General features: G+C 41.0%; 2 protein-coding genes and 1 pseudogene across 2 annotated transcripts; 2 read left to right on the top strand and 1 right to left on the bottom strand.

Moving 5' to 3' along the window:
- Nucleotides 1-12,846: 12,846 nt before the first annotated feature.
- LOC127082540 (uncharacterized) lies at nucleotides 12,847-15,785 on the top strand (the record flags this gene model as incomplete). Its single annotated transcript, XM_051022779.1, has 2 exons — nucleotides 12,847-14,282; nucleotides 15,776-15,785. Coding segments are annotated over 2 exons (1,446 nt in total), but the record flags the coding sequence as incomplete, so codon positions are not given.
- A 3,266-nt stretch (nucleotides 15,786-19,051) lies between these two features.
- LOC127082538 (uncharacterized) lies at nucleotides 19,052-44,312 on the top strand (the record flags this gene model as incomplete). Its single annotated transcript, XM_051022778.1, has 2 exons — nucleotides 19,052-20,061; nucleotides 44,186-44,312. Coding segments are annotated over 2 exons (1,137 nt in total), but the record flags the coding sequence as incomplete, so codon positions are not given.
- Nucleotides 31,710-31,809, bottom strand: LOC127089338 (uncharacterized; annotated as a pseudogene).
- Nucleotides 44,313-72,089: the final 27,777 nt, after the last annotated feature.

Below are 72,089 nucleotides of genomic sequence, written 5' to 3'. Positions count from 1 at the left end.
GGTCCCTTGTTTATTTTGTCAACTTCAGTTTCATCTTGAGGACGTTCTTCTTCCTTATTTTTGTCTGAGTGGTCAACTGGAGAATCATTCAGAGATGTCTCAACATCGTCTGTAACATCCGTTTGTTGGTCATCAACCACAACATTAATGGATTCCATCAATACATTAGTTCTGGAATTAAAGACCCTGTAGGCTCTACTGTTTATTGAATAGCCCAGAAATATTCCTTCATCACTTTTGGGATCCATCTTCCTTCTTTGCTCACGATCAGCCAGGATATAGCATTTGCTACCAAATACATGGAAGTATTTGACTGTGGGTTTCCTTCCTTTCCAGACTTCATAAAGGGTTGTGGGAGTTCCTTTCTTCAATGTCACTCTATTGTGAACATAGCAGGCTGTGCTCATGGCTTCAGCCCAAAAATGATAGGGCAATTTCTTAGCATGAATCATAGCTCTGGCTGATTCTTGAAGAGTCCTATTTTTTCTTTCCACCACACCATTTTGCTGGGGAGTGATGGGGGATGAGAACTCATGATGAATTCCTTCTGAAGAGCAGAATTCAACAAATTTGTTGTTCTCAAACTCCTTCCCATGATCACTTCTAATTTTGACAACAGGACTTTCTTTTTCCCTTTGAAGTTTCAAACAAAGCTCCTTAAAGACTTCAAATACATCAGATTTTTCTCTTATGAAATTAATCCAGGTGTATCTGGAGAAATCATCTACCACCACATATGCATATTTCTTCCCACCAAGGCTTTCAACTTGCATGGGTCACATCAAGTCCATATGAAGTAACTCCATGACTCTGGTAGTTGTGTCATGTCTAAGCCTCCGGTGTGACATCCTTGTTTGTTTTCCAATCTGACATTCTCCACATATTTTTCCCTCATCAATCTTTAAGTTGAGAATTCCTCTAACAGCTTCAACAGATATGATCCTTTTCATACCTTTAAGGTGCAGATGGCCCAATCTTTGATGCCATATCTTTACCTCTTCTTCTTTGGCTAAGGTACACATTGAGGAGTATCCAGTTTCTTGAGAGATCCACATGTAGCAGTTGTCTTTGGACCTAACTCCCTTCATGATTACTTTATTTTCTTTGTTAGTAATCAGACATTCAGTTTTGGTGAAGTTTACATTCAGACCTTGATCACACAGTTGACTGATGCTTATAAGATTAGCAGTTAATCCCTTAACAAGTAGGACATCATCAAGGTCAGGAATTCCAGGGCAATCCAGCCTACACATTCCCTTCATTTCCCCCTTTGCACCATCACCAAAGGTAACATAACTCATGGCATGAGGATGAAGTTCAGTTAGCAGATTTTTGTTCCCAGTCATATGTCTGGAGCAACCACTGTCAAAATACCAATCTTCTTTGGCAGAAACTCTGAGGGAAGTGTGAGCTATGAGACTTTTGACCTTTGTTTTAGGAGCCCATTGCTTTTTGTTGACAGTCTTGTGATGCTTGGACCTTGATTGGTTTGAGACTGAATAGGGCCAGGATAGCCACATAGCTTATAGCAAAAGGGCTTCAGGTGGCCAAATTTCCCACAGTATTGGCATTTCCATCTTTGATGCTTCCCTTTTTGCTGTTGTGACATCTGATGTGACATCTCAGGTTTGCTTTTAACATGGTTGCACTTAGGTTTGGATTTTGGTTTGCACCCAGTGTAATTGTACTCAGCATTGAATCCAATACCAGATTTGTTTCCTGTTATTTGGCCAGTATGGAGAATCTTGTCTAAGATGGCAGATCCATTGTTAAGCATTCTTACATACTTAGTCATCTAATCCAGTTTGGAATTCAAGAATACAGCTTCCACCTTTAATTTTGAGATGGTTTCCACAAGCTCTTCCTTTTCATTTTCCAGCTGAGCTATCACTTTCTTCTGGCTTTTAACTTGTCTGCACACTCATGCCCTTCTGTGGCACAACTCTTTAAGGGTTCTTTCATCATCAATTGACTCTTCCTCAGACCCCCATCTTCCTGTCAATGCAGTCACATGGTTTGTGGTTTCTTCTGTTTCACTTCCATCAGACCAAGAGGCCACAAGACTCCTCTTTTGTTTCTTGAGGTAGGTCCCAGATTCAGTTTTAATATGACCATACCCATTACACTCATAACACTGAACTTCTTTGGGCTTTTCTTCAGACTTTGGTTTCTTACCAACGCTGTTGGATTTACTGATTTCAGATGTGATGTTCTTAACATTTCCCTTTGCTCTCACATCTACCTTTTTTATCAGTTTGTTGAACTGTCTTCCCAGCATTGTTATCTCATTTGCCAGGTCTTCATCAATATCTTGACCACCTTCCTCATCTTCCTCTTCAGTGTTTGACATAAATGCTATGCTTTTGGATTTCTTTTCAGCTCCATCACATATTCCCATCTCAAATGTTTGGAGGGATCCAATTAGCTCATCAACTCTCATATTTGAGATGTCTTGAGATTCCTCTATGGCTGTTACTTTCATAGCAAATCTCTTGGGGAGTGATCTGAGTATTTTTCTTACTAACTTTTCATCTGACATCTTCTCACCCAAGGCTCCAGAGGCATTGGCAATTTCAAGGATACTCATGTAGAATTCATGAATATTTTCATCTTCTTTCATTCTAAGTTTTCAAACTTGGAGGTGAGCAGCTGAAGTCTAGACATCTTTACCCTAGAGGTGCCTTCATGAGTGGTCTTGAGAATGTCCCAAGCCTCTTTGGCCACTTCACAATTGTTTACCAGCCTGAAAATATTCTTGTCTACCCCATTGAATATTGCATTCAAGGCTTTAGAGTTTCCAAGAGCAAGATCCTCCTCCTCCTTGGACCATTGTTTTTCAGGCTTCTTAGTGGTGGCTTCTCCTTCTTTAGTAATGACAGGATGTACCCAACCTGTTAACACAACTTTCCAAGCCTTGTTATCAAGGGATTTCAGAAACACTACCATTCGAGGTTTCCAATAGTCATAGTTAGAACCATCCAAAATTGGTGGCATATGAACAGATCCTCCATCTCTCTCCATTATACCAGAAAGTATTGCCCCTAGATCTCACCCAGAACCAGAGCAGGATGCCTGCTCTGATACCAATTGAAATTCTGGTATCAGATATAAGATGTCGAAGGTAATGTCACGATACTAATATCTGGTAATACACAATGGGTAAACAAAAACAGAATGGTAAAGCGAATAACACAAGCAATTGTTAACCCAGTTCGGTGCAACTCACCTACGTTTGGGGGCTACCGAGCCAGGAAGGAAATTCACTAAAATAGAATTAGTTCAAAGACTCTCCATACACTTCAACAAGTTATAGTCTTTCTCACCTAATCTCTACCCGTGCAATTTCTACCTAAGCACTCTTAGATATCAGAACCCACTCACTTCCTCACAATCACACACCAGTGATTTTAAACAACAATCCCCTGTGAAAAGAAAATACTTTTCAATTACACACTCTTGATTTTACTTCACAGTTTCAATCAAGAAGACACACTCTTGATCTTGCTTCACAACTTTGATCAAGAAGACACACACTCTTGCTTAACAGCTTTAGAGTGACAAATTACAACCACAAATCAGTCCAATTCAATCATCAATGGATGACTTGAATGACCTACAAGTCTTACGACTAAACAGACACAAACCCTAGCTCTCTCTCTATATTTCGCTCAGTCTTGGTTGTGTATTCAAACAGGTTTTCTAAGTCCCTTTTTATAGAAGCATCCAGCTGGGCTTGGACATCTTGAAAACCCTAAATCTATTTTCCAATCAAATCTTTTTATAACAGTTGTTTAGATCTCCTTGGAAAATAAGTAAATCTGGTTGTAATCCATGATTGAATGCGCCAGCTAATCATATCTTCAATCATCCAAATATTGCCATTAATTGTGCAATCACGAAACACCAGACATTCATACTGAATGTTCTGTGTACAGGATGTCATGACATCGGGTCTGGCATTCTGGAAAAATCCTGCATAATCCAATAATTCCTTTTATAACTTCCAGCAGGTACAGCCATATCAGATGCCATGACCTTGTGTATGTCATCTGAAACAATCCTGCATGAACATGTCTTTCATTTAAGCTCCAGCAGGTACATCCAATATCAGAAGCCTTGTCACTGTATGTGGCATTCTGAAACAATCCTGCATGCACATGTTCTTGAACTCCAGCAGGTACATAGTGAAGGTGAGAAAAACAAGAAAGGGGGGTTTGAATTGTTTTGGAAAATAAGTGCTTTTGCAAAATAAAATCACACAGGATTTTATACTGGTTCGCTTATAACACAAAGCTACTCCAGTCCACCCGGCCAAGGTGATTTCACCTTCAACAAGGACTTAATCCACTAATCTTAAAAGATTATTACAACCAACGTCTAAGAGAAAGATCTCTTAGTCCTCTCAAGTATACAGACTGCGCAGAGTCACTTGAGGAATTAAAACAATTTAGGTAAAAACAGAATTTGTAATCTAGAGTGCTTCTAGGATAAAGCAAGTATTACAACAATTAGAGCAGATAAGAAGTTTCACGTTATGAGCAAAAGCTCGTGAAAGATTTAGAGAAAGAGTAGAGTAATTCTGTGCGCGTTCAGGTGTATCTCTCAATGAAGTTTGCCGTTCTTTATATAGAGGAGAAAAATGACCGTTTATAGTGATGGCAGATATTTAGTCTTGATGAGAGTTTAATGCCATAACTTCGTTGTTTCTTGCCAGAACAAGTTTGTCTCCCTGAATAACTTCTTTCCAAATATAGTTTCTTTCCATTTGAAGTTGAAGTTGCCGTTACTCTTTCTGGATAAGGAAATCCATTATCAGAGTCTGCGTTACTCTGTTAATCTGAGATCTTGAGATGTGGCTTCAGAGCTTCTGATAGTCCTGATCTTTTAGATTTCCGGTGTTGTCTTCAGATGACGTTGAGAGCTTCTGGAATTCTGATATACCGTTGCTCAGAGTCGGAACTTCTAGAGCGCGCTTCTTCTTCAGATGCTTCTGATATTCTGATATGCTGTTTTGCTTAGAGTCAGAACTTCTAGAGCGTGTTTCTACTTCAGATGCTTCTGATCTTCTGGTAATTTGTATCTGATTTGATTCTGTATCTGAAGACGCGATCAGATTCCTTTCTTCTTGTTTAGAGTCCTGCACACTTAGAAACTTTTCGTTAGAGTGACATTTTTGGTTTCATCTTTTGTTATCATCAAAATCTTGGAATCTATTGTAGAATTATTTTTGTTCTTACAATCTCCCCCTTTTTGATGATGACAAAACAAACTCAAATGACAGATGAAACATTCAAAATAGAGTTTATTAGATTAGATAGAAGTGAGTTCCCCCTGAGATAGGCTAGGGAGTTCAGAAGTTCTTACCAGAGCTTCCAAGCAATGAAGTTTCTCGATACCTTTCTGCAATTTCTTAAGTCAAGTGTTAGATAGATTTATTTTATAGAATAGTATGTTTGCAGAGTGCTTAAGGCATTAGGCAATTTTTCATCAGAGCTATTTGATTTCTCCCCCTTTTTGTCAGAATCAAAAAGACTTTAATAACTAATAAGCAGGAAGAAAATATATATAGATATATTCAGATAAGAGCAAAATCATCAGAGACAAAAACAAGCAAAGCAAAAAGCAAAAAAAAATCCTAAGTGCCTAAGGGTTGGGAGGAAGAGGCATTCTCTGAAGCAGTTGAGTCAGCAGATTCTGGATGTTGGCGTTGACTGTGTCCTGTTGATCCAATCTGGCTCGGACTTCCTTCTGCTCTTTCTGAAGCTCCTCAAGGGTCTTGAGAACCAGAGGGGCAAAAGTAGAGGACTCCCCCTGAGTCAGAGCATTCTGTTCTTCAGCGGCTTTAGCTTCAGCTTCAGCAGCAGCCTTTGCTTCAGCTTCAGCAGCAGCAGCAACATCAGCTAGAGCTTTGGCTTCAGCTTCCCGTACCCTTTGAAGTTCTTCTTGTCTTGCTCTTTCTTCTTCTTCTCTTCTGGCCTGTTCCTCAACTTCTCTGGCTAAGCGCTCTTGTAGTCTTGCCTCAGCGTCTCTGATAAAGTCGTTTCTGACTTGCTCAGAGATGTGCTTCAGCTTAAAGGCCTCAGATGTCATCCAGCCAATGACTCTGTTCCAGTGTGTCCTAATAGAGTCAAGATCATCACTGATGCCAGAGTTGATGGTCAGAGACTTGACCTTTTCAACTGATGCTCCTGCAAATAGCATAATTGCTTCCTCTAAGGTTGGCAGGGAGTTTTTTGGTTCAGATGGAGGCGGTGGAGAGTTTGGAGGGCTTAGGTTGAGGGTTTGAGGTTCAGTGGAAGTGTTTGGAGGGGTAATGTCAGAGGTATTGAGGTCAGAAGTTTGAACGTCATATGGAGTGAAAGTTGGTTGTTCTGTGGGTGGTGAGGTTACTTCAGGTTCAGGTGGAGGTTGTTGTGGTTGTTGTGAATCACGGTTTAGAGTCTGAAGTTGGGCTAGAGTGGGAGAAGCGGGGTCAGAGGGTTCTGTGTCAGAAGAAATGACAAAGTAGGGAGGTGATTCTGGGGCTGAGGATGAGGAAGTGGTTTGATTCATTTGTTCAGCTTCAGATATGGGTAAGGAGGTATTGTCAAGGTTGAATTTTGGTAGTAGTTGAGATGTTCTGGTTGTTGAAGGATGGGTTTCAAATGTGGTGTAGAGGGGTGTTGGTAGAGGAATAGACGAAGCAAGTTGCTGTACAGAGGGAGCAGGAGAGGCAGACTTACCAGAAGACTCTTGCAGAGGTGCTGACGGTCTTGATTCAGAGGATTCTCCTAGCTTCGATTTCTTCGCCTTCGATGTCTTCTCAGATGGACCTCTTTTAAACCTCACGAAGTCTGGAGCTGAATCTGGCAGTTCGCTCAATCTAAAATCTGAGATGTCAACTCCTTCATCCTTTAGACGTTGGAGATAGTGGAGAATTGCCTCTTTGGGTTCTTCCTTGTAGAACATACATAGACCATTGGGAATTTTCCTCTGATCTTTTAAGGCTTCCCAAGAGGTGTCCAGAGTAGGTTTAACGTTGACCTTCTCCAGAATCCCCATGCTCTTTAGATTCCTGGAGTTCAGAGGCCTTCCAGTTTCTATTGCCATGTCTTCCATGAGCCTGTGTTTTACCAGATGGTCCACGAGACCATTTTCTATCAGTACATCTGAGATTAATCTTCCCAGAGGAATGTAAGTTCTTGGCTTCATGTGATTTCTGGTTTCTCGTACAAAATCTTTGAGGTATTTGAATAGAAGTGCAGGGAGGCATAACTTCAGACCTTTGTGAATGCAGTACAGAATGCATTTCTGATCTGTGTTGATGTAATCTGATGAATTTGATGCTGTGCGATGATGGATTGTACCCAGAATGATTTTGAGCCACACCCGGAGGTTCTGATGCAGTTCCTTGTTCTTTGAGGGGTTGCCTTCTGTGTAACACCCCGATAATAATATGGTAATTATTTAAATTAAGTTAATAATATATTTATTAATTTAATTAGATAATTGGATTATTATTATTATTATTATTTTGGAATTATTGAATTATTATTATTATTGGAATAATAATATAATTTGGAAAATATATAAGTTGGAATAAGTAAAAAGAGTTCATTTTGGAAAATAAGGTTTTCACGTGAAAAGCAGAGAAGCGATCGTGAAAGAGGAAAAGGGCAAGAGGCAGAGCAAGAGGAAGAAGGTTGGAGAAGAGAAGAGCTTGGAGCTTGAGATTCGCCGGATTAAATCAGGTAAGGGGGGTTTATCGTCGATTAATGGGTATTATGGGATAATATGTAATGGGTAGTGATAAGCCGTTATTTGACCCTAATTGGGATTGGTGAATGCTGGAATTACGTTGGTTAAACTGTGTTAAAAAACTGAAATTGAATCCGTGATTGTATGTGTCGTGATTTTCCGATAGTGTGGCTTTTTACGGAATTGGAATCGGAGGTCCGGAAGTCCTCCAATGGCGGAAAATGCGGAGAATTCTGCATTCTGCCTTGAGTTAGCGCAGGAACAGCTTCTGTCTTGCGTTAACCGGTTAACCCAGGGTGTTAACCGGTTAACACTGTTTTTGAATTGTGAAAATTTGCTGTTTTGTCTGCGTTAACCGGTTAACCCAGGGTGTTAACCGGTTAACACTGTTGTGATTGCTGAAATATTGTTGTTTGTGCTGCGTTAACCGATTAACCCAGGGCGTTAACCGGTTAACACTGTTAAGTTTTGGGACAGGAAGCGTGTTGTGCTGCGTTAACCGGTTAACCCAGGGCGTTAACCGGTTAACACTGTTGCAGAGTGGAAAAATTGGCTTTTTAATGTTGTGTACAAAATTGAGAGTTGGCCTATGTTGGCGTATGATGTAATAGGGATTATTTCCCGCTGTTTTGAGCAGTATAGGTATTAGTAGAGTGTGCTAATACTGTGTTTAATTGATTGACATGATATGATGTGTTGATACATGTGTTGATGATGTATGATGATATGCATAATGCTGTGAATGTATATATTATGCCTGTATTTGTGAATGGACTGTTGTATGACTTAAAGTGTGAGCATATGTCCATTGTGAATTGTTGTTGATGCTGCATTGCTAGATGATTAGCGTGCATAGCATAGCCCTTGGGGTTGTAGCTAATTCCCATAGTGAGGAATTAGTGAGTGAATCATTGTGGATTTGTTGTTGATGTTGGCATGCTAGGTGATTAGTGTGCATAGTCTAGCCTTTGGGGCTGTAGCTAATTCCCATAGTGAGGAATTAGTGAGTGAGTCACTAGGTCTCAAATGAGTGGGACTAGTGAGCTTAGTAGCCGTATCTGGATTGATCGGTGAGCTTGAACTATATGTTCAAGAATAGTCAGTACCGCATGTGTGGAGTCTCATTGCATAATGTATGTATGGCGTATAATATGAATGGATGTATTCCAATATTATACGTGTGGTTGTGTTATTATGAAGTATGATTCGAGATTATACTTGTGTTTTATGTTGGTGTTGAGTATGATGTTGAGCTGATGTGCTGTTACTGATTGTATGTTGTGATTAGGGTGATTAATGTGTTAAATTACTTAACATGACATTATATTCTATAATGCTTATTATATCGATTGAGGAACTCACCCTTACAACTATTTTTCAGGTAACGAGAAATGAGTTGAGTAGAAGCGAATGCTTGGAGTCTAGTGTAGTCTTCTTAGTGGGTCATGCTCTGATAGATGTAACATCGGGAGGGAACCTTTCTAATTATATTGTTAAAGATTGTTGAACCAGTTTACATGTAGTATGTTACATGTTTTGATTAATTTGATTTATATCCGCTGCGATTTATGCAAATGTTTAATTGATTAAATAAAGAGCATGACAGTTATTTTGGAACATGGTGTGAATGATTGTGTGACACCCTTAACTGCATAATTACTCTGATATATGTTTATTATTTTAATTAAATAATTGGGGTATTTTATAAGGGTGTTACATTAGTGGTATCAGAGCATAGTCGGTCGAGTCGAGTCGTAATTATTCTGTTTCCCCTGTACGGGATAGGTGTTGTGTAACCCTATCAGTACTTATTGTTTAGCTTTTTGGGCTTTCAGAATAGAGATGGCTGGAAGAAGTAGAGACGATGCTGTGATTGCTGAGGCTCTGGGTATGCTAGCTGGAGTACTTGGAGGAAATCCGAATGTTGTGGGAATGGGAGCTGCTCGTCAACTGAGTGAGTTCCAGAAGAACAATCCTCCAATGTTCAAGGGAGCATACGATCCAGATGGCGCTCAAAAGTGGTTGAAGGAGATCGAGAGGATCTTCCGAGTGACTGAGTGTGCCGATAACCAGAAGGTCAGGCTCGGTACACATATGCTGTCAGAGGAAGCAGATGATTGGTGGGTTGCTACCCGCACTGAGTTGGAAGCTGCCGGGAGTGCTGAGGTCACTTGGGCGATGCTCAGAGAGAGATTTCTGAGGAAGTACCTTCCAGAGGAGGTCAGAGGAAGGAGAGAGATAGAGTTCTTAGAATTGAAGCAGGGCAATCGGTCTGTTACTGAGTATGCTGCTAAGTTCACAGAGCTGTCGAAGTATTACATTCCCTATGATGAGGCTACTGGAGAATTTTCAAAATGCGTGAGGTTTGAGAACGAGTTACGTCCCGAGATCAAGCGGGCTATTGAGTATCAGCGGATTAGGGTGTTTTCTAATTTGGTCGACTGTTGCAGAAGGTTTGAACAGGATACCAAGGCCAGAGCGGAAAGCTATCAGCAGAGGGTTGATAGGAAAGGCAAGAATCAGAATGAGCGTGGGAAACCGTATGCAGCTGGCAGAGGTTTCCAGAGACAGAGTGGGATGAAGAGGCCTAGTGGGGGAGACTCTAGTGCCCCTGCTAAGTGTTATAGATGTGGTCGGGCTGGACATCGTGTCCATGAGTGTACCAGTGCTGAGATGAAGTGTTTCAAGTGTGGAAAAGGTGGTCATTTGGCTGCAGAGTGTCGGTTGAAGACTGTAACTTGTTTCAACTGTGGAGAGTTGGGGCATATCAGTCCACAGTGTCCTAAGCCGAAGAGAGAAAATCAGTCGGGAGGCAAGGTCTTTGCTTTATCGGGTTCTGAGACTTCTGCAGATGACCGTTTGATCCGAGGTACGTGTTATATTAATGGCTTTCCTCTTGTAGCTATTATTGACACAGGTGCTACTCATTCCTTTATATCTTTGGATTGTGCTGTGAAACTTAAGTTAGAGATATCTGAGATGTATGGTAGTATGGTGATTGATACTCCTGCAAAGGGTTCAGTAAATACTACTTCAGTTTGCTTGAGTTGTCCTTTGAGTATTTTTGGTAGAGACTTTGGGATAGACCTTGTGTGTCTTCCACTAGTGCAGATTGATGTTATCTTGGGAATGAACTGGTTGGTGTTTAACCGAGTTTCTATTAACTGTTTTGATAAGACTGTGATATTTCCTGAGATTGAGGAAGGAAAGAGTTTGTTCCTATCAGTGTAACACCCCGAATTAAATAAGAGGATTATTTAATTAAGTTAATAATATATTTAATAATTTAATTAAATAAATTGAATTATTGGATTATTATTATTATTATTATTATTTGGAATAATAATTAGTGGAAAATATATAAGTTGGAATAAGAGAAAAAGGGTCATTCATTTTTGGTAAAGAGTTTTCACGTGAAACAGAGAAACGGCTGAAAGGTGAAAAGTGGAGAAAGAGCAGAGGTTGAAGAACGGAAAAGCTTGAAGCTTAGAGATTGCCGGATTATCTCAGGTAAGGGGGGTTTATCGTCGCTTAATGGGTATTATAGATTAACATGTCATGGGTAGTGAGAAACCGTTGAATTGACCCTAATTGGGATTGTTGAATGCTGAAAGATTGTGATGAATAAACTGAGTTTAAGCTGTAATTGAGTCCGTAATTGTGTGAGTCGTGTTTCCCCGAACGTGTAGCTTTTTACGGAAATTGAATCGGAGGTCCGGAAGTCCTCCAACGGCGGAAAATGCGGAAACTCTGCATTCTGCCTTGTGTTAGCGCAGGAACTGCTGTTTTGTCTGCGTTAACCGGTTAACCCAGGGCGTTAACCGGTTAACACTGTTATATTTTGTGAAAATGTGCTGTTTTGCCTGCGTTAACCGGTTAACCCAGGGCGTTAACCGGTTAACACTGTTGCGTTTTGCCAGAAAATGTATTTTTGTCCTGCGTTAACCGGTTAACCCAGGGCGTTAACCGGTTAACACTGTTGGAAATTAGAAAAATTGGTATTTTAATGTTGTGAACGTAATTGGTGATTGGCCTATTTTAGTTGATTGTGAGGAATAATTTTGTTGGGTTTATGTTATGAAATGTTGATCCAAATATGTGGATCAGTTGTGTTAAAGTTGTTGAAAATACTGAGTTGGAGGCTTGATGAGCCAAAGTTGATTATAAGTTGATTTTTGTTGAAAACGTTGTTGTGTTGATATTATTATTATGTTGTTGACAGTTTAAAGTCGTGTATGCCATGTACATTCATATGCATTAAGTCGGAGCTTTGCTCACACCACGTTGGCCTGGATTGGCAAAATTTTAAGTTGAAAGTTGAAGGCTTATGCCTTGATGCCCACTAAAATGGCAATGATTTTAAGTTGGGAGTTTTACTCCGAATGGTACCACATGCATGACGAGTCGAGTCTCATTAGAGTTGCATTCTGTTGGTTTGTTGTACGTGTATCAGTGGTATTGATCTTGAGTATGTATATGATTTGTGCTGATATTGGGTGATTAATGAGTTAAATTACTTAACATAACATGATAATTTATAATGTTTGTTACATCGATTGAGGAACTCACCCTTACAATTATTTTTCAGGTAACGAGCAATGAGTTGAGTAGAAGCTAGTGCTTGGAGTCTAGTGTAGTCACCGTAGTGGGTCATGCTCTGATAGATGTAACATCGGGACGGGATGTTTTAATTGTTTATTGTCGGTTGTTGAACCATTTTTCATGTAATACGTTATATGTTTGTGGAATGGTTGAGTTGATTTATATCCGCTGCGAATTGTGCAAAAAATGTTATTTTGATTAAATAATGAGCATGACAGTTATTATGTTGTTAAGTGTTGTGTGACACCCTTGGTGCATAATTACTCTGATTGATATGTGTTATTTTAATTAAATATTTGGGGTATTTTAGAAGGGTGTTACATTAGTGGTATCAGAGCAGGTCGGTCTGTCCGGCCAGTTGTCGTGTCATTACTGTCTAACAATTATGTATTGTTACCAATCTAACTTTAAGTTGTGTTGTATTGATAAGTTGAAATGGCTGGAAGGAATGACGCTGCAATGGCTGCCGCAATGCAAGCAATGGCACAAGCGGTGCAGAACTTGCCAAATGCTGGTGGGGATGCTGGATCACATAGCTTGGCGACTTTTCAAAGAGAGAATCCGCCGGTGTTTAAAGGGAAGCATGATCCAGATGCAGCCTTGGGATGGTTGAAAGAGATGGAGAGAATCTTCCGTGTTATGGATTGCACTCCAGCTCAGAAGGTTCGGTATGGTACTCACATGCTAGCAGTCGAAGCTGATGACTGGTGGCTAGAGACTCACGAGAGGTTGACCGTGGCAGGTGAAGACATTACTTGGGATGTATTCCGTAGGGAATTTCTGAGAAAGTATTATCCGGAAGATGTCCGTGGTAAGAAGGAAATCGAGTTCCTTGAGCTGAAGCAAGGAAACATGTCTGTCACTGATTATGCTGCGAAATTTGTGGAGCTGTCCAAATTTTATCCTCATTACACTGGTGCTGGTGCTGAATTTTCAAAGTGCATCAAGTTTGAGAACGGATTGCGCTCTGAAATTAAGAAGGCTGTTGGGTATCAGAAGATACGCATTTTTACTGAACTGGTTGATAGCTGCAGGATATTTGAAGAGGACAATAATGCTCATTACAAGATTGTCAGTGACCGCAAGGGAAAGCAGCATCAAAACCGTGGCAAGCCGTATGATGCTCCAGTGGGAAAAGGGAAACAAGGAGCTGCTCCGGCTCAGAGGACTAGTAGGGGAGGTGCTCCTGCTGGTATAGTTTGCTTCAAATGTGGTCAGGCTGGTCATAAGAGTAATGTATGCACTGCTGAAGTAAAGAGGTGTTTTCGCTGTGGTAAGACTGGTCATGCAATGGCTGATTGCAAGCACAAGGAAATGATTTGTTTTAATTGTGGCGAAGAAGGGCATATTGGAAGTCAGTGTCAGAAGCCAAAGAAATCTCAGACTGGGAAGGTGTTCGCATTGACCGGAACTCAAACCTCCTGTGAGGACAGACTTATCCGAGGTACATGTTTCATATATGGTACTCCTTTAATTACTATTATTGATACCGGTGCTACCCACTGTTTTATTTCTGCTAACTGTGCTCGAAGACTGGGTTTAAAATTGTCCGCTTTGGATGGTGAATTGATTGTTGAGACCCCAGCTAAGGGATCAGTAACTACTTCTTTGGTATGTTTAAAATGTCCTTTGTCGATCTTCGATAAAGATTTCTATGTTGATTTAGTATGTTTGCAGTTGGATGGGATGGATGTAATTCTTGGTATGAACTGGTTAGAGTATAATTATGTTCATATAAATTGTCATCATAAGTCGGTGAGGTTTTCCACTCCTGAAGAGGAAGGAGTTGACTTATTACCTTTCAGAGAATTGCGAAAATTGATGAAAGAGGGAGCTCATATGTTTTCTTTGATGGCGACGTTGTCGGTTGAAAGTAAAGCTAAGATAGAGGAACTGTTAGTGGTGAAAGAATTCCCTGAAGTTTTTCCTGATGAAATTCCTAGTGTGCCGCCAGAAAGGGAAGTTGAATTTACTATTGATCTGGTACCTGGTACTAGGCCTGTTTCGATGGCACCGTATAGAATGTCGGCATCTGAATTGTATGAATTAAAGAAGCAATTGGAAGACTTACTTGAGAAGAAGTTTATAAGACCAAGTGTGTCGCCGTGGGGAGCTCCAGTGTTGCTAGTAAAGAAGAAAGAGGGTAGTATGAGGCTTTGTATTGATTATAGACAATTGAATAAAGTAACGATCAAGAATAAGTATCCACTACCGAGGATAGATGATTTGATGGACCAATTAGTGGGTGCTTGTGTGTTCAGTAAAATTGATTTGAGATCGGGCTATCATCAGATCAGAGTGAAAGATGAAGACATCCAGAAGACAGCGTTCAGAACTCGGTATGGACATTATGAGTATTCTGTGATGCCTTTCGGTGTGACTAATGCACCGGGAGTATTTATGGAATACATGAATCGTATTTTCCATACTTATCTGGATCATTTTGTGGTAGTATTTATTGATGATATTTTGATTTACTCTAAGTCCGAAGGAGAGCACCAGGAACATTTGAGATTAGTATTGGAGGTTTTGAAAGATAAGAAATTGTATGCGAAGTTGTCCAAGTGTGAGTTTTGGTTAAGAGAAGTCAGTTTTCTCGGCCATGTAATTTCAGGAAAAGGTATTGCTGTAGATCCTTCCAAGGTAGAAGCTGTATTGCAATGGGAAACTCCTAAGTCGGTTACCGAGATTAGAAGCTTTTTGGGATTAGCTGGATATTATAGAAGATTTATTGAAGGATTTTCTAAGTTAGCACTTCCGTTGACTAAATTAACTTGCAAAGGTAAAGCTTTCGTGTGGGATGTTCAGTGCGAAGAGAGTTTTAATGAATTAAAGAGGAGATTGACATCGGCGCCGGTTTTGACTTTGCCAAATCCGGGGGAACCGTTTATAATTTACTGTGATGCTTCGTTGATGGGTTTGGGAGGTGTGCTCATGCAAAATAATAAAGTAATTGCTTATGCGTCGCGACAGTTGAGAATTCATGAAAAGAACTATCCTACGCATGACCTTGAACTTGCTGCTGTAGTGTTTGCGCTAAAACTTTGGAGGCATTACCTTTATGGTTCCAGATTCGAAGTTTTCAGCGATCATAAAAGTTTAAAGTATCTATTTGATCAGAAAGAGCTGAACATGAGACAACGTAGGTGGTTCGAATTGCTTAAGGATTATGATTTCGGTTTGAATTATCATCCAGGAAAAGCAAATGTTGTGGCCGATGCTTTAAGTAGAAAGACCTTGCATGTGTCAGCAATGATGATTAAGGAGTTGGAATTAATTGAGCAATTTCGGGATATGAGTTTGGTTTGCGAAGTAACACCGCAGAGTGTGATGCTAGGAATGCTAAAGATTAATAATGATTTTATGGATAGTATCCGAGAGGCACAGAAATTGGATGTGAAATTAGTAGATATCCTTAATCGTTGTGGTCAATCAGAGAAAAGTGACTTTACGGTTGATGCGAGAGGTGTGTTGAAATTAGGGGAAAGAATTTGTATTCCTGACGACGCAATTTTGAAGAGAAGTATTCTAGAGGAGGGTCATAGAAGCAGCTTGAGTATTCATCCAGGAGCTACTAAAATGTATCAGGATTTAAAGAAATTATTTTGGTGGCCCGGAATGAAAGAAGATGTGGCTCGTTTTGTGTATGCGTGCTTAACTTGTCAGAAGTCGAAGATTGAGCATCAGAAGCCTGCTGGGTTGATGCAACCGTTAGACGTTCCAGAATGGAAATGGGATAGCATTTCTATGGACTTTGTAACGGGGCTGCCTGCTACCTTACGAGGGCATGATTCGATTTGGGTGATCGTTGATAGGCTCACGAAGTCGGCTCACTTCATACCTATTAACATCACTTACCCAATTGCGAAGTTGGCAGAGATTTACATCCGAGTAGTTGTAAAGTTGCATGGTGTTCCTCTGTGTATTGTGTCGGACAGAGATCCGAGGTTTACATCGGGATTTTGGAAAAGTCTGCAAGATTCGTTGGGATCTAAGTTGAGGTTGAGTTCGGCATATCATCCTCAAACTGATGGCCAAACTGAGAGAACTATTCAGTCATTGGAAGATTTACTGAGGGCTTGTGTTCTTGAACAAGGAGGTTCGTGGGACACTTATCTTCCATTGATCGAGTTCACATACAATAATAGTTACCATTCTAGTATCGGAATGGCGCCTTTTGAAGCATTATATGGTTGTAGATGTAGAACTCCGTTGTGTTGGCACGAATCTGGCGAGAGTGTAGTACTTGGACTAGAGTTAGTTCGAGAAACTACCGAGAAAGTGAAGTTTATCCGGGAGAAGATGAAAGCTTCTCAGAGTAGGCAGAAGAGTTACCATGACAAGCGGAAGAAGGATTTAGAATTTCAAGCTGGTGACCATGTGTTTTTGAGAGTCACGCCTGTGACCGGAGTTGGGAGGGCTTTGAAGTCTAAAAAGCTCACTCCTCGCTTCATTGGTCCGTATCAAATCTTAGAACGGGTTGGAAGAGTTGCTTATCGGATGGCATTACCACCTAATCTTTCGAATTTGCATGATGTATTCCATGTGTCGCAGCTTCGGAAGTATATCTCAGATCCGTCTCATGTGGTTAGTATGGATGATGTGCAAGTGCGAGATAATTTAACAGTAGAGACAAAGCCTGTGCGAGTTGAAGATCGTGAAACAAAGACTCTTCGAGGAAAAGAGATTGGATTGGTTAAAGTCGTTTGGTTGGGAGCTGCGGGCGAAAGCATGACATGGGAACTTGAGAGTCGGATGAAGGAGTCTTATCCAGAGTTATTTGCTTGAGGTATGTTTTCGAGGACGAAAACTCTTTTAGTAGGGGAGAGTTGTAACACCCCGAATTAAATAAGAGGATTATTTAATTAAGTTAATAATATATTTAATAATTTAATTAAATAAATTGAATTATTGGATTATTATTATTATTATTATTATTTGGAATAATAATTAGTGGAAAATATATAAGTTGGAATAAGAGAAAAAGGGTCATTCATTTTTGGTAAAGAGTTTTCACGTGAAACAGAGAAACGGCTGAAAGGTGAAAAGTGGAGAAAGAGCAGAGGTTGAAGAACGGAAAAGCTTGAAGCTTAGAGATTGCCGGATTATCTCAGGTAAGGGGGGTTTATCGTCGCTTAATGGGTATTATAGATTAACATGTCATGGGTAGTGAGAAACCGTTGAATTGACCCTAATTGGGATTGTTGAATGCTGAAAGATTGTGATGAATAAACTGAGTTTAAGCTGTAATTGAGTCCGTAATTGTGTGAGTCGTGTTTCCCCGAACGTGTAGCTTTTTACGGAAATTGAATCGGAGGTCCGGAAGTCCTCCAACGGCGGAAAATGCGGAAACTCTGCATTCTGCCTTGTGTTAGCGCAGGAACTGCTGTTTTGTCTGCGTTAACCGGTTAACCCAGGGCGTTAACCGGTTAACACTGTTATATTTTGTGAAAATGTGCTGTTTTGCCTGCGTTAACCGGTTAACCCAGGGCGTTAACCGGTTAACACTGTTGCGTTTTGCCAGAAAATGTATTTTTGTCCTGCGTTAACCGGTTAACCCAGGGCGTTAACCGGTTAACACTGTTGGAAATTAGAAAAATTGGTATTTTAATGTTGTGAACGTAATTGGTGATTGGCCTATTTTAGTTGATTGTGAGGAATAATTTTGTTGGGTTTATGTTATGAAATGTTGATCCAAATATGTGGATCAGTTGTGTTAAAGTTGTTGAAAATACTGAGTTGGAGGCTTGATGAGCCAAAGTTGATTATAAGTTGATTTTTGTTGAAAACGTTGTTGTGTTGATATTATTATTATGTTGTTGACAGTTTAAAGTCGTGTATGCCATGTACATTCATATGCATTAAGTCGGAGCTTTGCTCACACCACGTTGGCCTGGATTGGCAAAATTTTAAGTTGAAAGTTGAAGGCTTATGCCTTGATGCCCACTAAAATGGCAATGATTTTAAGTTGGGAGTTTTACTCCGAATGGTACCACATGCATGACGAGTCGAGTCTCATTAGAGTTGCATTCTGTTGGTTTGTTGTACGTGTATCAGTGGTATTGATCTTGAGTATGTATATGAGTTGTGCTGATATTGGGTGATTAATGAGTTAAATTACTTAACATAACATGATAATTTATAATGTTTGTTACATCGATTGAGGAACTCACCCTTACAATTATTTTTCAGGTAACGAGCAATGAGTTGAGTAGAAGCTAGTGCTTGGAGTCTAGTGTAGTCACCGTAGTGGGTCATGCTCTGATAGATGTAACATCGGGACGGGATGTTTTAATTGTTTATTGTCGGTTGTTGAACCATTTTTCATGTAATACGTTATATGTTTGTGGAATGGTTGAGTTGATTTATATCCGCTGCGAATTGTGCAAAAATGTTATTTTGATTAAATAATGAGCATGACAGTTATTATGTTGTTAAGTGTTGTGTGACACCCTTGGTGCATAATTACTCTGATTGATATGTGTTATTTTAATTAAATATTTGGGGTATTTTAGAAGGGTGTTACATTAGTGGTATCAGAGCAGGTCGGTCTGTCCGGCCAGTTGTCGTGTCATTACTGTCTAACAATTATGTATTGTTACCAATCTAACTTTAAGTTGTGTTGTATTGATAAGTTGAAATGGCTGGAAGGAATGACGCTGCAATGGCTGCCGCAATGCAAGCAATGGCACAAGCGGTGCAGAACTTGCCAAATGCTGGTGGGGATGCTGGATCACGTAGCTTGGCGACTTTTCAAAGAGAGAATCCGCCGGTGTTTAAAGGGAAGCATGATCCAGATGCAGCCTTGGGATGGTTGAAAGAGATGGAGAGAATCTTCCGTGTTATGGATTGCACTCCAGCTCAGAAGGTTCGGTATGGTACTCACATGCTAGCAGTCGAAGCTGATGACTGGTGGCTAGAGACTCACGAGAGGTTGACCGTGGCAGGTGAAGACATTACTTGGGATGTATTCCGTAGGGAATTTCTGAGAAAGTATTATCCGGAAGATGTCCGTGGTAAGAAGGAAATCGAGTTCCTTGAGCTGAAGCAAGGAAACATGTCTGTCACTGATTATGCTGCGAAATTTGTGGAGCTGTCCAAATTTTATCCTCATTACACTGGTGCTGGTGCTGAATTTTCAAAGTGCATCAAGTTTGAGAACGGATTGCGCTCTGAAATTAAGAAGGCTGTTGGGTATCAGAAGATACGCATTTTTACTGAACTGGTTGATAGCTGCAGGATATTTGAAGAGGACAATAATGCTCATTACAAGATTGTCAGTGACCGCAAGGGAAAGCAGCATCAAAACCGTGGCAAGCCGTATGATGCTCCAGTGGGAAAAGGGAAACAAGGAGCTGCTCCGGCTCAGAGGACTAGTAGGGGAGGTGCTCCTGCTGGTATAGTTTGCTTCAAATGTGGTCAGGCTGGTCATAAGAGTAATGTATGCACTGCTGAAGTAAAGAGGTGTTTTCGCTGTGGTAAGACTGGTCATGCAATGGCTGATTGCAAGCACAAGGAAATGATTTGTTTTAATTGTGGCGAAGAAGGGCATATTGGAAGTCAGTGTCAGAAGCCAAAGAAATCTCAGACTGGGAAGGTGTTCGCATTGACCGGAACTCAAACCTCCTGTGAGGACAGACTTATCCGAGGTACATGTTTCATATATGGTACTCCTTTAATTACTATTATTGATACCGGTGCTACCCACTGTTTTATTTCTGCTAACTGTGCTCGAAGACTGGGTTTAAAATTGTCCGCTTTGGATGGTGAATTGATTGTTGAGACCCCAGCTAAGGGATCAGTAACTACTTCTTTGGTATGTTTAAAATGTCCTTTGTCGATCTTCGATAAAGATTTCTATGTTGATTTAGTATGTTTGCAGTTGGATGGGATGGATGTAATTCTTGGTATGAACTGGTTAGAGTATAATTATGTTCATATAAATTGTCATCATAAGTCGGTGAGGTTTTCCACTCCTGAAGAGGAAGGAGTTGACTTATTACCTTTCAGAGAATTGCGAAAATTGATGAAAGAGGGAGCTCAGATGTTTTCTTTGATGGCGACGTTGTCGGTTGAAAGTAAAGCTAAGATAGAGGAACTGTTAGTGGTGAAAGAATTCCCTGAAGTTTTTCCTGATGAAATTCCTAGTGTGCCGCCAGAGAGGGAAGTTGAATTTACTATTGATCTGGTACCTGGTACTAGGCCTGTTTCGATGGCACCGTATAGAATGTCGGCATCTGAATTGTATGAATTAAAGAAGCAATTGGAAGACTTACTTGAGAAGAAGTTTATAAGACCAAGTGTGTCGCCGTGGGGAGCTCCAGTGTTGCTAGTAAAGAAGAAAGAGGGTAGTATGAGGCTTTGTATTGATTATAGACAATTGAATAAAGTAACGATCAAGAATAAGTATCCACTACCGAGGATAGATGATTTGATGGACCAATTAGTGGGTGCTTGTGTGTTCAGTAAAATTGATTTGAGATCGGGCTATCATCAGATCAGAGTGAAAGATGAAGACATCCAGAAGACAGCGTTCAGAACTCGGTATGGACATTATGAGTATTCTGTGATGCCTTTCGGTGTGACTAATGCGCCGGGAGTATTTATGGAATACATGAATCGTATTTTCCATACTTATCTGGATCATTTTGTGGTAGTATTTATTGATGATATTTTGATTTACTCTAAGTCCGAAGGAGAGCACCAGGAACATTTGAGATTAGTATTGGAGGTTTTGAAAGATAAGAAATTGTATGCGAAGTTGTCCAAGTGTGAGTTTTGGTTAAGAGAAGTCAGTTTTCTCGGCCATGTAATTTCAGGAAAAGGTATTGCTGTAGATCCTTCCAAGGTAGAAGCTGTATTGCAATGGGAAACTCCTAAGTCGGTTACCGAGATTAGAAGCTTTTTGGGATTAGCTGGATATTATAGAAGATTTATTGAAGGATTTTCTAAGTTAGCACTTCCGTTGACTAAATTAACTTGCAAAGGTAAAGCTTTCGTGTGGGATGTTCAATGCGAAGAGAGTTTTAATGAATTAAAGAGGAGATTGACGTCGGCGCCGGTTTTGACTTTGCCAAATCCGGGGGAACCGTTTATAATTTACTGTGATGCTTCGTTGATGGGTTTGGGAGGTGTGCTCATGCAAAATAATAAAGTAATTGCTTATGCGTCGCGACAGTTGAGAATTCATGAAAAGAACTATCCTACGCATGACCTTGAACTTGCTGCTGTAGTGTTTGCGCTAAAACTTTGGAGGCATTACCTTTATGGTTCCAGATTCGAAGTTTTCAGCGATCATAAAAGTTTAAAGTATCTATTTGATCAGAAAGAGCTGAACATGAGACAACGTAGGTGGTTCGAATTGCTTAAGGATTATGATTTCGGTTTGAATTATCATCCAGGAAAAGCAAATGTTGTGGCCGATGCTTTAAGTAGAAAGACCTTGCATGTGTCAGCAATGATGATTAAGGAGTTGGAATTAATTGAGCAATTTCGGGATATGAGTTTGGTTTGCGAAGTAACACCGCAGAGTGTGATGCTAGGAATGCTAAAGATTAATAATGATTTTATGGATAGTATCCGAGAGGCACAGAAATTGGATGTGAAATTAGTAGATATCCTTAATCGTTGTGGTCAATCAGAGAAAAGTGACTTTACGGTTGATGCGAGAGGTGTGTTGAAATTAGGGGAAAGAATTTGTATTCCTGACGACGCAATTTTGAAGAGAAGTATTCTAGAGGAGGGTCATAGAAGCAGCTTGAGTATTCATCCAGGAGCTACTAAAATGTATCAGGATTTAAAGAAATTATTTTGGTGGCCCGGAATGAAAGAAGATGTGGCTCGTTTTGTGTATGCGTGCTTAACTTGTCAGAAGTCGAAGATTGAGCATCAGAAGCCTGCTGGGTTGATGCAACCGTTAGACGTTCCAGAATGGAAATGGGATAGCATTTCTATGGACTTTGTAACGGGGCTGCCTGCTACCTTACGAGGGCATGATTCGATTTGGGTGATCGTTGATAGGCTCACGAAGTCGGCTCACTTCATACCTATTAACATCACTTACCCAATTGCGAAGTTGGCAAAGATTTACATCCGAGTAGTTGTAAAGTTGCATGGTGTTCCTCTGTGTATTGTGTCGGACAGAGATCCGAGGTTTACATCGGGATTTTGGAAAAGTCTGCAAGATTCGTTGGGATCTAAGTTGAGGTTGAGTTCGGCATATCATCCTCAAACTGATGGCCAAACTGAGAGAACTATTCAGTCATTGGAAGATTTACTGAGGGCTTGTGTTCTTGAACAAGGAGGTTCGTGGGACACTTATCTTCCATTGATCGAGTTCACATACAATAATAGTTACCATTCTAGTATCGGAATGGCGCCTTTTGAAGCATTATATGGTCGTAGATGTAGAACTCCGTTGTGTTGGCACGAATCTGGCGAGAGTGTAGTACTTGGACTAGAGTTAGTTCGAGAAACTACCGAGAAAGTGAAGTTTATCCGGGAGAAGATGAAAGCTTCTCAGAGTAGGCAGAAGAGTTACCATGACAAGCGGAAGAAGGATTTAGAATTTCAAGCTGGTGACCATGTGTTTTTGAGAGTCACGCCTGTGACCGGAGTTGGGAGGGCTTTGAAGTCTAAAAAGCTCACTCCTCGCTTCATTGGTCCGTATCAAATCTTAGAACGGGTTGGAAGAGTTGCTTATCGGATGGCATTACCACCTAATCTTTCGAATTTGCATGATGTATTCCATGTGTCGCAGCTTCGGAAGTATATCTCAGATCCGTCTCATGTGGTTAGTATGGATGATGTGCAAGTGCGAGATAATTTAACAGTAGAGACAAAGCCTGTGCGAGTTGAAGATCGTGAAACAAAGACTCTTCGAGGAAAAGAGATTGGATTGGTTAAAGTCGTTTGGTTGGGAGCTGCGGGCGAAAGCATGACATGGGAACTTGAGAGTCGGATGAAGGAGTCTTATCCAGAGTTATTTGCTTGAGGTATGTTTTCGAGGACGAAAACTCTTTTAGTAGGGGAGAGTTGTAACACCCCGAATTAAATAAGAGGATTATTTAATTAAGTTAATAATATATTTAATAATTTAATTAAATAAATTGAATTATTGGATTATTATTATTATTATTATTATTTGGAATAATAATTAGTGGAAAATATATAAGTTGGAATAAGAGAAAAAGGGTCATTCATTTTTGGTAAAGAGTTTTCACGTGAAACAGAGAAACGGCTGAAAGGTGAAAAGTGGAGAAAGAGCAGAGGTTGAAGAACGGAAAAGCTTGAAGCTTAGAGATTGCCGGATTATCTCAGGTAAGGGGGGTTTATCGTCGCTTAATGGGTATTATAGATTAACATGTCATGGGTAGTGAGAAACCGTTGAATTGACCCTAATTGGGATTGTTGAATGCTGAAAGATTGTGATGAATAAACTGAGTTTAAGCTGTAATTGAGTCCGTAATTGTGTGAGTCGTGTTTCCCCGAACGTGTAGCTTTTTACGGAAATTGAATCGGAGGTCCGGAAGTCCTCCAACGGCGGAAAATGCGGAAACTCTGCATTCTGCCTTGTGTTAGCGCAGGAACTGCTGTTTTGTCTGCGTTAACCGGTTAACCCAGGGCGTTAACCGGTTAACACTGTTATATTTTGTGAAAATGTGCTGTTTTGCCTGCGTTAACCGGTTAACCCAGGGCGTTAACCGGTTAACACTGTTGCGTTTTGCCAGAAAATGTATTTTTGTCCTGCGTTAACCGGTTAACCCAGGGCGTTAACCGGTTAACACTGTTGGAAATTAGAAAAATTGGTATTTTAATGTTGTGAACGTAATTGGTGATTGGCCTATTTTAGTTGATTGTGAGGAATAATTTTGTTGGGTTTATGTTATGAAATGTTGATCCAAATATGTGGATCAGTTGTGTTAAAGTTGTTGAAAATACTGAGTTGGAGGCTTGATGAGCCAAAGTTGATTATAAGTTGATTTTTGTTGAAAACGTTGTTGTGTTGATATTATTATTATGTTGTTGACAGTTTAAAGTCGTGTATGCCATGTACATTCATATGCATTAAGTCGGAGCTTTGCTCACACCACGTTGGCCTGGATTGGCAAAATTTTAAGTTGAAAGTTGAAGGCTTATGCCTTGATGCCCACTAAAATGGCAATGATTTTAAGTTGGGAGTTTTACTCCGAATGGTACCACATGCATGACGAGTCGAGTCTCATTAGAGTTGCATTCTGTTGGTTTGTTGTACGTGTATCAGTGGTATTGATCTTGAGTATGTATATGAGTTGTGCTGATATTGGGTGATTAATGAGTTAAATTACTTAACATAACATGATAATTTATAATGTTTGTTACATCGATTGAGGAACTCACCCTTACAATTATTTTTCAGGTAACGAGCAATGAGTTGAGTAGAAGCTAGTGCTTGGAGTCTAGTGTAGTCACCGTAGTGGGTCATGCTCTGATAGATGTAACATCGGGACGGGATGTTTTAATTGTTTATTGTCGGTTGTTGAACCATTTTTCATGTAATACGTTATATGTTTGTGGAATGGTTGAGTTGATTTATATCCGCTGCGAATTGTGCAAAAAATGTTATTTTGATTAAATAATGAGCATGACAGTTATTATGTTGTTAAGTGTTGTGTGACACCCTTGGTGCATAATTACTCTGATTGATATGTGTTATTTTAATTAAATATTTGGGGTATTTTAGAAGGGTGTTACAATCAGCGAGGCAGGTGAATGAGGAAGTGGCAGATGGGGCAGAGTTGTTTATGCTGTTAGCGACTTTGGAGGCTAAAGATAAACTGGTGATTGGCGATCTAGCCGTGGTGTGTGATTTTCCTGATGTGTTTCCAGAAGAAGTGAATGAATTACCGCCAGAGCGTGAAGTTGAGTTCTCGATTGATTTAGTACCTGGTACTAGACCGATATCGATGGCTCCGTATCGTATGTCTGCTGTTGAGTTGGCGGAATTGAAGAGTCAGCTGGAAGATCTGTTGGATAAGAAATTTATTCGTCCGAGTGTGTCACCGTGGGGTGCACCAGTGTTGTTGGTTAAGAAGAAAGAAGGTACTATGAGGTTGTGTGTGGACTACAGGCAACTGAATAAAGTGACGATCAAGAATCGGTATCCTTTGCCGAGGATTGATGATTTGATGGATCAGTTGGTTGGTGCGAGTGTGTTCAGCAAGATAGATTTGAGATCTGGGTATCATCAGATACGTGTGAAAATTGAGGATATTCAGAAGACTGCTTTCAGAACAAGGTATGGACATTATGAGTATTCTGTAATGCCTTTTGGTGTGACTAATGCGCCTGGAGTATTCATGGAGTATATGAATAGGATTTTCCATCCGTACCTAGACCAGTTTGTTGTGGTGTTTATTGATGACATTTTGGTGTATTCGAAATCTGAAGAAGAGCATGCTGAGCATTTGAGAGTGGTTTTAGAAGTTCTACGAGAAAAGAAGTTATTTGCTAAACTCTCTAAATGTGAATTTTGGTTAGAAGAGGTTAGTTTTCTTGGTCATGTGATTTCAAGAGGTGGTGTTGCTGTTGATCCTTCTAAGATAGAAGCGGTATCTAAGTGGGAAGCTCTGAAGTCTGTTGCGGAGATTCGAAGTTTCCTTGGTTTGGCTGGTTATTATAGGAAGTTCATTGAGGGATTTTCTAAGTTGGCGTTACCGTTGACGATGTTGACTAGAAAGGGGCAAGCGTTTGTTTGGGATTCAAAATGTGAAGAGGGTTTCCAAGAGTTAAAGAGAAGGTTGACTACTGCTCCTATTCTGATATTACCGAGTTCGTCGGAACCATTTGAGGTTTTCTGTGATGCTTCATTGTTGGGTTTGGGTGGTGTGTTGATGCAGAATAAGCAGGTTATAGCTTATGCTTCGAGACAACTGAGGGTCCATGAGAGGAACTATCCGACACACGATTTAGAGTTGGCAGCTGTGGTATTTGTTCTGAAGTTGTGGAGGCATTATTTGTACGGGTCAAGATTTGAAGTTTTCAGTGACCATAAAAGTTTAAAGTATTTGTTTGATCAGAAAGAACTGAATATGAGACAGAGGAGATGGTTAGAATTTCTGAAGGATTATGACTTTGGTTTGAATTACCATCCGGGTAGAGCAAATGTAGTGGCTGATGCGTTGAGTCGGAAGTCATTGCATATGTCTATGTTAATGGTTAAGGAATTGGATTTAATTGAGCAGTTTAGAGACTTGAGTTTGGTATGTGAGAGTACTCGCACCAGTGTTAAATTGGGAATGTTGAAGTTAACAAGTGGTATTCTGGATGAGATCAGAGAGGGTCAGAAATCCGATGTGTCTTTGGTTGATAAGTTGACTTTAGTGAATCAAGGCCAAGGTGGTGAATTCAGAGTTGATGAGAATGGTGTTTTGAAATTTGGTAATCGGGTGTGTATTCCGGATGTTACCGAACTTAAGAAGAGTATTCTAGAGGAAGGACATCGTAGTGGCTTGAGTATTCATCCTGGAGCTACGAAGATGTATCATGATTTGAAAAAGCTATTTTGGTGGCCGGGAATGAAAAGAGACATTACGAGTTTTGTTTATTCTTGTTTGACTTGTCAGAAGTCAAAGATTGAGCATCAGAAGCCGTCTGGGCTAATGCAACCGTTGGCTATTCCAGAGTGGAAGTGGGATAGTATCAGTATGGATTTTGTTTCTGGTTTACCGAGGACAAGTAAGAATTTCGAAGCTATTTGGGTGATTGTTGACAGGTTGACAAAATCGGCTCATTTCATTCCGATCAGAATGGATTATCCGTTAGAGAGATTAGCCGAGTTGTATATTGAGAAGGTTGTAAGTTTGCATGGTATTCCGTCGAGTATTGTTTCGGACAGAGATCCTAGATTTACATCGAAGTTCTGGGAAGGTTTGCAGAGGGCTTTGGGAACTAAGCTGAGATTGAGTTCTGCATATCATCCGCAGACGGATGGTCAGACTGAGAGGACGATTCAGTCATTAGAGGATCTTTTGAGAGCTTGTGTTTTGGAAAAGGGAGGTGTTTGGGATTGTTATTTGCCTTTGATTGAGTTTACCTACAACAATAGTTTTCATTCGAGCATTGGTATGGCACCGTTTGAAGCTTTGTATGGTAGGAGATGTCGGACACCGTTATGTTGGTATGAGTCCGGTGAGAGTGTTGTGGTTGGACCGGAGATTGTTCAACAAACTACGGAAAAGATTAAGATGATTCAGGAGAAGATGAGAATTGCTCAGAGTCGTCAGAAGAGTTATCATGATAAGAGGAGGAAGTCACTTGAGTTCCAAGAGGGAGATCATGTGTTTCTTCGTGTTACTCCGATAACTGGTGTTGGTCGAGCTTTGAAGTCGAAGAAGTTGACACCTCGATTTATTGGTCCTTATCAGATTTTGGAGAGGATAGGGGAGGTAGCCTATCGTGTCGCTTTACCGCCGTCGCTTGCGAATTTGCATGAGGTTTTTCATGTGTCTCAGTTGAGGAGGTACATTCATGATCCGTCGCATGTAGTCCAAGTAGATGATGTACAGGTGAGAGATAACCTGACTGTTGAAACATCACCTATGAGGATTGAGGATAGAGAGTTGAAGCAGTTGCGGGGTAAAGAGATTGCCTTGGTGAAGGTAGCTTGGGGAGGACCAGCAGGTGGCAATGTGACTTGGGAACTTGAGAGTAAGATGAAGGAGTCTTACCCAGAGTTGTTCGCTTGAGGTATGTTTTCGAGGACGAAAACTCTTTTAGTGGGGGAGAGTTGTAACACCCCGATAATAATATGGTAATTATTTAAATTAAGTTAATAATATATTTATTAATTTAATTAGATAATTGGATTATTATTATTATTATTATTTTGGAATTATTGAATTATTATTATTATTGGAATAATAATATAATTTGGAAAATATATAAGTTGGAATAAGTAAAAAGAGTTCATTTTGGAAAATAAGGTTTTCACGTGAAAAGCAGAGAAGCGATCGTGAAAGAGGAAAAGGGCAAGAGGCAGAGCAAGAGAAGAAGGTTGGAGAAGAGAAGAGCTTGGAGCTTGAGATTCGCCGGATTAAATCAGGTAAGGGGGGTTTATCGTCGATTAATGGGTATTATGGGATAATATGTAATGGGTAGTGATAAGCCGTTATTTGACCCTAATTGGGATTGGTGAATGCTGGAATTACGTTGGTTAAACTGTGTTAAAAAACTGAAATTGAATCCGTGATTGTATGTGTCGTGATTTTCCGATAGTGTGGCTTTTTACGGAATTGGAATCGGAGGTCCGGAAGTCCTCCAATGGCGGAAAATGCGGAGAATTCTGCATTCTGCCTTGAGTTAGCGCAGGAACAGCTTTTGTCTTGCGTTAACCGGTTAACCCAGGGTGTTAACCGGTTAACACTGTTTTTGAATTGTGAAAATTTGCTGTTTTGTCTGCGTTAACCGGTTAACCCAGGGTGTTAACCGGTTAACACTGTTGTGATTGCTGAAATATTGCTGTTTGTGCTGCGTTAACCGGTTAACCCAGGGCGTTAACCGGTTAACACTGTTAAGTTTTGGGACAGGAAGCGTGTTGTGCTGCGTTAACCGGTTAACCCAGGGCGTTAACCGGTTAACACTGTTGCAGAGTGGAAAAATTGGCTTTTTAATGTTGTGTACAAAATTGAGAGTTGGCCTATGTTGGCGTATGATGTAATAGGGATTATTTCCCGCTGTTTTGAGCAGTATAGGTATTAGTAGAGTGTGCTAATACTGTGTTTAATTGATTGACATGATATGATGTGTTGATACATGTGTTGATGATGTATGATGATATGCATAATGCTGTGAATGTATATATTATGCCTGTATTTGTGAATGGACTGTTGTATGACTTAAAGTGTGAGCATATGTCCATTGTGAATTGTTGTTGATGCTGCATTGCTAGATGATTAGCGTGCATAGCATAGCCCTTGGGGTTGTAGCTGATAACTTGAAATTATATCACATTTTAGGACTTAATTCAATTAGATTATATTATCATTTACTTTAATTTATCTCATTTTATCAGATATTATGCGGTATTTTCCTTTCTATTTATGTCAGGCATCCATTTTGAAGCAAAAGTGAAAAAGGGAAGAAAAGGAGGTGTAAAAAGGAATAAAAAGGAAACAAATAACAAAGACAAAGCCCAGCCCAAAGAAAGCGCACGTTATGCCTGTGACGGGCGTCACAAAGGTTGTGACGAGCGTCACACTAAGCACACTCTTGTGACGAGCGTCACACATGGTGTGACGGACGTCACACCATTCCCCTATATTTTTGGCACTAGGAACTCAACTGACCACGTTGAAAGCTATTTCCACGCACGCTTAACCCTCGGAACGAAAAGACCGCGCATACGGAAACCCTTGGAAAGCAGTTACACCAGCAGCTGTATAAATAGCAGCTAATTGGGAAGTTCCTCCCCCCGTTTTTTTCACGCTCAGATTGCCGAAGCTCTGCCCATTTTTCTTTTCACGCTTTTGCTTATTTTTCTTTTCCAGCACTTAACATTGTTTATTTTATTTATTTCTTCTGCAAGTTCTACATTCTTTTTCCCTTGCAACTTACCTTTCCCTTTTTGGCATTTAGATATTTTTCGCATAATAGCTTCTACACCGGAAACTATTGTGCAACTTTTTATCGGATCTAACCTTACGTTAGATTCTAGTTTTATTTCCTTGGTTTAATTTATTGTTTAATTGAAGAATCGAAGAACAAATCCTACCGGCTTGTGGTGGAGTGTTCAAGACTATTGTATTACGCATTCAGGTTCTTTAATCATTATTTAATATTTTGTTTTATTATTTATCTATATTATCTGCCTGGAATGAGTCTGTTTATGCATGATATATATTCTTGTTTATTTAGCATGTCTGGCTAATTCGCCTAGGTATCGGTATGTAAAGTAAGCAGAATAAGGGATCAAGACTGAGTCGGTCTATCTAAACTTAAAATTAAAATCAATCTTTTTACGGTCTCAACTTACAGGTTTAATAACAAGATTTTTTACAAAAGTAAAGGACATAAAGAAGTTAAAATCAATAGAGCGAGAGTTTGAGGTTTTAACTGGACAGTGTAAGTTAGGCATTAATTCTAGATCAGGGCGAGAGCAAGTTTTAGAGTTAATTAAATTCTGACCTTTTCCAAAAAGTATTTTTAAAGATTGAATGTGAGGACGAGAGTTAAGCATTTGGATTTGATTATATAACCTAAGTCAACAGAGCGAGAGTTTGAGATAAGGGTGTTTAAAACGGTCAGTATTTTCTTAAAAAGAGTTTCTGCAACTTTATTGTTTTCAAAATATGATTTTTGACTTAATTATAAGTGACAGCTACATTAATATAAAATCATGGTTTATTCAACAGAGCGAGAGTTTGAGATAAAACCTTTAACCAATAAAGTTAACCGAAACGATTTATTTTAAACCAAGAAACCGACAAAGACTTGATTCCCTAGTTCTGACGAACTACATACCGATATCCGTTTTATTAATATTTAATCTAGATCTTAGTTTAGCTCTTAGTTTTTCCCCAAAAAATCAAACATTTTCACCTTAGATTTACGTAGTAACCTTAGATAACGGTATATCGATTCATAAGTCCCTGTGGGATCGATATCTTTTAAAACTACGCGATAGAACTGTGCACTTGCAGTTTGTATCCCATTCTCGACTCACACAGTCGAGCGATCAAGTTTTTGGCGCCGTTGCCGGGGACTTTTATTTAATCGATATCGTAACTCTTCCGTTACGCTGTAGAGACTAAGGTTTCTTTTTCTTCTATTCTTTCTTTCGTTGATTTGTATGCCACGCACTCGCTCACAAGGCGAACCGCTCTATTTACGAATCAACGATATCGAACTATATCTCCGAGTCTTACGACGAATTCGGGAATATCGTGCTGCAAACAATCTCCCTCCTATAGACTTTCCTGATCTCAAAGATCTTCCTTCTTTAACCGAGATGGCAGAACCAACTCGTGCTCTTAGAGATTACGCCGCTCCATCGCAAGATGAACCGCATTCAAGTATTGCACCACCCGCATTCGAAGCAAACAACTTCGAACTAAAACCTTCGCTGTTGCAGGCTGTGCAACAGAACCAATTCTCTGGAAATCTTACCGAAGATCCAAACCTTCATTTATCCGTATTTGTCCAATACGCTGATACTGTTAAAGCTAATGGTGTCACATCAGAGGCAATTCGACTTCGTCTTTTTCCTTTCTCATTAAGAGACAGCGCTAGAAGATGGCTTCAATCTCTCCCTTCCAACTCAGTCACCACATGGAACGAGTTGAAGAAAGTTTTTCTTGCCCGATATTTTCCGCCAAGCAAAACAGCTATGTTAAGAGCCCAGATAAACGGATTTAAACAGAAAGACAACGAGTCTCTTTTCGAAGCATGGGAAAGATACAAAGACATGATGAGACTTTGCCCACACCATGGTTTGGAAGACTGGTTAGTAATTCACACATTTTATAATGGCCTCTTATACAATACAAGGTTAACAATAGACGCCGCTGCAGGTGGTGCACTAATGAACAAACCTTATGCTGATGCTTACCAGCTTATCGAGAGCATGGCCCAAAACCACTATCAGTGGGGAACCGAACGAACAACGGTGGAAAAACCTCAACCGAAAACTGGCATGTACGAGATAAGTAACCTTGATCACGTTAATGCAAAAGTGGATGCTTTGGTCCAGAAAATTGAAAGTTTAAACGTATCACCTCCAGCCGCCGTGGTTGCTATAACTCAGAATTGCGAGGTCTGTGGAATCCAAGGCCACACTCCTGCGGAATGTCAACTCTTGACTGGAATCCAAGCAGAGCAAGTAAACTATGCTCAAGGAAGCCCCTATTCGAATACCTATAACCCAAATTGGAAGAACCATCCAAACTTTTCATATAAGAGTAATAATGCTTTATACGCACCTGGACAGTCTCCAAATCAAGCCCCATCTATACCTCCGGGATATCAGAAACCGAATCCATCCATACCTAACAATAATACCCCTAGAAAATCCAACTTGGAAATCATGATGGAAAACTTTATAGCTTCCCAACAACAAACCAATAAAGATTTCTTAAACCAGAACATACATACTGGCGAACAACTTAAACAACTAGCAAGCAAAGTAGATGCCTTGGCTACCCATAACAAAATGCTGGAAACACAAATATCTCAAGTAGCTCAACAACAAGCACCTACTGCTGCCCCAACTGGTACATTCCCTGGACAGCCCCAACCTAATCCGAGAAGCCAAGCTCATGCAATTATATTAAGAAGTGGAACGGAAGTGGAAGGACCGTCTGATCCAAGGATAGAAAACCAAAACCCTAAGAAATCAACTGAGGAAAGTGAACCTAAGGAAAAGGAAGAGAGAAATAAGGAAACCCTAGAAAAGAAGGAACCTTATGTACCTCCACCACCTTACAAACCACCTATACCTTACCCTCAAAGGCTTGTTAAAACCAAAGATGCGAGCCAATTTAGAAAATTTGTTGATCTCCTTAAACAATTAAACGTTACAATTCCGTTCACCGAAGCTATTACGCAGATGCCCTCATATGCTAAATTCTAAAAAGAAATTCTTTCTAATAAGAGGAAACTTGAGGATAGCGAAACCGTTACACTCCCTGCCGAATGTAGCGCTATAATCCAAAACATGCCACCTAAACTCAAGGATCCGGGTAGTTTCTCTATACCCTGTCACATAGGAAAATTTGTCATCGACAAAGCCTTATGCGATTTAGGAGCCGGAATTAGCGTTATGCCTTTATCCATATGTAAGAAACTGGAAATGGGAGAATTAAGACCAACCAAAATGTCCGTGCAACTAGCAGATCGTTCCATCAAATATCCTGTAGGAATCCTTGAAAACGTTCCCGTACGCATAGGTCAGTTTTACATTCCCACCGACTTTACAATTATGGACATTAGAGAAGATGATATTACACCCATTATACTAGGAAGACCATTCTTAGCAACTGCCGGTGCAATCATAGACGTAAAACGAGGACGACTCACCTTCGAAGTAGGTGAAGAGAAAATTGAATTTATTCTTTCCCAATTCTTGAAAGCACCTGCAATAGAAGATACATGTTACTTCATGGATATCATCGATGAATGCATAAAAGAAGCAGAGTCAGGAGAAGACAAATCATCAGACTATCTTTTAGAGGACAAATCTAAACAATGCTTAGCAATAACACCAGACCCTACGCAATGTCTTAACAAACCAACCCCTGATTTGAAAACACTTCCCAAAAATCTGAGATATGAATTCCTAGACTTAGAACTTGAACGACCTGTGATAGTTAATGCAGATCTAGGAAGACTCGAAACAGAAAAACTCTTACATATCTTAAGGAAATATCCAACCGCACTAGGATACCACATCACCGATCTTAAAGGAATAAGCCCTTCTATTTGTATGCACCGCATCATGTTAGAAGAAGACTGTAAAACCTCTAGGGAACACCAGAGAAGACTAAACCCGATCCTGAGTGAGGTAGTAAAGAAAGAAATAACCAAGTTATTGGAAGCAGGTATTATATATCCTATATCTGATAGCAAATGGGTTAGTCCTGTACACGTTGTACCAAAGAAAGGAGGCATAACCGTTATTGAAAACGAAAAAGGGGAAACTATAACTAAACGAATCGAATCGGGATGGAGAATGTGCATTGATTATAGGAAACTAAACAAAGCAACCCGAAAAGATCATTTTCCTTTACCATTCATTGACCAAATGTTAGAACGATTAGCAAAACATTCACATTTCTGTTATCTAGACGGTTATTCAGGCTTCTTTCAAATACCAATTCACCCTGATGACCAAGAAAAGACAACGTTCACATGCCCTTTTGGTACCTTCGCTTATAGACGAATGCCGTTTGGTCTGTGTAATGCCCCCGCAACTTTTCAAAGATGCATGATGGCAATATTCGCCGACTTTCTCGAAAACATCATGGAAGTATTTATGGATGACTTTTCTGTATACGGACAAAGTTTCGAAGAATGCCTTGAAAACCTGGAAAGAGTTCTTGAGCGATGTGTAAAAGTAAACTTAGTACTTAATTGGGAAAAGTGCCACTTTATGGTACAAGAAGGAATTGTTTTAGGACACATCATCTCGAACAGAGGAATTGAAGTAGACAAAGCCAAAATAGAGGTAATCGAAAATCTTCAACCCCCAAGGACCGTGAGAGAAGTACGAAGCTTTTTAGGACACGCCGGTTTTTACCGACGATTCATCAAAGACTTCTCTAAGATAACTAAACCTCTAACCGGACTATTGATGAAAGATGCTGAATTCATATTCGACGATAACTGTTTAAAAGCATTTCAAACTCTTAAACAAGCATTGATCTCAGCACCCATTATGCAGACACCAGACTGGAATGAACCATTCGAAATAATGTGCGATGCCAGTGATTATGCTGTAGGAGCTGTTTTAGGACAAAGGAAGGATAAAAAGCTTCACGTTATATATTACGCAAGCAGAACCCTGGATGAAGCGCAAATGAATTACGCCACTACCGAGAAAGAACTCCTAGCAGTGGTATTCGCACTGGATAAATTTCGTTCTTACTTGGTAGGAGCCAAAATAATAGTCTACACCGATCACGCTGCTATCAGGTACCTTTTAACAAAAAAGGATGCTAAACCTAGACTCCTAAGATGGATCTTGTTACTACAAGAATTCGACTTAGAAATCAAGGACAAGAAAGGAACTGAAAACGTAGTAGCAGACCACCTCTCTAGACTTGAGAACCTTGAACCGGAAAGAACATCAATTAATGATGATTTCTCGTATGATAAACTTATAGCTACTTTGGAAGAGAACAACTCCGACATGCAAGTAGAAACCACCTTAGCTATATCTGTCACACCATGGTACGCTGATCTAGTCAATTATTTAGCTGCCGGAATAGTTCCACCTACTTTATCTTACCAGCAGAAGAAACGATTCTTCCACGACATAAAACACTATTACTGGGATGATCCCTTACTTTTCAAAAGAGGCCCCGATGGTATTTTCCGTCGATGTATACCCGAAGAAGAGGTAGAAAATATAATCCAACACTGTCACTCCGCTCCTTATGGTGGACACACAAGTACATCCAAGACCTGCTCTAAAATCCTACAAGCTGGCTTTTATTGGCCAACTATATGGAAGGACGTACATGCGGCTATTAAGGAGTGTGACAGATGTCAACGCACGGGAAACATATCTAGACGTGACGAGATGCCACAAAAAGGTATTTTGGAAGTAGAGATTTTTGACGTGTGGGGGATAGACTTCATGGGACCTTTCCCATCCTCTTTCGGTAACAAATACATACTCGTGGCAGTTGACTACGTATCAAAATGGATCGAAGTTGTAGCTTCTCCAACAAATGACACCCGAGTAGTAACTAGACTCTTTAAAAATATAATATTTCCGAGATTTGGCATCCCAAGAATAGTAGTCAGTGATGGTGGATCACACTTTATATCCAAGGTACTCGAAAAACTACTATTTAAATACGGAGTGAGACATAGGATAGCAACACCTTACCACCCTCAAACCAGTGGACAAGTGGAAGTATCTAACAGAGAAATCAAGCAAATACTAGAAAAAACGGTAGCCACTTCAAGGAAAGATTGGTCATTGAAATTACCAGAAGCTTTGTGGGCTTACCGAACTGCTTATAAAACCCCCATTGGGACGACCCCATTTAAGCTCATTTATGGAAAATCCTGTCACCTCCCGGTAGAATTAGAACATAAAGCCTATTGGGCTATTAGAAACCTAAATTTGAATTATAAAGCCGCCGGTGAAAAGAGAATCCTTGACATAAACGAATTAGAGGAACTCAGAAGAGACGCCTATGAAAATGCCAGAATCTATAAAGAAAGAACAAAACAATGGCATGACAAGCGTATATCAAGGAAAATCTTCAAGCAAGGCGACGCAGTACTTTTATTTAACTCTAGACTAAAGTTATTTCCGGGAAAACTACGATCCAGATGGTCAGGGCCTTTTCATATCACTAAAATCTTTCCCAGTGGAGCGGTAGAAATAAAAGGACAATCTACAGAACCGTTCGCCGTAAACGGGCAACGTCTGAAACACTATCACTATGCGGAAACCAACGAGGATTCGCAAATCCTACACTTAGACGAAACGCCCCCAGGATCTATAGATTATATTTAACAGTTTCTTTGTCGAGCTTGCGACATTTAAACAAAGCGCTTAGTGGGAGACAACCCACAAACTAATTTGTTATTTTATTATTCTATTATTATCATTCCCCTATTTCTTTCTTAATTATTCTTTTAATTTCTGTTTAGTATTCATTCTTGATTTATTCAAAATAAATAAATAAATAAATAAATAATAATAATAATCTTTTCTTCTTTCGGCATTTGGCCAAATCCTGACTTAAACTCATGTTTTCTTTTCTCTAGCTAACACTAACCAGATGGGACATTTTGATCGTATGGGTATCAAGTTCAAAGGAATGGCTCAGAAACAAAAGTTTGAAGAACTAGCCGCTAGAGAGATGCTACCTAGTTTATATGCTGATGATTGGGCTATGACTGCCCTTGGATTGAGACAGAGTGTCCTGTATTTGCTGAATCAGATAGGATGGGAGACATCCCCTATTCTGAGACATTTCACCACCTACCGGAGACTCACACTAGAATTCCTTAGCTCACTAATCTATCTACCCAGCCATGGAAAAGGAATTAGCAGAGGTTTTATCCAGTTCAGAATGTTCAATATGGAGTACCAATTTAATATTAGAGACTTTACCAACCTTTTGGGTTTTCCTACCTCCTTTGATACATTCACTGTAAGCCAGGAAGAACTTTTTGAATATAGAGAGCTTGAACACTTTTGGGGTAAGCTGACTGGAAATGATGAGCCCGAAGAACATGAGTTTCTCTCTGGAAACATACATAACCCGGCTTTTCGCTATTTCCATAAGATCCTAACCCACACTTTATTTGGGAAGAAGCCAAATAGTACTTCAGTTTCACGTGATGAACTCTTCATCATATTCTGTGCTTCCCAGAACCGTCCAGTAAACGGTGCTACTTTTATGTTAGCTAATTTGGACCACCTTATCCAGGATGAGCGAGCACCCATTAGAATAGGCGGTTTGATAACTATGATAGGTAATGCTATTGGATTACGTCAGCCTATGCTTGACCTTAGCCCTTTTTGTGGCATTACTACTATGAGTATACCTTTCCTCTTCAACACTATGTTTATAGCAAACATAGGGTCTGATGAGTTTGAGCTTATTATTGATAACCAGGTTCTCTGCCTATTCACCATGCCCGATCCTAGGACTAGTGTTCATAACCAAAGGAACTGGCTCTATAACCTGAATGAAACCCCAACTCCTGCTGGATCCACTGAATCCATCCAGGATTATGAGATTTGTGATGACTATGAGAATTATGTTGACCAGATCTCTCATGCTGAATCTGACCCTCAGACACCATCCGGCTATCATGATATTGACCCTCCTCCTCAGCCTGTTCCGACCGAAGAATCAGCCATACCTGACCTCCGACATCATATGCCCGGAACTGATTATAACACCGCCATTAAAGCTTTGATGTCAGAACAAGACGCCCTCAGAGGAGAATTTACTAACATGAGAGACGAAGTTCTAGGATACATGAGCAGTATGACGAATCAGTTTCACGAGTTGCTACATCATGTTAACTCTTTTGCTCCACCGGCCAGAGATCGTACAGAGGGATAGAGTTTAGTTACTTTCCTAAGTTATTTAGTTTTAAATTAGATTTTTCATTAATGTTATTTGAATTCATGTTTATTTCTATTTCATTTCATTGTTTTCCTTTCCTGTATTACATTATGATCAATTTTTATTGAAGTTGTTTATTTAATTTTATTATGCAAAAGCTATTATGCTCTACTGTTGCTTCCTATGAATTATTACTATACAAGCAGATTAAGCGTGCACAATAAATTAAACTGCATACTAAACTGATCATAAGCAAAACAAAACATTAAAATACGCTACAAGTAATTCTGTGAAGCGCCACTAAGCCTTTCCAAAAAGGAATGTGTGACGAGCGTCACACTATCCATAACGGACGGCACGCTTAGTGCCTGTTACGAGCGTCACACCCCTGTGACGAGCGTAACACTCCTCAGACTAGTGAACGTTAAGGAGCCGTTGGAGACGAACGTTACACCTTTAACTTTTTACCTTCCCCATTCATTTTTCATTTAACCACACTTAATAACTTTCCAACCACTTTTTCTTTTCACCTTCCAAATTCTTCTCCTATAAATACCCACCAAACCTTCCTTCATTCACCACAAAACAATTCTCTCCTATCAAATACATTTCTTTTTCTTTCCAAATCATCCCTTCAAAATTCATCACAATGGCGGGAAATCAAAATTTCGAAAATATCATCTTCCGATCCGTAGATGACAATTATCAGAGGGAGCAATTCGAGCGTTTCCAACAGCGAGGCGTCGTTTCCACCAGGTACCCCGATTTACCTTGTTTACAATAATTAGGCTTACTCCAAGGTATCGAATGGATGCTCCGTCAAGCCAACCTAACCTTCCTTTGCACCCATAATCAACCCACCTACCCATCCCTAACCTTAGAATTCTTAAGTTCCTACGACTACACCACCCCCGCCGGTGAAGACGAATTTCTAACCGGTACGGCAACCTTCCGTATGTTTAACACCGAGTACTCTCTAACCCAAAACCAATTGAGTACCATGCTACAATTTCCCACAGAAAGTCTGCTGCATGCCAGAATCCCTCCAACCTCAAACTGGAACACAGTTGGTGTTTTCGGCCTTTTTAAGAAAATTTCCGGTATAGATACCTACAACTGGGAAGAGCTCCTTCTCTCCCATATACATAACCCCACTATCCGGTACTTTATCCGCATCTTGCAAAACACAATTTTTGGAAGGCCAAACAACAGCAAGGTCAACTCAAAGGAACTATTTTTCCTCCAGTGCGTCTTCGAACCAGATACTCAGCTAAACGCCGCCTCCTTTCTATTTCATCACATCCGCACCTTATGTGCTAGAGGCCGGCAACCTTTTATAATTGGTGGATTAATAACCACCATCGCACTTGGCCTAAACCTAGGGGATAAACTCCAAACTTTAGAATCCCTACCTCCCCTATCTATGGATATCAGCTACTGTCGATCTAGCCGCTTGATTAAGAACAGAGTAGGCGGAGGATATTATCTTATGGTGAACAACCAGGCAGTCCCAAGCGTTGTTCTACCAAATACTGCCCTCACTGATGTCACAAACCCCGACCGCCACCTTTATGATCTAAACGCTCCTGAAACCACCGAGCCTTTACAAACAAACCCACAAACAGATGAGTTTGAAGAAATAGAACAAGGTGATCATCCGCCTACACAACAGTCAGTCCCGCTCAACCCTTCCGGCAATACAACTGGCCCGTCCTCCCAACGTCGTCGACGAAGAAGGCCTGCAACCAACGACGACATTATGGATGCTATCGATGGCATGCAGGCACAGAATGTCGAAATGCTGCAGATGATGCATCAAATGCAACAGCAACAGGATGCTAGGAATGCCATAACCGACCAGCGGTTTACTGAGTTGTTCAGCAGGTTCGACAACTTAGACTTACGTCAGAGATCACCAGGTCCAAGAACCAGAGGCGGAAGACACCCTTAGTTGTAGTTTCTTTTTCCTTTCCATATTGTATTTCATTTCCTTAAAACATTGGGGACAATGTTTAATTTAAGTATGGGGGGAAAACTTGTTCTTCCTATTTCCATTTTTCAAGTATGTTATTTTCCCTTTCATTGTTATTTCCCTTTAATTATTATTTATAAAAAAAAAAAAAAAAATTATTATAATTTTAAGTTAAGAGTGTGAAAATTTCTATTATCTATTCCCTCAATTTTCTTGAGCCATAACAAAAAAAAAAAAAAAAATTTTTTTTAACACACCCAATAAGTATAAAGGTTGCTTACCTCATAAAACTTGAGTGAAATCAAGACAAAAAATCATTACCATAACAACGCTCTGAGAACCTCAACATGTTAGATCGGGATAAGTACCTATTATACCAATCCCTTGAACTTTTAGTTTTATAGTAACCCCGAGTAGTTTATACGAGAAGTCAGCACCATCTTAATAGCAAACTACGTGGAGAGCCGATGAATATAAGTGAATGATCCCCAAAGTAACATAAAATATATGAATATATCAGGAAATGCACTGATTAAATTAGGTGATCCTTACCAGATCATTTAATCTAAAGGTTGCAGATCATGCAAAAACACAATATGAAAAATCCATTATGAGTTGGTTCAGTAGGTATCTGGTACTGAACTCGGTAGGGCGGACTACGGTTCGATCCCCCACAATTTGCAATGGACTGAATAACGAAGTTATCCGACTTATGTACCAGAACTTCTAGCTAAAAGCGGATCATAATCACTAACCGGTTACTCCACTATGTGCGCGAAAAGATAAAGGGCTTAATGTGATTTCGCTAGAATGAAAACGGGTGAAATAAGAGTAAAGGAACTAGGATAGCTATAATAGGGTACTTGAACTGATTTGCACAAGGCAGGTTGTGACGGTAGTTGTTGATATCAAGATTTAACTCAAGTTGCTTCTAAACAAAATCCACTTGCAACCTATTACGAATTGATGTGTGTTTTGAAATTTCATCTGGCTAAAATTTTAAAACGATTTCTATACTGTATTTTGCTTGAGGACAAGCAAAGATCTAAGTATGGGGGAGTTTGATAACTTGAAATTATATCACATTTTAGGACTTAATTCAATTAGATTATATTATCATTTACTTTAATTTATCTCATTTTATCAGATATTATGCGGTATTTTCCTTTCTATTTATGTCAGGCATCCATTTTGAAGCAAAAGTGAAAAAGGGAAGAAAAGGAGGTGTAAAAAGGAATAAAAAGGAAACAAATAACAAAGACAAAGCCCAGCCCAAAGAAAGCGCACGTTATGCCTGTGACGGGCGTCACAAAGGTTGTGACGAGCGTCACACTAAGCACACTCTTGTGACGAGCGTCACACATGGTGTGACGGACGTCACACCATTCCCCTATATTTTTGGCACTAGGAACTCAACTGACCACGTTGAAAGCTATTTCCACGCACGCTTAACCCTCAGAACGAAAAGACCGCGCATACGGAAACCCTTGGAAAGCAGTTACACCAGCAGCTGTATAAATAGCAGCTAATTGGGAAGTTCCTCCCCCCGTTTTTTTCACGCTCAGATTGCCGAAGCTCTGCCCATTTTTCTTTTCACGCTTTTGCTTATTTTTCTTTTCCAGCACTTAACATTGTTTATTTTATTTATTTCTTCTGCAAGTTCTACATTCTTTTTCCCTTGCAACTTACCTTTCCCTTTTTGGCATTTAGATATTTTTCGCATAATAGCTTCTACACCGGAAACTATTGTGCAACTTTTTATCGGATCTAACCTTACGTTAGATTCTAGTTTTATTTCCTTGGTTTAATTTATTGTTTAATTGAAGAATCGAAGAACAAATCCTACCGGCTTGTGGTGGAGTGTTCAAGACTATTGTATTACGCATTCAGGTTCTTTAATCATTATTTAATATTTTGTTTTATTATTTATCTATATTATCTGCCTGGAATGAGTCTGTTTATGCATGATATATATTCTTGTTTATTTAGCATGTCTGGCTAATTCGCCTAGGTATCGGTATGTAAAGTAAGCAGAATAAGGGATCAAGACTGAGTCGGTCTATCTAAACTTAAAATTAAAATCAATCTTTTTACGGTCTCAACTTACAGGTTTAATAACAAGATTTTTTACAAAAGTAAAGGACATAAAGAAGTTAAAATCAATAGAGCGAGAGTTTGAGGTTTTAACTGGACAGTGTAAGTTAGGCATTAATTCTAGATCAGGGCGAGAGCAAGTTTTAGAGTTAATTAAATTCTGACCTTTTCCAAAAAGTATTTTTAAAGATTGAATGTGAGGACGAGAGTTAAGCATTTGGATTTGATTATATAACCTAAGTCAACAGAGCGAGAGTTTGAGATAAGGGTGTTTAAAACGGTCAGTATTTTCTTAAAAAGAGTTTCTGCAACTTTATTGTTTTCAAAATATGATTTTTGACTTAATTATAAGTGACAGCTACATTAATATAAAATCATGGTTTATTCAACAGAGCGAGAGTTTGAGATAAAACCTTTAACCAATAAAGTTAACCGAAACGATTTATTTTAAAACCAAGAAACCGACAAAGACTTGATTCCCTAGTTCTGACGAACTACATACCGATATCCGTTTTATTAATATTTAATCTAGATCTTAGTTTAGCTCTTAGTTTTTCCCCAAAAAATCAAACATTTTCACCTTAGATTTACGTAGTAACCTTAGATAACGGTATATCGATTCATAAGTCCCTGTGGGATCGATATCTTTTAAAACTACGCGATAGAACTGTGCACTTGCAGTTTGTATCCCATTCTCGACTCACACAGTCGAGCGATCAGTAGCTAATTCCCATAGTGAGGAATTAGTGAGTGAATCATTGTGGATTTGTTGTTGATGTTGGCATGCTAGGTGATTAGTGTGCATAGTCTAGCCTTTGGGGCTGTAGCTAATTCCCATAGTGAGGAATTAGTGAGTGAGTCACTAGGTCTCAAATGAGTGGGACTAGTGAGCTTAGTAGCCGTATCTGGATTGATCGGTGAGCTTGAACTATATGTTCAAGAATAGTCGGTACCGCATGTGTGGAGTCTCATTGCATAATGTATGTATGGCGTATAATATGAATGGATGTATTCCAATATTATACGTGTGGTTGTGTTATTATGAAGTATGATTCGAGATTATACTTGTGTTTTATGTTGGTGTTGAGTATGATGTTGAGCTGATGTGCTGTTACTGATTGTATGTTGTGATTAGGGTGATTAATGTGTTAAATTACTTAACATGACATTATATTCTATAATGCTTATTATATCAATTGAGGAACTCACCCTTACAACTATTTTTCAGGTAACGAGAAATGAGTTGAGTAGAAGCGAATGCTTGGAGTCTAGTGTAGTCTTCTTAGTGGGTCATGCTCTGATAGATGTAACATCGGGAGGGAACCTTTCTAATTATATTGTTAAAGATTGTTGAACCAGTTTACATGTAGTATGTTACATGTTTTGATTAATTTGATTTATATCCGCTGCGATTTATGCAAATGTTTAATTGATTAAATAAAGAGCATGACAGTTATTTTGGAACATGGTGTGAATGATTGTGTGACACCCTTAACTGCATAATTACTCTGATATATGTTTATTATTTTAATTAAATAATTGGGGTATTTTAGAAGGGTGTTACATTCTGCGTTGAGTTTGAAGATTGTTGGATTGATTTCTTGAGCTATGTATTTCGCCCTGGGATTGATGTTGTAAATTCTTCTTCCTCCAGCTTTCTCCATGTTCAGCAAGGCAGCTATTGACTTTTCAGTTATCACAATCTTTACTCCCAAAACGTATGAAACGATGAAATGATTGTCAGCATCAGCAAACCTCAAGAATTCCTTAATGAGATTTGGGTAAACAGGACCATAGAGGCGTTGAAAGTAGTTTCCCCAACCTTGTTTGCGAAGTTCTTCAGTGAGGTCTACGCCATTTCTTTTCATGTTATCAAAATCCACTAGGGATTCACACAACACATCCAGTTTTTCAAAAGGTGTTGCAAGGTTAATATGGGGCTCACGGTCAAGAATGTGAGGCTCCTTGTAGACTGGTGTTGCAGTTACGCTTGTAACCGTTGGAGTAGGGTTGCTGGTGCTTTGTGTTGGGTTGCTAGAATCCATTTGCTGGGAGAAGTTGAATACAGATTGTTGTTGAGTATCCATGGTGTTAATGAAGAACGGAGATGAAGATGAACTGTTTGCAGAAATGCCTTGAGAGAGAATCTCGAAGATTTGCAGATCTTCTAACTGATTCTTCATCCAGAGCATCTGAGTGGTGCACAGTGATGCTAAGATATATTCTGCTTCTGCCGTGGATAGGGCGATAGTTGATTGCCTTTTGCTTGCCCAGGATATCAGATTGTTCCCCAAGAGCTGACAATTTCCAGATGTGCTTTTTCGTTCCAGTCTATCTCCTGCGTAATCTACATCACAATAACCAGAAAGTCTATACTCTGATGTTTTCTCATACATCAGGCCCAGGTTAGGAGTCCCTTTCAGATATTTGAAAATTCTCTTAACTGCTGTTAAGTGAGTTTCTCTAGGATCTGATTGAAATCTGGCACAGAGACAAACACTGAAAAGAATATCAGGTCTAGTAGCAGTTAGATAGAGTAAAAAGCCTATCATACCGCGATAAAGCTTCTGACAGACCTTTTTACTGACTTCTTCCTTTTCAAGAATGCATGTTGGATGCATGGGAGTCTTTGCAGAGTTGCATTCGGCCATGTCAAATTTCTTCAGAACATCTTTTATGTATTTGCTTTGATGAACGTACGTGACTTCTGAAGTTTGGTTAATTTGAATTCCCAGAAAGAACTTTAGTTCTTGCATTAAGCTCATTTCAAATTCTGCCTGCATTAACTCAGAGAATTCTTGACAAACAGAGGCGTTAGCTGAACCAAAGATAATATCATCAACGTATATCTGGCATATCATGAGATCATTGTTAAGGTTCTTACAGAAGAGTGTAGAGTCAACTTTCCCTCTGATAAAATTATGTTCCAGAAGAAAGTTACTACTTAAACGTTCATACCAAGCTCTGGGAGCTTGTTTAAGTCCATATAAAGATTTTTTAAGTTTAAAAACATGTTCTGGATAATTTGGATTTTCAAAACCTGGAGGTTGGTTGACATACACTTCTTCTGATATATAACCATTAAGGAATGCGCTCTTGACATCCATTTGATATAATTTAATAGAATGGTTTATAGCGAAAGATACAAGAAGACGAATAGATTCTAACCTTGCGACTGGAGCAAAGGTTTCATTGTACTCAATACCTTCTTGTTGACTGTAACCTTGAGCTACCAATCGAGCTTTGTTTCTGACGACTTCTCCTTTCTCATTCAGCTTGTTTCTGAATACCCATCTGGTTCCGATAACATGAGTGCCTCTGGGCTTGGGAACAAGATCCCAGACATCATTCTTTGTGAATTGATCTAACTCTTCTTACATGGCTAGAACCTAGTCGTTATCTTGAAGTGCTTCATCACAGGACGTAGGCTCGATCAGAGATACTAGTCCCAGAGGAGTCTCTTCAGAGGTCTTGAAGGTAGATCTGGTTCTGACAGGTTCGTCCTTGTTGCCCAGAATCAATTCTTCAGATATGTTGAGGCGACTTTTAGCTTTCTTTGGGATTAATGGAGGATTAATTTCCTCAGGGTTTTGAATGGAAATTGCATCTGGAGCCTTGTCAGATCCTGCAAGAGTGATTTCTAGATCTGCAAAATTCTCAACTAGCTTTGACTTTTCAGGGTCAAGCTTATCGTCAAATCTGACATGAATTGATTCTTCCACAATTTTGGTTTTTGTATTGTATACTCTGTAGCCTTTAGAGCGTTCTGAGTATCCTAACATAATTCCTTTCTGTGCTTTGGAATCAAACTTGTTCAGATGTTCTTTAGTGTTTAAAATAAAACAGGAGCATCCAAAAGGATGAAAATATGAAATGTTTGGTTTTCTTCCTTTACACAGTTCATAGGGAGTCTTTTCCAAAATAGGTCTTATGGAGATTCTATTCTGAATATAACACGCTGTATTTACAGCTTCGGCCCAAAAGTGCTTAGCCACATTCGTTTCATTGATTATGGTTCTGGCCATCTCTTGGAGTGTCCTATTCTTCCTCTCTACAACTCCATTTTATTATGGAGTTCTAGGGCAGGAGAAATCATGGGATATTCCATTAGAGTCAAATAATTCTTCAAAAAATTTGTTTTTGAATTCCCCACCATGATCACTTCTGACTCTTATAATTTTAGAGTCAAATTCTTTTTGCACTTTGGAACAGAAGCTAGTGAATACAGAGTGAGACTCACTCTTGTGCTTTAGGAATTTCACCCATGTCCAGCGACTGAAATCATCAACAATGACTAGTCCATATTTCTTTCCATTGACTGATGCTGTTTTCACAGGACCAAATAAATCAATGTGAAGAAGTTCCAGAGGCTTAGAGGTCGTAACAATAGTTTTCTTTTTGAAAGATGTTTTTGAAAATTTTCCTTTCTGACATGCTTCACATAGAGCATCTGAACAGAACTTCAGCTTAGGTAGGCCTCTGACTAACTCGAGTTTGTTTAGCTGAGATAGTTTTCTCATGCTAATGTGGCCCAAGCGTCTATGCCATACCCATTGCTCTTCGTGAACAGACATCAGACATTGCACATTTTGTTCTTTTAAATCAGAAAGATTAATTTTATAAATATTGTTTTTCCTCTTGCCAGTGAATAGGACAGAACCATTGTTTTGATTTATGGCTTTACATGTTTTTTGATTAAAGATTACATCATAACCGTTATCACTTAATTGACTTATTGATAACAGGTTATGCATTAATCCTTCTACATATAAAACATTAGATATAGAGGGAAGAGTACCATTACCAATAGTTCCGGAGCCTCTGATCCTTCCTTTCTGATCACCTCCGAAACCAACGTATCCAGCATCTTTAAGTTCCAGGCTTTGGAACATAGACCTTCTTCCCGTCATGTGCCGCGAGCATCCAGAGTCCAGGTACCATGACTGGTGTTTGAACTTTGCTGCATAGGATATCTGCCACATAAACAATCTTATCTTTTGGTACCCAGAGTCTCTTGGGTCCTTTATGATTAGTTTTCCCAGAGTTTCTGATTACTTTGGGTTTTCTAGCATTATCAAATTTTTGTTCTTGTGTGTGTGTATAGTGATATGAGAAAGGGGATTTAGGTTGGTCACTAGTCGAAGTTTTATCTTCCTTAAGATCATACCCAATTCCTCTTCTATTGTTCTGACTGACTCCATAAATCATGGATGCCATAACACTCCTTCCTATCCCATTTTCAGAAACTTTTGAAATGCCTTTTCATATTTATAAATTATCGTGTTTGAAGTTTGTGGAGCTTGAGATAACGCTTCTTCTAGTTTTGAACAATTTTTCTTTGCAGCATTTCTTTCTAAGGTCAAAATTCTGTTTTCATCTTTTAGTTTTGAAATAGTTATCTCAAGTTTATCACACTCTTCAAACTTATCTTCAAGGCAATCTTTTACAGCTTTAAATTTTTGTTTCAGTTTCTGATATAAGCTAAGAGTTTCAGACAAGCATGATTCTAAGTCAGATCTAGAGAGTTCAGAAAATACCTCTTCTAATTCAGTTTCTTCATCTGAGGTGTTATTGGATGTAGTAGCCATGAACGCTACATTGGCCTGTTCATCAAAGTCAGATTCTGATGAGTCAGACTCGCTGTCATCCCAGGTAGCCATTAATCCCTTTTTGGTTCTGAGGGAATTTTTCTTGAAGCTCTCTTTTCTGGAACTGTCTTTCTTTAACTTAGGACATTCATTCTTGTAGTGACCTGTCTCTTTACATTCATAACAAATAACATCTTTGTTAGTTTTACCTTTAGACGTTGATTCTGATCGATCCCCTCTGGGTCTTGGTCTCCTGAAGTTATTATTCCTCTTTTTCCAGAGTTGTTTAACTCTTCTGGTTAGGAGGGACAATTCTTCTTCATCATCAGAATCTTCCTGTTCAGAGTCATCAGCATCTTCTGTTTCGGCCTGGAATGCTTTGTTTCTGTCAGATTTGCGTCTTTCAGATCTGGACTTTAATGCTACAGACTTGTTCTTCTTCTGAGGCTCATCTTCCTCTAGTTCTATCTCATGGCTTCTGAGGGAATTAACAAGCTCTTTAAGACTGATGTTGTTCAGATCCTTTGACAGCTTCAGGGCAGTGACCATGGGTCTCCACTTCTTTGGCAAGCTTCTGACTATCTTTTTGACGTGGTCTGCAGTTGTGTATCCTTTGTCTAGAACTTTGAGACCTGCAATAAGAGTTTGGAATCTAGAGAACATTACCTCTATGGCTTCGTCATCCTCCATTTTGAAGGCTTCATACTTCTGGATTAGAGCCAGAGCCTTTGTTTCTTTGACCTGAGAGTTTCCTTCATGAGTCATCTTCAGGGAGTCAAGTATATCTTTAGCTGTTTCCCTGTTGGTGATTTTTTCATACTCATTATAGGATATGGCATTGAGAAGTATCGTTCTGGCTTTGTGATGATTCTTGAATTCGCGCTTCTGATCATCTGTCATCTTACTTCTGGGAACTTCAACTCCAGCATTAGTTACAGGAGGTTTGTATCCATCTGTGACAATGTCCCAGAGATCAGCGTCATAGCCTAGTGTCGCATTACGCGAAAAACCGGCGGGAAAACGAAACAACAGAGCCGCCACCGTGCGTTATTTATCCCAAAGGAGGGAAAGGAAACGCTAGAAGTAAACCTGGAAAAGACATGGTCTCACGACCAGAGAGAGATGGGATCGGGAGTCGGTTATGCGAAGGGAAGGTATTAGCACCCCTACGCATCCGTCGTACTCGACGGGATCCACGCTCAAAAGAATAGATAAGGTTGCTAAAAGACTGCTCACAAACTGCACACAAGGCTGGAAGCAAACACAGAAAGACAGAAGAAACGGGACTCGACAGGATATCACATCCTGGGCCTACATAGCCTGTCAGACACAGACATCAGAGTCGACGTAGTTCGGGACAGGGGAAACGTGCTCGCTAGGATGTCGCATCCTATGCATACGTATCTTCTCTAACCGGAGAAGAATCAGAGCACTCGTAGCTCGGCTAACGCACGCCGAACAAGACCACACAGGAAACCGACTACCAATCGCTGGACTTATGTCAGACTCCACACAAACAGGCAAACATGGAAACCGAAGGCCAATCGCTGGACTTACATCAGACTCCGAACCAACAAACACACACAGGAAACCAACTGCCAATCGCTGGACTTACGTCAGACTCCAACAAGCAAACAAGACACAGGAAACCAACTGCCAATCGCTGGACTTACGTCAGACTCCAACACACACAAAGGGGTTGCAAAAGAAAAAAGGCGCCCGGAGAGATCAGCTCATCTCCTGCCTACTTACCTCATCTGGTATGAGGATCAGGGCGACGTAGTTCCCCTACGCAGGGAAAGAACTTCTAACCTAACCAGAGACTGGGAACTGACAAACTAGAAGGGAGCCTGACTCGAGCCTAATAGTTATCATGTAATCCACAATGGTCCTAGGTTGAGGTTTCTATCTAACTTGCACAGGGAGCAAGCTATCCTAAACAGCACAGTCACACAAACACAAGCACAATAAACAAGCACACACACTATATGCAAACAGTTTGGGCTCATACAAGGCTAGGCTGCAAAAGCAAGCCAACTGGAATGGGGTGTGGTTAGCTCTTAACCCTAACATTGAGAGTTAGGGTGAAGCAGATGAAATGGGAAGTGAGGGTAAGACCTCACAGCTCTTATCCCTGGCCTGGGAGAGCTTGACTCAAATAGAAAATGTGGGAGTTCAGAATGTAGGAACTCTTCTCCACAGATGACTGACACAACATGATTTTGGGTTTTTATTCACAATGCATCAACACATGGTGTGTGAGCAAAGTGAATGACACACTGAGTAGCAGGAGATGGATTACACATCTCTTTCATCTGCCAATTGCCTCTTAAGAGGTCTTTACCTGCTTGGCACAAAATTAAACATCCACAAGCATTGCCTCTTAAGGAGGGCTTCAGACAGGTGCCTGCCCACATAACAGGACAGGTCTTCCAGACTACATGAAGTCAAAGGAATTATACCTCAGTGGTTAAGCAACCAAGCAAAGCAAAGCAAAGTTCAAGTGAACTTAAAGCAACTTAGGTACCTCTTGAAGAACAGAAGTTGGAATCACGTGCTTCCAAGCTCAGCCAAGCCTCAGATCTTCTCCACTATGCTCATAGAGGTAATTGATGATGAATTTGAAGCTCAAGGATGCACGAATCCAGCTTAATTTGCACTTGCCATGGGACCTTCAAGCTTTGCATATGAACAAATATGGCACGGTTTGATCCAATTCCAAGTCCAGTTCTACTCAAAAACACCTCATGAACACGAATCAATCAAGAGAAACTGTTCTTGTGTGAAGAAATTTGGAAAAAATTTGAGAGAAAATTTTGTGATTTTTTGGTTCTAGATCTGAAATTGTAACTAATGGTGAAAACAGTTAGGGTTAACCATATATACTCCATGCTAATCATGTTTAGGAACTGTTTAGGCCAAATGCAAATGAGATTAATCCATTTTGAGGTGTATGTGCAAAAATAGGTTTTCACCTCCCATGCATGCCATGCACGTGAGCAGTACTCAGCTCTGGCCCAAAACCAATTAAAACAAGCCCATGCACACTTTAGGATTGGTTTTGCATGCCCATGATCATTCAATATGATGTTATGCAATTTTCTTCCAAAAACTTCATGAGTAAGCACATGCCCATGCCAAGGAAATTCATGTCATGTAATGGTATGCTTGGAAAGTACATGTCATGAGGATCAAAATGCAAAAAGAACCACTCATTTTGGAGCTTTGGTTAAAAAGTTATGTCCATTTGAATTTTGAAACACACTTTGCCATGATTGGATCATATCTCCTCACCCACACATGAGAAATTCATGATATTAGACTTTTTGGAAATGGGAGAGAAAGATCTTCAACTTTCATGTTGGAAACAATTTCATTTGAAGCTTTCTTGATGATGTAATCTTGAGTTGAAGTTGGTCTAAAACCTTGCCATTTTTGGAAATTTCAAATTACAGGTCACCTGCTATTTTTGGAAAGTCTTGATCTGACTTCAAATTCTTCAATGTTGATGTTTGAAATGCCAAATGAGACTTGTTTGAACATGAATGAAGCATCTCTAACCACTTCCCACCTTCAAATCCATAGTTGACTTTGCAGTTGACTTCTGTTGACTTTTGTGGGCCTCAGATGATTTGCACATGCACTGATGAGTTCTGAGCCTTCAACACTTGGCCAAAATGCTTCCAAATGATCCTTGGGTCATGTAAGCTAAATGGAACAACCCTAGGGCTTTGATCTCATGTAAAATGCTCTTGTTGCCTTGCACAGTTGAATCTCCTGATCAGTCTTGCCTGATGAGATGTGATGGACTTATGCAATGACAATGCAATGTTAATGACTTAAAAATGAAATGTATATACAAATGGGAGGTGCAAATTTGAGGTGCTACAGCTGCCCCTATTCAATCAACTGGGAACCTGAACGTGAGAGCAACGACTATCAGACCTTCAAGGTAAACATGGATTGAATACCAAAGAACCGTAGAAATTTGCACTCTGCGGGGAATGAACAGGATATTTGCAACAGTAACCAGACAAGACGTTTACCGACGACTCTACTGGGGAGTTTGATTTTTACCAATGGAAAGATACAGCCAGACGTCAACGGACGACTAGGAAAAACTCGACGTTTATCGACACCAACAGAGAGGTGACCAGACATCAACGAATGAATGGGAAAGACTCGTCCAGACGTCAACGGAAGACGGGGAGAAACTCGACGTTTATCGACACCAACTGAGAGGTGACCAGACATCAACGGATAAACTGGGAAGACTCGACCAGACGTCAACGGATGAACGGGAGAAGCTCGACGTTTATCGACACCAACGGAGAGGTGACCAGACATCAACAAATGACTGGGAAAGACTCGACCAGACGTCAACGGACGACGGGGAGGAACTCGACGTTTATCGACACCAACGGAGAGGTGACCAGACATCAACGGATGACCTAGGGAAAGAGATACAACCATACGTCAACGGACGCATGGGAAGAACTTAACGTTTATCGAAACCAACGGAGAGGTTACCAGACATCAACGGATGACCTGGGAAGAGGGGATACAACCATACGTCAACGGACGAATGGGAAAAACTCAACGTTTATCGAAACCAACGGAGAGGTTACCAGACATCAACGGATGACCTGGGAAGAGGGGATACAACCATACGTCAACGGACGAATGGGAGAAGCTCGGCGTTTAGCGACACCAACAGAGAGGTGACCAGACATCAACGGATGAACTAGGAAGAGGCTCGATGTTTACCGACATCGAAAGATGATGCGTACAAAAGTGAAGCAAGGCCAGACATTTACCGATGACTGGAAGAAAAACTAGACGTTTACCGACATCGAAAGATGATGTTTACCGACACCAAGGAAAGAAAAGGACGACCAGACATTTACCGATGACTGGAGTAAAACTCGATGTTTACCGACACCGAAAGATGGTGTTTACTGACACCAAGGAAAGAACACACACGGGTGCTGACATGACACTTACCAGTATCACAAGGATGACATATTCAATATGTCAAGGCAAAGCCAAACACTTGCTGAGGATCTCACTCGGGAGAATCAAACTTTCCTTTCACGGACGAGTGAGAAATAAACCCCTCTGGGGAGTTACCAATCCTGAATGCTGTTAGGAGCAACTGTAGCAAATGTGTCGTACAGATGTTGAACAATGATTCGCCTCTGCTGGGGATACGGTCTGATTAGGTTTAACACATGAATGCATATGTTTGAATTTTTCTATGGCGTAATACTCCATATGGCGTGGAAATGCTACGCGTTTTGAGGATGCAATGATCACTACATGCAAGATGCACAATGATGAAAACTCCTGCTGGGGAGTAAACGGATTGCTCTGATGAGCACACAAATCTGAATAGATTCTCCAACTCTGCGGGGAGACGCACTGCTGGGAGTGCCATGCGGGGGAATAGCACCAACTTCTCGAACATGCTGGGGAATAACATTGCTGCTGGAGAAAGAGTAGATCCCACCGGGGACAACCTTCACCGGATCCAATCCGCTTGGGGTCTCTGCTAGGGAAACAACCAATGCTCACCTCTGCTGAGGATAGCGACCAATCCACCTGTAGGATAAACTCTACTGGGGATAATTTCCACCGAACCTGATCCACCTGGGGAACTCACTGGGGAAAACCATCAACACAAACCTCTATTGGGGAGATCTGCTAGGGAAAACATTCACGACCCTGATGGGGAGAGGCATACTCTGTTGGGGAAATAATAGACCAGACCATGCTAGGGATACAGTACTTCAAACCCGACTGCTGAGGAATAAACTACTCCACTGACTCCTCCGCTAGGGATACAACATCCTCCCGACTCGGTGGGGATTAACGATCTTCAGACTAGCTGGGGATAAACCCACTTTCAGGCCTGCTAGGCAACTGCTGGGGAAGAACAGTTCTAATATCTCTCAGACTTGCTTGGGGGAACTAGCACTTCGAAGCCTGCTGGGGAAATATCCTCAATCCTGCTGAGGAACTCCTGATCTTGAATATGCTGGGTAGACAAGTCCTGAACTTACTTCACCTGCTGGGGAAGATCCCATCCTCTCACACTACTGGACAGTGCTGACAACATTCCTGAACAAACCGTGGCTTATCTGCTCCAGCCAGGAACCAAAGGTAATAACCTGCAACCACAAGACAAACATGCCCCAGGGGATTGCATGGACAAGATACACCCAAGTGTACTCAACATTCAAAATGATTTTCAAATGTTTTATCTTTCTGCACGTTATTGTCTAGCCTTCATGTTTTTACATGCAATGTTTATCAAAAATTCGGACGTTTTTGCAAACAAAACAGTAAAAATAAAAACAAGAGAGCAATTTATCTGAATAACGACTTTTATTGATTGAAAATGGGCCTGAAAAGGCAAATACATCAGGAAGCAATTCCTAGAAAGAGGTAATTGCGCACAAAAGGAAAAAATTTATCCTAATGGCAATGTGAATACGGCATCCACTATTTCCCAATTCTGTTATGACTCACAGATCCTCGAATTTCTCCCAATTCCTTGCTTTCTGAGAAGAATGACTGGACCGATCATATCCTTCGAGATGGTAGACACTGAAGCGCGATGAAGTACAGATAACTCAGACTGTAGTCTTCGCTCTAATCCCTCTTTTGCCTGGATCGCCCTTTCGGGTTTTCAATCCACCGGGATGCCCATTTTTGCCCAAGCCGCCCTTGCGGGTTTTCGACTTGCCGGGTGTACAAATTCTTTTCATTTTTATCCCTAACTTTTGCCCGAACCTTTTCTTTTTTCTTGGTTCGCCGGGATGCCCTTTTTTGCCTGGACTCTTTATTCTTTTTGTCCAGCGGGTCAATTTATGCGAAGTATTTTTTGACTACATCTGAGTTAACAGGGGACGGAAAATCTTCACCATCCATAGTTGTAAGCATCAAGGCTCCACCAGAGAAAACCTTCTTAACAACATATGGACCTTCGTAATTAGGAGTCCACTTGCCCCTGTTATCTGTACCGGGAGGAAGGATCCTCTTCAAAACTAAATCACCAGTCTGATAGCTTCGAGGACGCACTTTCTGATCAAAGGCTCTCTTCATCCTTCTCTGATACAATTGCCCATGGCACACAGCTGCTAACCGTCTCTCTTCGATAAGGCTCAACTCATTAAACCTTGTTCGAATCCACTCGGCTTCATCAAGCTTAACATCCAACAAGACTCTCAGAGAAGGAATCTCCACTTCAACAGGTAGGACCGCTTCCATACCATACACAAGGGAGTACGGGGTTGCCCCGGTCGACGTACGTACTGAGGTACGGTACCCATGCAAAGCGAAAGGCAGCATCTCATGCCAATCCTTGTACGTCACGACCATCTTCTGCACAATCTTCTTAATATTCTTGTTTGCCGCCTCTACAACACCATTCATCTTCGGTCTGTAAGGAGAAGAATTGTGATGTTCAATCTTGAAATCTTTGCAAAGCTCTTTCATCATCTTGTTATTGAGATTCGAACCATTATCAGTGATGATTCTCTCGGGAACCCCATAACGACAGATGATTTCTTTCTTAATGAACCGGGCAACCACTTGTTTGGTAACATTAGCATAGGAAGCTGCTTCCACCCATTTGGTGAAGTAATCAATCGCAACCAGGATGAAGCGATGTCCATTAGAAGCAGTAGGCTCAATCTTCCCAATCATATCAATGCCCCACATCGCGAACGGCCAAGGCGAGTTCATGACATTCAGAGGGCTTGGTGGTACATGCACCTTATCAGCATAAATCTGACATTTATGGCACTTCCGAGCGTATTTGAAACAATCGGATTCCATAGTCATCCAGTAATAACCGGCTCTCAACAATTTCTTGGACATTGCATGACCACTAGCATGGGTACCGAAAGATCCTTCGTGCACTTCTTGCGTCAACATGTCTGCTTCGTGTCTATCCACGCATCTGAGCAGAACCATGTCAAAGTTCCTCTTGTACAACACATCATCCTGATTCAAATAAAAGCTTCCAGCTAGCCTTCTCAGGGTTTTCTTGTCATTCTTTGACGCTCCTTCAGGATACTCCTGACTCTTGAGGAAATTCTTGATATCAAAGTACCACGGCTTCTCATCAACAACAGACTCGGTTGCAAACACATACGCAGGCCTCTCGAGTCGATTCACCGCAACATGTGGCACATGATTCCACCAATGGACTTTGATCATCGAAGACAAAGTAGCCAAGGCATCAGCCATCTGATTCTCGTCTCGGGGGACGTGATACAACTTCACTTTCTTGAAGAAAGTTAGGATCCTTCTGGTGTAATCTCTGTAAGGAATTAAATGCGGCTGATTGGTATTCCAATCTCCATTGACCTGGTTAATCACTAGAGCGGAATCTCCATAAATGTCCAGAGTTTTGATCCTTAGATCGATGGCTTCTTCTATCCCCATGGTACAAGCCTCATACTCAGCCTCGTTGTTGGTTACATCAAAAGTCAATCTGGCAGAAAAAGGTATATGTGCACCTTTAGGATTAATGAGTACTGCCCCAACACCGTTGCCATTCATATTCACAGCCCCATCAAACATCAGTGTCCACTTGTCATCAGGATCCGGTCCTTCCTCGACAAGAGGCTCTTCACAATCTTTCATCTTCAGATACATGATGTCTTCATCAGGGAATTCAAACATCATCGGCTGATAGTCATCAATAGGTTGCTCGGCAAGGTAGTCTGACAGAATACTACCTTTGATGGCCTTCTACGACGTATACTGGATATCATACTCTGTTAAAATCATCTGCCAACGGGCAACACGTCCTGTGAGAGCCGGCTTTTCAAAGATGTATTTCACTGGATCCATCTTAAAAATCAATAAGGTAGTATGGTTCAACATATACTGTCTCAGTCGGCGAGCAGCCCAGGCCAAAGCACAACAAGTTTTCTCAAGCTGTGAATATTTTATTTCACAGTCGGTAAACTTTTTGCTAAGGTAGTATATGGCATGCTCTTTTCGACCAGACTCGTCATGCTGTCACAATACACACCCCATCGAGTTCTCAGTCACTGAAAGGTACATTATCAGAGGCCTCCCAGGAACTAGAGGTATAAGGATTGGAGGTTTCTGTAAATACTCTTTTTTCTTGTCAAAAGCTTTCTAACAATCATCATTCCACCTGATTGCTTGATTCTTTCTTAGCAATTTGAAAATCGGTTCACACGTGGCAGTTAGGTGAGATGCAAACCGTGCAATGTAGTTCAATCTCCCTAAAAACCCACGAACCTGCTTTTCTGTTTTTGGTTCAGGCATCTCTTGAATAGCTTTTACTTTTGCTGGATCAACCTCAATCCCTTTCTCACTGACAATGAAACCCAACAGCTTCCCGGATCTCACCCCAAACGTACACTTGTTTGGATTCAGCCTCAGTTTGAATTTTCTCAGTCTGTCAAACAGCTTTTGCAAATTTACCAGGTGCTCCTCTTCCGTCTGCGACTTCGCAATCATATCATCCACGTACACTTCAATCTCTTTGTGCATCATGTCATGAAAGAGAGTCGTCATAGCCCTCTGATAGGTAGCACCAGCATTCTTCAGCCCAAATGGCATCACCTTATAGCAGAACATGCCTCAAGGTGTAATGAATGTCGTCTTTTCCATGTCCTCTGGCGCCATCTTGATCTGATTATAGCCAGAGAAACCATCCATGAAAGAGAAAACTGAGGATTGAGCCGTGTTATCAACCAAAAAATCAATGTGAGGTAATGGGAAATCATCTTTCGGACTTGCTCTATTCAAATCCCGGTAATCGACACACATCCTGACTTTACCATCCTTCTTAGGCACGGGAACGATGTTGGCCACCCACGGGGGATAAGTGGTAACTGACAGAAAACCCGCATCCAACTGCTTCTGAACCTCTTCCTTGATCTTGACAACCATATCAGGACTCGTTCTCCGAAGCTTCTGCTTGACTGAAGGACAATCTTCTCTGAGAGGTAGCCTATGCACCACAATATCCGTATCCAACCCAAGCATATCTTGATACGACCAGGCGAATATCTCCACATATTCTCTCAGCATCTCAATCAACCTTCTCTTGACATCTTCCTTCAAAGCAGCCCCGACCTTGATCTCTTTTCTGGCGTCCTCAGTACCAAAATTAATGATCTCCAACTCCTCCTGATGAGGTTGGATGACCCATTCCTCCTGATGAGGTTGGATGACCCTTTCCTCCTGCTTCAACAATCTGACCAATTCTTTAGGGAGTTCACAGTCTTCCTCACTCTCCTCTTCAGCTTGGTAGATGAGATTATTGAAATCATACTGAGCCATAACAGAACTGTTCATAGTGGAGTCCGTAAGATCACTTCTGCATGTTTAATGCTTTGTTTTAGAAAAAAGAGTTCAAGAAAGTCACAAAAACAAAAACATTGCCATTTTTATTTTTTTGAAAAATGAAAAACAAAAACAGAAAGACAGGGATCACAAAATTGTTTGCAAAACGTCCTTTATTAATGATATCATTGAAAAACATGATGAGGCCCTACAATGAACCACTACGCCCTAGGCAGAACGTATGGTTTTGTGCAAAATGAAAAACAAAAGAAAATTACTCTGTTTGAAGAGTAACTTGGACCACTTCTTCAGCTGTCCAGTTGTTGACTGACTCCCCTGGTGCACACGGGCGAACCCAGTTGTCTAGATCACAATCACTGTCACAGTCTTCACTACTGGTTGCAAAGATGTCGCCATGATTCATCAGCCCAGCGCTGGTAAAGGTACTCGGCCCTTTCTGCTCAATCTGCTCTGACTGCAGAGGTTGATAACCAATACCGAACTTGTCTTCTTTGACGGGCAGGTCCACCATCTTGCCCCAGCCTTCTGCGTTGCCCGAGTTGACAACCTCCATAGCCTGTTTGTAGGATGCAATTGAGGCACTTGGCTTCTTCTGCTCAGCAAAAGCCACCCTCTCAAGAGCAACGGTCTCAAACGCCTGGCATAGAGTCTCATGGATCTCGCCATCCACCTCCACATATATCTTCCTCGCCGCACACAGTCACAATCTGACCGTTCCAAACATACTTCAACTTCTGATGGAGAGTTGACGAAACTGCCCCTGCCCCATGTATCCAGGGACGCCCCAATAAGCAACTATATGCTGACTAAATATCCATCACATAGAAGATAATACTGAACACCTCCGGGCCAATCTTCACCGGCAACGTGACTTCACCAAAAACAGACCGTTTGGATCCGTCAAATGCACGAACAATGAGATCACTGGGAGTGAGGACAACCCCTTCAACATCTATCTTGCTCAAAGTCTTCTTGGGCAACACATTCAAAGACGAGCCAATATCGACTAACACATGTGACAACACTACGCCTTTGCACTCCATAGTGATATGCAGGGCCTTGTTATGGTTGCGACCTTCAGGTGTCAGATCCAAGTCTGTAAACCCCAAACCGTGCCTGGTACTGACATTGGTGTCGCATTGCGCGAAAAACCGGCGGGAAAAGAAGAAACAACAGAGCCGCCACCGTGCGTTATTTATCCCAAAAGAGGGAAAGGAAACGCTCAGAGTAAACCTGGAAAGAACATGGTCTCGCGACCAAAGAGGATGGGTTCGGGAGTCGGTTATGCGAAGGGAAGGTATTAGCACCCCTACGCATCCGTCGTACTCGACGGGATCCACGCACAATAGAAAGGAAAATGGTTGCTAAAACGCTGCTCACACACACACACACTGGCTGAAAGAGACAAAAGAAACTGACTGAAACTGACTCGGCAGGACATCGTATCCTGGGCCTACTTAGTCTATCAGACATAGACATCAGAGTCGAAGTAGTTCGGAATGGGGAGACGACACATGCTCGCTAGGATATCGCATCCTATGCATACGTATCTCCTTGGACGAAGGAGAATCAGAGCATTCGTAGCTCGGCTAACACGCACACAAACAAACACAAACAAAGGCAAACGTGGAGCCCGAATGCCAATCACTGGACTTACATCAGCATCCGAACCAAACAAACTCACACTGGAACCCAAATTCCACTCGATGGACTTACATCGGCTTCCAAGCACACACACAAGGGTGGTTAAAAGAAAAAGGGCGCCCGGAGAGATCAGCTCAATCTCCTGCCTACATACTTCATCTGGTGTGAAGATCAGGGCGATGTAGTTCCCCTACGCAGGGAAAAAAGAAGGACTAGCCTAACCAGATAACAGAGGGAGACACAACACTAGGGAGACTACGACTCGAGCCTAGATGTTGTCATGCAAAGTCAACCCTAAGTTAAGGTTCCTAGCTAACTTGCACGGGAAGCAAGCCTATCCTAAACATGACTTGCACAGGAAGCAAGCCACACCTAACCTAACTTGCACATGAAGCAAGGGTCTCGATTGCAACTAGGGCAAGAGAAAGGGGAGGTCTCAATCGCAACGAGAGCGAGAGAAGAGAATTAGTGTTAGTTGTTAGTCAAACTCGACAAGAAATCGCATCTCGTGCCTACGTATCTCATCTGAACATGAGAATCAGAGTTGCCGTAGTTCGGCTACGGAGGGACAAAGGTCTCGATTGCAACTAGGGCAAGAGAAAGGGAAAGTCTCGATCGCAACGAGGGCGAGAGAAAGGAAAAGGCTCGATCGCAACGAGGGCGAGAGAAAGGAAAAGGCTCGATCGCAACGAGGGCGAGAGAAAGGAAAAGGCTCGATCGCAACGAGGGCGAAAGCAAACAAGGATTAGTCTAAACTAAACCTAACTTGCACAGGAAGCAAGTCAAACAAACATACAAGCATAGGTAGCACACACTATATACACACAAGGGGGCTCACACAAGGGTTAGGTTTTAGTCGAGGGGTCATATCAACCTCAACAAACAAACCTCTGGAAATGGGTGATGGTGCTCTTAACCTTGACATTGAGAGCCAAGGTGAAGCAGATGAAAGGAGATGAGGGGTGTGCCTCATTGCTCTTATCCCTGGCCAGGGAGAGCATTTGAATATCAGAAGGTGTGGGAGTTCAGAATGGGGGAACTCTATCCACAAGTGACTCTATGGATCTTGGGCTTTTACCCACTATGCATCAACACAGGTAGTGTGAGCAATGTGAGTGACACACAGACTAGCAGGGGATAGGTTGCTTATCCCTTGGTTCTGCCAATTGCCTCTTCACTTAGGAGGTCTTTGGCTATGTACAAGGACAAATTAAACATACACAAACATTGCCTCTTAAGGAGGACTTCAGACAGTTGCCTGGCCAAGTAACAGGCCAGGTCTTCCAGACTACATGAAGATTAAGGGATATACCTCAATGCAAATTGCTTATACAAGCAAAGCAAAGCAAAAAGTTCACAAGGAACTAAGCAACTAAAAGCACCTGAAATAGTCAAGCAGATGTTAGTATGCAACTCAAATCAAAGCAAAAGGAGACAGACATTAACAGCTAATCAGAAGCATGTGTATGTGCAAGGCACAAGACTTAGGCATGTGAGCCAAGTCACCTACAAAACAAACAAGGTTAAACAATGATATTCAAGCAAACTCAATCAAAGATAATTGGCCTCATTGGTCATTTTGTTGGTCAACCTGAAAACACAAGCTCAAAAGTGAGTAACAGGACCACTAGGGCAAGCCTAGGGTCAAAAGAGAATGAAAAAGTCAAAACAGCAAAGGGCAAGCATTCAAAATCATGTTTAATCAATCAATAAACAATTCCAATTGGGTTCATGTTCATATCATGCATCATCATCAATTCACAAGCAAAAGAAGTCAAAGCATGGCAAGGGAGAGCTCAAAGAAGTCAACAGCAAGACTTAGCTCAAAACCAAACATAATCAATTCCAAAAATCACCAAATAATTCATGCTCAATCAAAATCCATAACATGACATGCATATAAAATTTCAGCTCAATTGGATCATGGGAAGGTGGTCAATTAAAATCAGAAAGTCAAAACAATTTCAATCATGCTCAAAGAAGTCAAACAAACATGTATCAACTTCAAAAAATCATAACTCAATGACAACAGATGAGAAATGAATGGGATCAACACCATGGCAAAGCTTAAGATGTCTAGTATGCACATGTAAAAATTCATGATCATCCAATAAAGTATGAGAATTTCCCAAATGGAATGGCAACATGTATCACACAAAGTCAACATTTGACTAGACAGGGGAGAAAAATCTCAAACAAATAGGAAATGGCACAATTAATTCTAAGAAAATTCACATGTGAACTAGACACATAATAGAAGGTTCATGCAAAAATTGAGGTCAATTGGAGGTCAATAGGCATGGATACAAAAATCAGGAAGTTGCATATCAATGGTGTGACACAAGTTGTCACACCCTACTTCAAAAATTCACAACTCTCAAACCACATAAGATAAAATCATGATCTTTACATCAAAATAAACATGGATGAGTGTAGATTAAGCACAAAAAATTCAGATCAAATGGACAATGCATCACAATTTCACAATTGAATTGGCAAGATGTACAAAATATGCATACATGAGCAAAACCCTAATGCCATTAAAAATCCAGCCATCCAAAAAATCAGCAAAAAATCATGATAAAAAAGTAGACATTCATATGAACATGATGCAAAAATTTTCATGAATTTTGGATTTGAAATAGATAAGTTATGAATTTTACAAAATGTGGTATCAATTTGGAATAAATGAACAAAATAAACATGGTTTACTAGTCAAAGTGTTGACCGGTGGCACAACGGTAATTCTGGGCATCACTAATCAAAACGGTGCGCTTAAGGCCAGGCAAATGAAATGTTCTCATTGGTTGTCACCAATGGAACAGTAATAGCAAGCAAAACACGTTAACATGAAATTCTGGAAAAAAGCTTTTAGGGTTTCTAACAGCAACAGTGTTCATCATCACTTCCAATCAACTCGAAAAAATTTTGGTCACAGAAATGGATAGAAAGCATATCATTAGAATCAGCAAACAATGCATATCAACATGCTACCATTAAAATTCATGAACTCGAGCTAATCATCATGGAATCATGCAAAACAAAAACAACCAACAAAATTTTAAACTCAGATTTCTCCCAGCACAGTTAACCATTTCAAGTGCTACAAAGTTCAATGGAATCAGCATCAAAAGATCTATCCTAAGCACCTCATGATTTTTGAAATAGAGAGGATCGAAAACTTACTTGGATTTGAAGAAAATAGTTGGAATGTGGTTTTCTGGTTGCAAGAGGTCAAAACAGATGCTCCTTATGCTTTGAAATGATGAATGGAGAAAGACTTGTAGCTTAAAGACCCTGGGAATAGCTCAGATTGAAAATCACCATTGATGAACTTGGAAAAAACAGAGCTCGAAATGAGCTTCCAGCTGGGGTTTGATGCTGCAAAAGGCTTCCAAGTGTTGGCCAGATGATGAAGCAAACGAGAATTGCTCGAGTGCTTTGGAGGTTTCGAGCAATAATGCAAAGATGTAAAAATGGAAAATGAGAGAGAATGAGAATTTCTGTCTGATTGAGGCTGCAGCTAGGGTTCCAATTCACAGAAAAAGTGATTTTATACTTCTGTTTTAACTCTCTTAATGCAATGCTAATCAAGTTTTGTTCAATTGACACCATTTGCTAATTTGCCAAGTTTGGTCCAAATGGAGGTATGATGGTAGTATGAGCTCGAAATGGGCCTTGCACAGGTCATAAATAACATTCTGAACTAATTCCAATTGGCCATTTGGATGGAAATCACTTAATTCAAAAAGTCAAAATTGCACCTCACTTGAAATTAAACATGCTAGGTTCAAAAGTGCCATTTTGATTGGCAATGTTTTGGCACATGAAATTTATATTTTTGGAAAGAGGAGGTTAAATATGACTTGTTGGAACAAACCTCACCAAATTTGGCCAAATGGTTTGAGAGATATGGCCTTTTGAAGTTCAAGATTTTGTGAAAATGATTTGATCATATCTTGACAACCATACATGGGAATTGAGAGTTCTTGGACTTTTTGGAAATGGGAGAACAAGATCTTCAACTTTCATGTTGGGCAAAAATGCATTTGAAGCTTGTATCATAATGTAAGTTTGGGATCAAGAAGTTTCCATTTTTGGCAGTTAAAATTACAGGTCCGGTTTCTATTTTTGGAAATTTTCTGATTGGCTTCAAATTCTTCAATGATGTTGTTTGCCATGATATATGAGGCCTATTGGGACATGAATAAGCTCTCTCAAACCAAATCCATCCATCAAAACCATAAAATCAACCACAGTTGACCAAGTTTGACTTTTTAGGGTTTCTGACTGACTGTGCATGGACTGATGACCTCTGAGCCTCCAATCTTTGACTTAAGCACTTCAAATGGACCCCCAAGTCATGTGAACATGTTGGACCAACCCTAGGGCCTTGGCTCAATAGAAAACACACTTGCTTGCTTGGTTGACTGATCTCCTGATCAGTTTGACCTAATTCTCTTGATTGGCTTGCACTTGAGGCAAAAGGGACAATGCAATGCTATGCAGTGGACCATGTTATGCTATGACCTAATACGAGAATGTATGTACAGTGATGGGTGCAAATTTGAGGTGCTACAGCTGCCCCTATTCAATCAGCTGGGAACCCGAATGGATGATAGCAATGGTTGTCAGACTTTCAGGGTAAACAGGGATTGAATACCAAAGAACCGTAGAATTTGCACAATGCAGGGATCCAATAATGGAAACGTCCACTGGGATCTGATACTTATTACTGGGTTTTTTTTTGTTTTTTGCAAAGGGTACGGCCACATCCAGCATCGCAACGACGATGAATGGGAAAAGAAATCACAACTAGATGCCAACGGACAACTAGGAAAAACTCAACGTTTACCGGAACCAACGGAGAGGTAACCAGACATTAATGAATGACTGGAAAAGGTATACAACCATACGTCAGCGGACGTAATGGGAAAAACTCAACGTTTACCAAGACCAACGGAGAGGTAACCAGACATTAATGAATGACTGGACAAGATATACAACCATACGTCAGCGGACGTAATGGGAAAAACTCAACGTTTACCAAGACCAACGGAGAGGTAAATCCACAAGGGGACAGGTACAACTAGACGTCATAGGACGAAAGGGAGACTCACGTTTATCGACACCAACGGAGAGGAGGAAAACTCAACCAGACATCATAGGACAAAAGGGAGACTCACGTTTATCGACACCAACGGAGAGGAGGAAAACTCAGCCAGACGTCATAGGACGAAAGGGAGACTCACGTTTATCGACACCAACGGAGAGGAGGAAAACTCAACCAGACATCATAGGACGAAAGGGAGACTCACGTTTATCGACACCAACGGAGAGGAGGAAAACTCAACCAGACATCATAGGACGAAAGGGAGACTCACGTTTATCGACACCAACGGAGAGGAGGAAAACTCAACCAGACATCATAGGACGAAAGGGAGACTCACGTTTATCGACACCAACGGAGAGGAGGAAAACTCAACCAGACGTCATAGGACGAAAGGGAGACTCACGTTTATCGACACCAACAGAGAGGAGGAAAACTCAACCAGACATCATAGGACGAAAGGGAGACTCACGTTTATCGACACCAACGGAGAGGAGGAAAACTCAACCAGACGTCATAGGACGAAAGGGAGACTCACGTTTATCGACACCAACGGAGAGGAGGAAAACTCAACCAGACATCATAGGACGAAAGGGAGACTCACGTTTATCGACACCAACGGAGAGGAGGAAAACTCAACCAGACGTCATAGGACGAAAGGGAGACTCACGTTTATCGACACCAACGGAGAGGAGGAAAACTCAACCAGACATCATAGGACGAAAGGGAGACTCACGTTTATCGACACCAACGGAGAGGAGGAAAACTCAACCAGACATCATAGGACGAAAGGGAGACTCACGTTTATCGACACCAACGGAGAGGAGGAAAACTCAACCAGACATCATAGGACGAAAGGGAGACTCACGTTTATCGACACCAACGGAGAGGAGGAAAACTCAACCAGACATCATATGACGAAAGGGAGACTCACGTTTATCGACACCAACGGAGAGGAGGAAAACTCAACCAGACATCAGAGGACGAAAGGGAGACTCACGTTTATCGACACCAACGGAGAGGAGGAAAACTCAACCAGACGTCATAGGACGAAAGGGAGACTCACGTTTATCGACACCAACGGAGAGGAGGAAAACTCAACCAGACATCATAGGACGAAAGGGAGACTCACGTTTATCGACACCAACGGAGAGGAGGAAAACTCAACCAGACGTCATAGGACGAAAGGGAGACTCACGTTTATCGACACCAACGGAGAGGAGGAAAACTCAACCAGACATCATAGGACGAAAGGGAGACTCACGTTTATCGACACCAACGGAGAGGAGGAAAACTCAACCAGACATCATAGGACGAAAGGGAAACTCACGTTTATCGACACCAACGGAGAGGAGGAAAACTCAACCAGACATCATAGGACGAAAGGGAGACTCACGTTTATCGACACCAACGGAGAGGAGGAAAACTCAACCAGACGTCATAGGACGAAAGGGAGACTCACGTTTATCGACACCAACGGAGAGGAGGAAAACTCAACCAGGCGTCATAGGACGAAAGGGAGACTCACGTTTATCGACACCAACGGAGAGGAGGAAAACTCAACCAGACGTCATAGGACGAAAGGGAGACTCACGTTTATCGACACCAACGGAGAGGAGGAAAACTCAACCAGACGTCATAGGACGAAAGGGAGACTCACGTTTATCGACACCAACGGAGAGGAGGAAAACTCAACCAGACATCATAGGACGAAAGGGAGACTCACGTTTATCGACACCAACGGAGAGGAGGAAACTCTACTGGGGAGAGTGAACACAACCAAATCATCAACGGATGATTGGGAAAAACTCGACGTTTATCGACACCAACGGAGAGGAGTAATCTTCACTAGGGAAGGGAGGGCGACGTTATGAACATCGAAAGAGGATGTTTACCGACATCAAAAGAAGACCAGACACTTACGCATGACTGGAAATCACCGAAGGATGGTGTTTACCGACACCAAAGAAGACCAGACACTAACGCATGACTGGAAATCACCGAAGGATGGTGTTTACCGACACCAAAGAAGACCAGACACTTACGCATGACTGGAAATCACCGAAGGATGGTGTTTACCGACACCAAAGAAGACCAGACACTTACGCATGACTGGAAATCACCGAAGGATGGTGTTTATCGACACCAAAGAAACAACACACGCGGGTGCTGACGGGATACTGACATCCACAAGATGACAGGGCAAGGCCGAACACTTGCAGGGGGTCTCACTAGGGATCAAGGTCACGACAGCGAGCAGACAGGAAGGAACACCAAGGATACCGGGTTGTAGGTATGAAACGGGTGACCGACCAAACGTGAATTGGTTTGTGTTCCAAAACACTCAACATCCTGAAGAGGGCTAGAAAAGCAGTCTTGTTAGAGGATGGACATTCAATTCCACAAGGAATACGAATCTTACTCGACTGGGGAGGACGACTTCGACCCAAGAGCACATGAGACATATTATCTATAGCCGTCAAAACGTAGATAATACACTCGCATGGAAGATTATCCATAATCGGGTTGTAGGTTGTTAAATGAATAATCGACCGAAAAGAAAGGCATCAGGGTACCAGGACTAGGTATGCAAAAGATGACCAATCAAAAGAGGATAAAGTTGCTAACTCGGAGCAAGTATCCAAAAAGAAGGTGAAGACCCAATGGGGACAATACTGCTTGATCAAGGCAAGTATCCAAAGGGGAAAGAATATCAATACCGCAAAGCGGATACTGATAACTGCAAAGAGGGGATTACATCTATCGGTTTGTAGGCAGAAAACCACGGAAAAGTAACCAGTCATCATCGGGATGAGCACAAAAGGTTAATTCCAACAAGGGGATGAAAGTGGGATTTTACAACTACCAGCTTGTGGGTAGAAAACCACAAAGATAGGACTTACAACTACCGGTTAGTAGGTAGAAGCCACCAAACAGAATGAACCACAAAGGTTACCTCTGCTAGGGGGTGAAAGTGGGATTTTACAACTACCAGCTCGTAGGTAGAAAACCACGACAATAGGACTTACAACTACCGGTTTGTAGGTAGAGGCCCACAAATTCCGCTGAGGATAAGATGAATGAGTGCCGGTTAGTGAGCGACTATTCATTTATGCCCCAGGGAAGCACATGAGACAGCCAACAGGAAGCCAATTCAGGATCGATCCAAAAAGGCAGACTGAAACAAGACTCATCCTAATGAGGAAAGAACTCAATAGGGAAAACCCATCCCGTGTAGGGAGGGAACGGAAACAACCGTCATCCACGAGGATGTATCTCAGTGGGGAAATGGCAGGAAAGGATAGACACTTTCTGCTTAAGGGGTTGGCTCTACATGGAGAGATCAGACACACCCAACTTTGCTAGGAGGAAAATCTGCTGGAGAGATCTGTATCACCAAATAGCAGAAGGCAACAAACAACAGATACACGGCAACAGCTGCAACATGAGTACCTGAATGCTATGATTATGCATGTATGCAGTATATCTAAAAATGTATGATGAATGCTGACAAACAGACATGTTCAACATGCAGGTCCAGGAATCAACCACCCGGAGAGAAAACCAAAGTCATCATCCTGCAGGGGAGGAAGAGCCACAAGAGGCTTCCGGAGGGATCGTCAATCATAACCGGAGAAAAGAGTTCAACATACAGGCGGACACGCCACAACAACTCGTGATGAAAATCAGAGATATCGAGAAGCAACCAGATTTCTGATGAGAAATACAAAAGCATTGATAAAGCTCCTTACGCGAACAACTCCACTGAGGGATCTATCTGAGGGAATGTCGGATTACGGGGATGTCGATCCTCCAAATACTGAATCTTCCAAGAAAAGCACCCATGCTGGGGAGATGAAGACTGCTCTGCTGGAGAGAGGAACGTTAAAGTCTTCAGTAAACGCTCTGCTTAGGGGAGCTGCCCCACCAAATATTTCCACAGTAACCTTGCTGGGAATGCCCCACGGTAGGGCTCAAACAAACCTACTGGAGATGTCCCACGATAGGGCTCACAGGGACCTGGAGGAAGAATGTTGTACTGCCGGGAACATGAAGATGAACAACTTCAACCAACACTACACTGAGCAACCTCGTTGAGGAGAAACCATGAAAATGTTCTGCAGGAAAAAAGATACAGTCATGCTCGAGATACGAACAATTGTCTTACCTGTTGGTAATCATACCACCCTCGGGAGAGCACTGCGGGTCTCCTAAGTATCCTTCCATCATTGTGAACGTTCACTTTGTTTAAGAACATTTTTTTTGAAAATTTTTGTTTATTTTGAAAAACAATGATACTTTATCAATTAAAGCATGCAAAACATTTGTTGAGTTGAAACAAAAAGGAGTGCAAATAATTGGATAAAAGCTCAAATTAACGTGATGGGATGGTAGTCTGCAAAGGGCGAGACTCCATAGATCTGTACAAGTTTGAAATCGGTGATATATATTGGAGAGGGCTACATTGAACATAATGACCTTTCCTCTACCATTCTGAATTTTCGATGTATTCAAAGCTTCAGTCGACAACGAATCGAGAATCCCTGACGGATGACAGATATAGAGCACAGTCTTGTCAAGATGCAGTTACTTGCCAAATCCCTAATTTTTGCCTAGATTGCCCCAGTGTGAGGTGATCAATCTAGCGGGGTGCAAATTCTCTCTTTTTTTCAATGTCTCTAACTTTTGCCTGGATCGCCCTTTCGGGTTTTCAATCCACCGAGACGCTCCTTTTTGCCTAAGTCGCCCTTTGGGGTGTTCGACTTAGCGAGCTATTCTTTCTTTTTTGTTTAGGCGAAGTATTTCTTGACTGCATCAGAATCCACAGGACGAGTGAACTTCCTCATCCATTGTAGTAAGTGTCAGAACACCGCCTGAAGAGGCTCTCTTGACAACACATGGACTTTCATAGCTTGGAGTCCACTTGCCCCTGGACTTGGGCACGAAAGGCAAGACTTTCTTGAGCACAAGGTCCCTCGGAACACACGAGGCCTGACCTTCTTGTTGAATGCTTTCATCACTCTCTGCTGATATAACTGACCATGACACATGGCAGTTGATCTCTTCTTTTCGATCGAATTCAGCATCAGTCAACTTGGGACTTTGAGGGTGCTATTTTTTCCTTTTGTTTTTTCTTTCTTTTTCTTTCTTTTGATTTGATTTTTTATTTTATTTTTGATTTTGCACCCTCCTCTTTTTTTTCTTTTTCTCTTTTTTTGATAAATGCCCCAGTTGGCTGTTCTGCTGATTCTCGAGATGCAGCTGAGTGTGATCTTCTTTTCTTGCTCAAGAAATCGGGAAATACCGTCAGGAATCCCTTTAACATCATCTTCTTCCGCTTCGAATACAGGGAATTCAAAATTGGGAGATGACGTCCGATCATTATGTTCAATGGGTTTGAGAAACAACCTGCATAAAGATTTTGAGTATAAAAAGCACTTTGAAAATCAAACAAGACAATCGTTATGCAGATGAAAAGATTGCTTTTATTCTTGTTTTTTTAGGGTTTTTTGGTGATCACCAATTTCATGCAAAAAGCGAAAAGGGAAAACAAATGGAAAAACAAATGTTTAACATGAATTTATTTGAATGAAAATATCATTGCACAGAATGTTGCCAACAATGCCATCACTTCTCCTTTTGGCATGGGAGAAGGGTTTTTAAACAAAGTGATTATTACAAAGACTTATGAACAACTGTAGGAACGCCCACAGTGACCCAATTGTGATAGATCCCACCGGGGATGACAACTGTCAATATCTTTTGCATCAGCAGCTTCTGTTTTCTGAACAACCCTTCTGAAGAAAAAGTCGGCGCCAGCCCAGGACTTGTTATCTTCAAGCTTGATTAACACGGGGACCTAAATCCTCCAAGATCAGAATGCCTGACCTCACAAGGTCTTGAACCTTCATCTTCAGCTGGAAACAACTATCCACGTCATGACCAGGAGCACCCGAGTGATACACACAATGCTGTTCAGGCCTATACCACCACCGAGGGTTGACAGGTATGGGCGGCGGGTCTCTGGGAGTAATCAAGTTCCGCTCTAACAGAGAGGGATACAGTTCGGCGTAGGACATGGGGATTGGATCAAAAATGATCTTCTTCCTCTCATTACTCGTATTGGCTTGCTGGGAAGCCTGCTGCTGAGGACGATGTTGTTGACGCTGATGCTGCTGAGCTGGTCTTCTCTGTTGCTGTTGAGTTGCTGGAATAGTCACAGCAGCAGCCAGACGATTCTGTCCTCTGTTCACACTCCTTCGATGGTGCACAACATTTGTTTCAATCTCTCCCCTTTTGGGTGCCCCAGAGTATGTCTTCTTAGAACCGGAAGAACTTGAAGAGCCAGGATGGCGAACCGGAGCGCGGGTTGCTCTGACATTAACAGTCTCTGCAGCAAGAGGCTGTTCACTGATTCTAATCCCCTTCAATTCATCACCCACGACATAATCATTGACGAGAATAGTGACAGCAGCATTCTCATGAACGGGTACACCCACTGGTGGAGCACGGTGGACTGGTGGAATCATGGCTTCCAGTCTTTGGGCTAAGGCACGCAGCTCCTCTTGCCCCTGAACGACCCCTTGCATCGTTGTTATGAACTGGGCCATGTGTGCCCTCATCTCAGCCAACTCAGTCTGAACCTGGTCCATACTCCTCTGTTGATTCAATCTGGTTGAGTAGCGGTGCGGACGATGATCAACAATCCTGTCTCAGTCAGGAACCAAAGTGAGAAGTCACGTCCCCAAACATGTCTGTAATGCAAGGATGATATGTACATGATATGCGTATGATGCGAATGCTATTTTAATATGAATGATCCTGATAAAGGATATGCGTATGCGAGTTAACTTTTTTTTTTCTTTTTTCATGCATTATTTTTTTTTGAAAATAAACATGCTATGATGCAAATGATGCAACATGACTGGTCAGGCTGTGCATCTCGGAGCACAGGATCGAAGCTTCAGCTGGAACTCGGAGTCACAATCCATCTGAAACCCAAAGTCAACTGATACTGTCATCTGGAACCAATCTGAGGAACCAAGTCACCATAAATCCGACTTGGGGAGTTCCGAAATAAACGGAACTGGAGATTACATCACTATCATCACAGGAACATCCACTGAAAGGATGACAGCCAGATCCTCTGAACAGGTACTCTCGAATTCAACCCGGGGATCCGAAAT

Source organism: Lathyrus oleraceus, chromosome 5 (genome assembly GCF_024323335.1).
Source record: "Lathyrus oleraceus cultivar Zhongwan6 chromosome 5, CAAS_Psat_ZW6_1.0, whole genome shotgun sequence".
Classification (NCBI taxonomy): domain Eukaryota; kingdom Viridiplantae; phylum Streptophyta; class Magnoliopsida; order Fabales; family Fabaceae; genus Lathyrus; species Lathyrus oleraceus.
Note: the sequence above shows the minus strand (reverse complement) of the source record. Positions and strands in the feature narration are given on the sequence as shown.